The sequence below is a fragment of the Lonchura striata genome, chromosome 22 (genome assembly GCF_050655825.1).
Source record: "Lonchura striata isolate lonStrDom1 chromosome 22, ASM5065582v1, whole genome shotgun sequence".
Taxonomy (NCBI): domain Eukaryota; kingdom Metazoa; phylum Chordata; class Aves; order Passeriformes; family Estrildidae; genus Lonchura; species Lonchura striata.
The window spans coordinates 901,572-970,722 of NC_140724.1; the positions used below are offsets into that span (position 1 = coordinate 901,572).

Below are 69,151 nucleotides of genomic sequence, written 5' to 3' on the forward strand. Positions count from 1 at the left end.
GGGTTTTGACTTCGTCCTGATGAAGCCCCTCTTGGGAAACTCGTGCTCGTTTCCGAAGGCTCGAGATGCAGAGAACTCGATGGCAGCTGCAGAAATGAAGGGCTGCGTTGAGTTGTCGAGAAGCAAGAACATAGCCAGCGCCTTGTGTTTGGCAGTCAGCAGATGCTGGACTTTTGCGATTGCTTTCACTGTGCACTGAATGCCAGGACGGCACGTGCACGTTAAAACAACGAGCTGGGCAAGAGTGGGCAGAAGAGAACGGGCGTCAGACAGCAGCTTACATATTACCATAGGAAGAGCAGTGTTTTTGGAGTGTGCAGCAAATGCGTGTTTCTGGACAAGGGAGGCAAAAGTGCGCTGCGCTCCTAAGCTATCTCCCTGCGAGACACACTGCCAAAGCTTTTCGTTATCATGCAGTCTAGTGCAGACGCACACTACGGCTCTCCGGAGCTGTCCGAAGCTAAGCGCCGGTGGCCGGCGTCTTTCGGCTGAAGCAGCGCTTCGGAGCGTAGGGCTGCCGCTCCGCTGTTGTGTGCGCGAAGCAGCCGCTTCTCCTGCTCCGGGAGCGGACAGAGCGGTAGCTTGTACGAGGGCGAAGAACGAAGCCGCAGAGCACCCGGCTTCTCCGCGCCCCCTAAGGACTGCTAGAGGACCGTGGTGGCCGCTCGCCTTCCTCTTCAATTCCATTCTAGTATCCTTAGGGAAGGTGTTCCAGGACAATTTTCCTGAGTTTTGAATTCGTCCTGATGCAGCCCCTCCTGGGAAACTCGTGCGCGTCCTCTGAGTCTCCGAGTGCAGAGACCTCGATGGCAACTGCAGAAATGAAGGACTGCGTTGAGTTGTCGAGAAGCAAGAACATAGCCTGGAGTTTGGGAGTCAGCAGCTGCTGGACTTTTGCGATTGCTTTCACTGTGCACTGAATGCCAGGACGGCATGTGCACGTTAAAACAACGAGCTGGGCAAGAGTAATCGAAAGATCACGGCCGTCAGAAAGCAGCTTATATATTGCCCTGGAAAGAGCATTGTTTTTGGAGTGTGCAGTAAAATCGTGTTTCTGGACAAGGGAGGCATAAGTGCGCTGCGCTCCTAAGCTATCTCCCTGCGAGACACACTGCCAAAGCTTTTCGCTATCATGCAGTCCAGTGCAGACGCACACTACGGCTCTCCGGAGCTGTCCGAAGCCAAGCGCCGGTGGCCGGCGTCTTTCGGCTGAAGCAGCGCTTCGGAGCGTAGGGCTGCCGCTCCGCTGTTGTGTGCGCGAAGCAGCCGCTTCTCCTGCTCCGGGAGCCGGAGAGAGCGGTAGCTTGTACGAGGGCGAAGAACGAAGCCGCAGAGCACCGGGCTTCTGCGCGCACCCTAAGGACTGCTAGAGGACCGTGGTGGCCGCACGCCTGCCTCTTCAATTCCATTCTAGCATCCTTAGGGAAGGTGTTCCAGGACAATTTTCCTGAGTTTTGAATTCGTCCTGATACAGCCCCTCCTGGGAAACTCGTGCTCGTCCTCTGAGTCTCCGACATGCAGAGACCTCGATGGCAACTGCAGAAATGAAGGGCTGCGTTGAGTTGTCGAGAAGCAAGAACATAGCCAGCGCCTTGTGTTTGGGAGTCAGCAGCTGCTAGACTTTTGCGATTGCTATCACTGTGCACTGAAAGCCAGGACGGCCTGTGCACGTTAAAACAACGAGCTGGGCAAGAGTAATCGAAAGATCACGGCCGTCAGAAAGCAGCTTATATATTGCCCAGGAAAGAGCACTATTTTTGGAGTGTGCAGTAAAATCGTGTTTTTGGACAAGGGAGGCATAAGTGCGCTGCGCTCCTAAGCTATCTCCCTGCGAGACACACTGCCAAAGCTTTTCGCTATGATGCAGTCTAGTGCAGACGCACACTACGGCTCTCCGGAGCTGTCCGAAGCCAAGCGCCGGTAGCCGGCGTCTTTCGGCTGAAGCAGCGCTTCGGAGCGTAGGGCTGCCGCTCCGCTGTTGTGTGCGCGAAGCAGCCGCTTCTCCTGCTCCGGGAGCGGACAGAGCGGTAGCTTGTACGAGGGCGAAGAACGTTGCTGCAGAGAGACGACATTGTGTGCACAGCCTTGCGACTGCTAGAGGACGGTGGCTAAAGCTCCCTGCCTTTTCAATGCACTGCTGGCATGCTTTATTGAAGGTGCTCCGAGACAATTTTCCTGGGTTTTGACTTCGTCCTGATGAAGCCCCTCTTGGGAAACTCGTGCTCGTTTCCGAAGGCTCGAGATGCAGAGAACTCGATGGCAGCTGCAGAAATGAAGGGCTGCGTTGAGTTGTCGAGAAGCAAGAACATAGCCAGCGCCTTGTGTTTGGCAGTCAGCAGCTGCTGGACTTTTGCGATTGCTTTCACTGTGCACTGAATGCCAGGACGGCACGTGCACGTTAAAACAACGAGCTGGGCAAGAGTGGGCAGAAGAGAACGGGCGTCAGACAGCAGCTTACATATTACCATAGGAAGAGCAGTGTTTTTGGAGTGTGCAGCAAATGCGTGTTTCTGGACAAGGGAGGCAAAAGTGCGCTGCGCTCCTAAGCTATCTCCCTGCGAGACACACTGCCAAAGCTTTTCGTTATCATGCAGTCTAGTGCAGACGCACACTACGGCTCTCCGGAGCTGTCCGAAGCTAAGCGCCGGTGGCCGGCGTCTTTCGGCTGAAGCAGCGCTTCGGAGCGTAGGGCTGCCGCTCCGCTGTTGTGTGCGCGAAGCAGCCGCTTCTCCTGCTCCGGGAGCGGACAGAGCGGTAGCTTGTACGAGGGCGAAGAACGAAGCCGCAGAGCACCCGGCTTCTCCGCGCCCCCTAAGGACTGCTAGAGGACCGTGGTGGCCGCTCGCCTTCCTCTTCAATTCCATTCTAGTATCCTTAGGGAAGGTGTTCCAGGACAATTTTCCTGAGTTTTGAATTCGTCCTGATGCAGCCCCTCCTGGGAAACTCGTGCGCGTCCTCTGAGTCTCCGAGTGCAGAGACCTCGATGGCAACTGCAGAAATGAAGGACTGCGTTGAGTTGTCGAGAAGCAAGAACATAGCCTGGAGTTTGGGAGTCAGCAGCTGCTGGACTTTTGCGATTGCTTTCACTGTGCACTGAATGCCAGGACGGCATGTGCACGTTAAAACAACGAGCTGGGCAAGAGTAATCGAAAGATCACGGCCGTCAGAAAGCAGCTTATATATTGCCCTGGAAAGAGCATTGTTTTTGGAGTGTGCAGTAAAATCGTGTTTCTGGACAAGGGAGGCATAAGTGCGCTGCGCTCCTAAGCTATCTCCCTGCGAGACACACTGCCAAAGCTTTTCACTATGATGCAGTCTAGTGCAGACGCACACTACGGCTCTCCGGAGCTGTCCGAAGCCAAGCGCCGGTAGCCGGCGTCTTTCGGCTGAAGCAGCGCTTCGGAGCGTAGGGCTGCCGCTCCGCTGTTGTGTGCGCGAAGCAGCCGCTTCTCCTGCTCCGGGAGCGGACAGAGCGGTAGCTTGTACGAGGGCGAAGAACGTTGCTGCAGAGAGACGACATTGTGTGCACAGCCTTGCGACTGCTAGAGGACGGTGGCTAAAGCTCCCTGCCTTTTCAATGCACTGCTGGCATGCTTTATTGAAGGTGCTCCGAGACAATTTTCCTGGGTTTTGACTTCGTCCTGATGAAGCCCCTCTTGGGAAACTCGTGCTCGTTTCCGAAGGCTCGAGATGCAGAGAACTCGATGGCAGCTGCAGAAATGAAGGGCTGCGTTGAGTTGTCGAGAAGCAAGAACATAGCCAGCGCCTTGTGTTTGGCAGTCAGCAGATGCTGGACTTTTGCGATTGCTTTCACTGTGCACTGAATGCCAGGACGGCACGTGCACGTTAAAACAACGAGCTGGGCAAGAGTGGGCAGAAGAGAACGGGCGTCAGACAGCAGCTTACATATTACCATAGGAAGAGCAGTGTTTTTGGAGTGTGCAGCAAATGCGTGTTTCTGGACAAGGGAGGCAAAAGTGCGCTGCGCTCCTAAGCTATCTCCCTGCGAGACACACTGCCAAAGCTTTTCGTTATCATGCAGTCTAGTGCAGACGCACACTACGGCTCTCCGGAGCTGTCCGAAGCTAAGCGCCGGTGGCCGGCGTCTTTCGGCTGAAGCAGCGCTTCGGAGCGTAGGGCTGCCGCTCCGCTGTTGTGTGCGCGAAGCAGCCGCTTCTCCTGCTCCGGGAGCGGACAGAGCGGTAGCTTGTACGAGGGCGAAGAACGAAGCCGCAGAGCACCCGGCTTCTCCGCGCCCCCTAAGGACTGCTAGAGGACCGTGGTGGCCGCTCGCCTTCCTCTTCAATTCCATTCTAGTATCCTTAGGGAAGGTGTTCCAGGACAATTTTCCTGAGTTTTGAATTCGTCCTGATGCAGCCCCTCCTGGGAAACTCGTGCGCGTCCTCTGAGTCTCCGAGTGCAGAGACCTCGATGGCAACTGCAGAAATGAAGGACTGCGTTGAGTTGTCGAGAAGCAAGAACATAGCCTGGAGTTTGGGAGTCAGCAGCTGCTGGACTTTTGCGATTGCTTTCACTGTGCACTGAATGCCAGGACGGCATGTGCACGTTAAAACAACGAGCTGGGCAAGAGTAATCGAAAGATCACGGCCGTCAGAAAGCAGCTTATATATTGCCCTGGAAAGAGCATTGTTTTTGGAGTGTGCAGTAAAATCGTGTTTCTGGACAAGGGAGGCATAAGTGCGCTGCGCTCCTAAGCTATCTCCCTGCGAGACACACTGCCAAAGCTTTTCACTATGATGCAGTCTAGTGCAGACGCACACTACGGCTCTCCGGAGCTGTCCGAAGCCAAGCGCCGGTAGCCGGCGTCTTTCGGCTGAAGCAGCGCTTCGGAGCGTAGGGCTGCCGCTCCGCTGTTGTGTGCGCGAAGCAGCCGCTTCTCCTGCTCCGGGAGCGGACAGAGCGGTAGCTTGTACGAGGGCGAAGAACGTTGCTGCAGAGAGACGACATTGTGTGCACAGCCTTGTGACTGCTAGAGGACGGTGGCTAAAGCTCCCTGCCTTTTCAATGCACTGCTGGCATGCTTTATTGAAGGTGCTCCGAGACAATTTTCCTGGGTTTTGACTTCGTCCTGATGAAGCCCCTCTTGGGAAACTCGTGCTCGTTTCCGAAGGCTCGAGATGCAGAGAACTCGATGGCAGCTGCAGAAATGAAGGGCTGCGTTGAGTTGTCGAGAAGCAAGAACATAGCCAGCGCCTTGTGTTTGGCAGTCAGCAGATGCTGGACTTTTGCGATTGCTTTCACTGTGCACTGAATGCCAGGACGGCACGTGCACGTTAAAACAACGAGCTGGGCAAGAGTGGGCAGAAGAGAACGGGCGTCAGACAGCAGCTTACATATTACCATAGGAAGAGCAGTGTTTTTGGAGTGTGCAGCAAATGCGTGTTTCTGGACAAGGGAGGCAAAAGTGCGCTGCGCTCCTAAGCTATCTCCCTGCGAGACACACTGCCAAAGCTTTTCGTTATCATGCAGTCTAGTGCAGACGCACACTACGGCTCTCCGGAGCTGTCCGAAGCTAAGCGCCGGTGGCCGGCGTCTTTCGGCTGAAGCAGCGCTTCGGAGCGTAGGGCTGCCGCTCCGCTGTTGTGTGCGAGAAGCAGCCGCTTCTCCTGCTCCGGGAGCGGACAGAGCGGTAGCTTGTACGAGGGCGAAGAACGAAGCCGCAGAGCACCCGGCTTCTCCGCGCCCCCTAAGGACTGCTAGAGGACCGTGGTGGCCGCTCGCCTGCCTCTTCAATTCCATTCTAGTATCCTTAGGGAAGGTGTTCCAGGACAATTTTCCTGGGTTTTGACTTCGTCCTGATGAAGCCCCTCCTTGGAAACTCGTGCGCGTCCTCTGAGTCTCCGAGTGCAGAGACCTCGATGGCAACTGCAGAAATGAAGGGCTGCGTTGAGTTGTCGAGAAGCAAGAACATAGCCTGGAGTTTGGGAGTCAGCAGCTGCTGGACTTCTGCAATTGCTTTCACTGTGCACTGAATGCCAGGACGGCATGTGCACGTTAAAACAACGAGCTGGGCAAGAGTAATCGAAAGATCACGGCCGTCAGAAAGCAGCTTATATATTGCCCTGGAAAGAGCATTGTTTTTGGAGTGTGCAGTAAAATCGTGTTTCTGGACAAGGGAGGCATAAGTGCGCTGCGCTCCTAAGCTATCTCCCTGCGAGACACACTGCCAAAGCTTTTCGCTATCATGCAGTCCAGTGCAGACGCACACTACGGCTCTCCGGAGCTGTCCGAAGCCAAGCGCCGGTGGCCGGCGTCTTTCGGCTGAAGCAGCGCTTCGGAGCGTAGGGCTGCCGCTCCGCTGTTGTGTGCGCGAAGCAGCCGCTTCTCCTGCTCCGGGAGCCGGAGAGAGCGGTAGCTTGTACGAGGGCGAAGAACGAAGCCGCAGAGCACCGGGCTTCTGCGCGCACCCTAAGGACTGCTAGAGGACGGTGGTGGCCGCTCGCCTGCCTCTTCAATTCCATTCTAGCATCCTTAGGGAAGGTGTTCCAGGACAATTTTCCTGAGTTTTGAATTCGTCCTGATGCAGCCCCTCCTGGGAAACTCGTGCTCGTCCTCTGAGTCTCCGACATGCAGAGACCTCGATGGCAACTGCAGAAATGAAGGGCTGCGTTGAGTTGTCGAGAAGCAAGAACATAGCCAGCGCCTTGTGTTTGGGAGTCAGCAGCTGCTAGACTTTTGCGATTGCTATCACTGTGCACTGAAAGCCAGGACGGCCTGTGCACGTTAAAACAACTAGCTGAGCAAGAGTAGCCGAAAAATCACGGCCGCTAGATAGCAGCTTACGTATTGCCCAGGAAAGAGCACTATTTTTGGAGTGTGCAGTAAAATCGTGTTTTTGGACAAGGGAGGCATAAGTGCGCTGCGCTCCTAAGCTATCTCCCTGCGAGACACACTGCCAAAGCTTTTCGCTATCATGCAGTCTAGTGCAGACGCACACTACGGCTCTCCGGAGCTGTCCGAAGCCAAGCGCCGGTGGCCGGCGTCTTTCGGCTGAAGCAGCGCTTCGGAGCGTAGGGCTGCCGCTCCGCTGTTGTGTGCGCGAAGCAGCCGCTTCTCCTGCTCCGGGAGCCGGAGAGAGCTGTAGCTTGTACGAGGGCAAAGAACGTTGCTGCAGAGAGACGAAATTGTGTGCACAGTCTTGCGACTGATAGAGGACGGTGGCTAAAGCTCCCTGCCTTTTCAATGCACTGCTGGCATGCTTTATTGAAGGTGCTCCGAGACAATTTTCCTGGGTTTTGACTTCGTCCTGATGAAGCCCCTCTTGGGAAACTCGTGCTCGTTTCCGAAGGCTCGAGATGCAGAGAACTCGATGGCAGCTGCAGAAATGAAGGGCTGCGTTGAGTTGTCGAGAAGCAAGAACATAGCCAGCGCCTTGTGTTTGGCAGTCAGCAGCTGCTGGACTTTTGCGATTGCTTTCACTGTGCACTGAATGCCAGGACGGCACGTGCACGTTAAAACAACGAGCTGGGCAAGAGTGGGCAGAAGAGAACGGGCGTCAGACAGCAGCTTACATATTACCATAGGAAGAGCAGTGTTTTTGGAGTGTGCAGCAAATGCGTGTTTCTGGACAAGGGAGGCAAAAGTGCGCTGCGCTCCTAAGCTATCTCCCTGCGAGACACACTGCCAAAGCTTTTCGTTATCATGCAGTCTAGTGCAGACGCACACTACGGCTCTCCGGAGCTGTCCGAAGCTAAGCGCCGGTGGCCGGCGTCTTTCGGCTGAAGCAGCGCTTCGGAGCGTAGGGCTGCCGCTCCGCTGTTGTGTGCGCGAAGCAGCCGCTTCTCCTGCTCCGGGAGCGGACAGAGCGGTAGCTTGTACGAGGGCGAAGAACGAAGCCGCAGAGCACCCGGCTTCTCCGCGCCCCCTAAGGACTGCTAGAGGACCGTGGTGGCCGCTCGCCTTCCTCTTCAATTCCATTCTAGTATCCTTAGGGAAGGTGTTCCAGGACAATTTTCCTGAGTTTTGAATTCGTCCTGATACAGCCCCTCCTGGGAAACTCGTGCGCGTCCTCTGAGGCTCCGAGTGCAGAGACCTCGATGGCAACTGCAGAAATGAAGGGCTGCGTTGAGTTCTCGAGAAGCAAGAACATAGCCAGCGCCTTGTGTTTGGGAGTCAGCAGCTGCTGGACTTTTGCGATTGCTTTCACTGTGCACTGAATGCCAGGACGGCATGTGCACGTTATAACAACGAGCTGGGCAAGAGTAATCAAAAGAACACGGCTGTCAGAAAGCAGCTTATATATTGCCCTGGAAAGAGCATTGTTTTTGGAGTGTGCAGTAAAATCGTGTTTCTGGACAAGGGAGGCATAAGTGCGCTGCGCTCCTAAGCTATCTCCCTGCGAGACACACTGCCAAAGCTTTTCGCTATCATGCAGTCTAGTGCAGACGCACACTACGGCTCTCCGGAGCTGTCCGAAGCCAAGCGCCGGTGGCCGGCGTCTTTCGGCTGAAGCAGCGCTTCGGAGCGTAGGGCTGCCGCTCCGCTGTTGTGTGCGCGAAGCAGCCGCTTCTCCTGCTCCGGGAGCCGGACAGAGCGGTAGCTTGTACGAGGGCGAAGAACGTTGCTGCAGAGAGACGAAATTGTGTGCACAGCCTTGCGACTGATAGAGGACGGTGGCTAAAGCTCCCTGCCTTTTCAATGCAGTGCTGGCATGCTTTATTGAAGGTGCTCCGAGACAATTTTCCTGGGTTTTGACTTCGTCCTGATGAAGCCCCTCTTGGGAAACTCGTGCTCGTTTCCGAAGGCTCGAGATGCAGAGAACTCGATGGCAGCTGCAGAAATGAAGGGCTGCGTTGAGTTGTCGAGAAGCAAGAACACAGCCAGCGCCTTGTGTTTGGCAGTCAGCAGCTGCTGGACTTTTGCGATTGCTTTCACTGTGCACTGAATGCCAGGACGGCACGTGCACGTTAAAACAACGAGCTGGGCAAGAGTGGGCAGAAGAGAACGGGCGTCTGACAGCAGCTTACATATTACCATAGGAAGAGCAGTGTTTTTGGAGTGTGCAGCAAATGCGTGTTTCTGGACAAGGGAGGCATAAGTGCGCTGCGCTCCTAAGCTATCTCCCTGCGAGACACACTGCCAAAGCTTTTCGCTATCATGCAGTTTAGTGCAGACGCACACTACGGCTCTCCGGAGCTGTCCGAAGCTAAGCGCCGGTGGCCGGCGTCTTTCGGCTGAAGCAGCGCTTCGGAGCGTAGGGCTGCCGCTCCGCTGTTGTGTGCGCGAAGCAGCCGCTTCTCCTGCTCCGGGAGCGGACAGAGCGGTAGCTTGTACGAGGGCGAAGAACGAAGCCGCAGAGCACCCGGCTTCTCCGCGCACCCTAAGGACTGCTAGAGGACCGTGGTGGCCGCTCGCCTGCCTCTTCAATTCCATTCTAGCATCCTTAGGGAAGGTGTTCCAGGACAATTTTCCTGAGTTTTGAATTCGTCCTGATACAGCCCCTCCTGGGAAACTCGTGCGCGTCCTCTGAGGCTCCGAGTGCAGAGACCTCGATGGCAGCTGCAGAAATGAAGGGCTGCGTTGAGTTGTCGAGAAGCAAGAACACAGCCAGCGCCTTGTGTTTGGCAGTCAGCAGCTGCTGGACTTTTGCGATTGCTTTCACTGTGCACTGAATTCCAGGACGGCACGTGCACGTTAAAACAACGAGCTGAGCAAGAGTAGCCGAAAAATCACGGCCGCTAGATAGCAGCTTACGTATTGCCCAGGAAAGAGCACTATTTTTGGAGTGTGCAGTAAAATCGTGTTTTTGGACAAGGGAGGCATAAGTGCGCTGCGCTCCTAAGCTATCTCCCTGCGAGACACACTGCCAAAGCTTTTCGCTATGATGCAGTCTAGTGCAGACGCACACTACGGCTCTCCGGAGCTGTCCGAAGCCAAGCGCCGGTGGCCGGCGTCTTTCGGCTGAAGCAGCGCTTCGGAGCGTAGGGCTGCCGCTCCGCTGTTGTGTGCGCGAAGCAGCCGCTTCTCCTGCTCCGGGAGCCGGAGAGAGCGGTAGCTTGTACGAGGGCGAAGAACGTTGCTGCAGAGAGACGAAATTGTGTGCACAGCCTTGCGACTGATAGAGGACGGTGGCTAAAGCTCCCTGCCTTTTCAATGCAGTGCTGGCATGCTTTATTGAAGGTGCTCCGAGACAATTTTCCTGGGTTTTGACTTCGTCCTGATGAAGCCCCTCCTGGGAAACTCGTGCTCGTTTCCGAAGGCTCGAGATGCAGAGAACTCGATGGCAGCTGCAGAAATGAAGGGCTGCGTTGAGTTGTCGAGAAGCAAGAACACAGCCAGCGCCTTGTGTTTGGCAGTCAGCAGCTGCTGGACTTTTGCGATTGCTTTCACTGTGCACTGAATTCCAGGACGGCACGTGCACGTTAAAACAACGAGCTGAGCAAGAGTAGCCGAAAAATCACGGCCGCTAGATAGCAGCTTACGTATTGCCCAGGAAAGAGCACTATTTTTGGAGTGTGCAGTAAAATCGTGTTTTTGGACAAGGGAGGCATAAGTGCGCTGCGCTCCTAAGCTATCTCCCTGCGAGACACACTGCCAAAGCTTTTCGCTATCATGCAGTCTAGTGCAGACGCACACTACGGCTCTCCGGAGCTGTCCGAAGCTAAGCGCCGGTGGCCGGCGTCTTTCGGCTGAAGCAGCGCTTCGGAGCGTAGGGCTGCCGCTCCGCTGTTGTGTGCGCGAAGCAGCCGCTTCTCCTGCTCCGGGAGCCGGAGAGAGCGGTAGCTTGTACGAGGGCGAAGAACGTTGCTGCAGAGAGACGAAATTGTGTGCACAGCCTTGCGACTGATAGAGGACGGTGGCTAAAGCTCCCTGCCTTTTCAATGCAGTGCTGGCATGCTTTATTGAAGGTGCTCCGAGACAATTTTCCTGGGTTTTGACTTCGTCCTGATGAAGCCCCTCCTGGGAAACTCGTGCTCGTTTCCGAAGGCTCGAGATGCAGAGAACTCGATGGCAGCTGCAGAAATGAAGGGCTGCGTTGAGTTGTCGAGAAGCAAGAACACAGCCAGCGCCTTGTGTTTGGCAGTCAGCAGCTGCTGGACTTTTGCGATTGCTTTCACTGTGCACTGAATGCCAGGACGGCACGTGCACGTTAAAACAACGAGCTGGGCAAGAGTGGGCAGAAGAGAACGGGCGTCAGACAGCAGCTTACATATTACCATAGGAAGAGCAGTGTTTTTGGAGTGTGCAGCAAATGCGTGTTTCTGGACAAGGGAGGCATAAGTGCGCTGCGCTCCTAAGCTATCTCCCTGCGAGACACACTGCCAAAGCTTTTCGCTATCATGCAGTTTAGTGCAGACGCACACTACGGCTCTCCGGAGCTGTCCGAAGCTAAGCGCCGGTGGCCGGCGTCTTTCGGCTGAAGCAGCGCTTCGGAGCGTAGGGCTGCCGCTCCGCTGTTGTGTGCGCGAAGCAGCCGCTTCTCCTGCTCCGGGAGCGGACAGAGCGGTAGCTTGTACGAGGGCGAAGAACGAAGCCGCAGAGCACCGGGCTTCTGCGCGCACCCTAAGGACTGCTAGAGGACCGTGGTGGCCGCTCGCCTGCCTCTTCAATTCCATTCTAGCATCCTTAGGGAAGGTGTTCCAGGACAATTTTCCTGAGTTTTGAATTCGTCCTGATACAGCCCCTCCTGGGAAACTCGTGCGCGTCCTCTGAGGCTCCGAGTGCAGAGACCTCGATGGCAACTGCAGAAATGAAGGGCTGCGTTGAGTTGTCGAGAAGCAAGAACATAGCCAGCGCCTGGTGTTTGGGAGTCAGCAGCTGCTGGACTTTTGCGATTGCTTTCACTGTGCACTGAATGCCAGGACGGCCTGTGCACGTTATAACAACGAGCTGGGCAAGAGTAATCGAAAGATCACGGCTGTCAGAAAGCAGCTTATATATTGCCCTGGAAAGAGCATTGTTTTTGGAGTGTGCAGTAAAATCGTGTTTCTGGACAAGGGAGGCATAAGTGCGCTGCGCTCCTAAGCTATCTCCCTGCGAGACACACTGCCAAAGCTTTTCGCTATCATGCAGTCTAGTGCAGACGCACACTACGGCTCTCCGGAGCTGTCCGAAGCCAAGCGCCGGTGGCCGGCGTCTTTCGGCTGAAGCAGCGCTTCGGAGCGTAGGGCTGCCGCTCCGCTGTTGTGTGCGCGAAGCAGCCGCTTCTCCTGCTCCGGGAGCCGGAGAGAGCGGTAGCTTGTACGAGGGCGAAGAACGTTGCTGCAGAGAGACGAAATTGTGTGCACAGCCTTGCGACTGATAGAGGACGGTGGCTAAAGCTCCCTGCCTTTTCAATGCACTGCTGGCATGCTTTATTGAAGGTGCTCCGAGACAATTTTCCTGGGTTTTGACTTCGTCCTGATGAAGCCCCTCTTGGAAAACTCGTGCTCGTTTCCGAATGCTCGAGATGCAGAGAACTCGATGGCAGCTGCAGAAATGAAGGGCTGCGTTGAGTTGTCGAGAAGCAAGAACACAGCCAGCGCCTTGTGTTTGGCAGTCAGCAGCTGCTGGACTTTTGCGATTGCTTTCACTGTGCACTGAATTCCAGGACGGCACGTGCACGTTAAAACAACGAGCTGGGCAAGAGTGGGCAGAAGAGAACGGGCGTCAGACAGCAGCTTACATATTACCATAGGAAGAGCAGTGTTTTTGGAGTGTGCAGCAAATGCGTGTTTCTGGACAAGGGAGGCATAAGTGCGCTGCGCTCCTAAGCTATCTCCCTGCGAGACACACTGCCAAAGCTTTTCGCTATCATGCAGTTTAGTGCAGACGCACACTACGGCTCTCCGGAGCTGTCCGAAGCCAAGCGCCGGTGGCCGTCGTCTTTCGGCTGAAGCAGCGCTTCGGAGCGTACGGCTGCCGCTCCGCTGTTGTGTGCGCGAAGCAGCCGCTTCTCCTGCTCCGGGAGCCGGACAGAGCGGTAGCTTGTACGAGGGCGAAGAACGAAGCCGCAGAGCACCGGGCTTCTGCGCGCACCCTAAGGACTGCTAGAGGACCGTGGTGGCCGCTCGCCTGCCTCTTCAATTCCATTCTAGCATCCTTATGGAAGGTGTTCCAGAACAATTTTCCTGAGTTTTGAATTCGTCCTGATGCAGCCCCTCCTGGGAAACTCGTGCTCGTCCTCTGAGTCTCCGACATGCAGAGACATCGATGGCAACTGCAGAAATGAAGGGCTGCGTTGAGTTGTCGAGAAGCAAGAACATAGCCAGCGCCTTGTGTTTGGAAGTCAGCAGCACCTGGACTTTTGCGATTGCTATCACTGTGCACTGAATGCCAGGACGGCATGTGCACGTTAAAACAACTAGCTGAGCAAGAGTAGCCGAAAAATTACGGCCGCTAGATAGCAGCTTACGTATTGCCCAGGAAAGAGCACTATTTTTGGAGTGTGCAGTAAAATCGTGTTTTTGGACATGGGAGGCATAAGTGCGCTGCGCTCCTAAGCTATCTCCCTGCGAGACACACTGCCAAAGCTTTTCGCTATGATGCAGTCTAGTGCAGACGCACACTACGGCTCTCCGGAGCTGTCCGAAGCCAAGCGCCGGTGGCCGGCGTCTTTCGGCTGAAGCAGCGCTTCGGAGCGTAGGGCTGCCGCTCCGCTGTTGTGTGCGCGAAGCAGCCGCTTCTCCTGCTCCGGGAGCCGGAGAGAGCGGTAGCTTGTACGAGGGCGAAGAACGTTGCTGCAGAGAGACGAAATTGTGTGCACAGCCTTGCGACTGATAGAGGACGGTGGCTAAAGCTCCCTGCCTTTTCAATGCACTGCTGGCATGCTTTATTGAAGGTGCTCCGAGACAATTTTCCTGGGTTTTGACTTCGTCCTGATGAAGCCCCTCCTGGGAAACTCGTGCTCGTATCCGAAGGCTCGAGATGCAGAGAACTCGATGGCAGCTGCAGAAATGAAGGGCTGCGTTGAGTTGTCGAGAAGCAAGAACACAGCCAGCGCCTTGTGTTTGGCAGTCAGCAGCTGCTGGACTTTTGCGATTGCTTTCACTGTGCACTGAATGCCAGGACGGCACGTGCACGTTAAAACAACGAGCTGGGCAAGAGTGGGCAGAAGAGAACGGGCGTCTGACAGCAGCTTACATATTACCATAGGAAGAGCAGTGTTTTTGGAGTGTGCAGCAAATGCGTGTTTCTGGACAAGGGAGGCATAAGTGCGCTGCGCTCCTAAGCTATCTCCCTGCGAGACACACTGCCAAAGCTTTTCGCTATCATGCAGTTTAGTGCAGACGCACACTACGGCTCTCCGGAGCTGTCCGAAGCTAAGCGCCGGTGGCCGGCGTCTTTCGGCTGAAGCAGCGCTTCGGAGCGTAGGGCTGCCGCTCCGCTGTTGTGTGCGCGAAGCAGCCGCTTCTCCTGCTCCGGGAGCGGACAGAGCGGTAGCTTGTACGAGGGCGAAGAACGAAGCCGCAGAGCACCCGGCTTCTCCGCGCACCCTAAGGACTGCTAGAGGACCGTGGTGGCCGCTCGCCTGCCTCTTCAATTCCATTCTAGCATCCTTAGGGAAGGTGTTCCAGGACAATTTTCCTGAGTTTTGAATTCGTCCTGATACAGCCCCTCCTGGGAAACTCGTGCGCGTCCTCTGAGGCTCCGAGTGCAGAGACCTCGATGGCAACTGCAGAAATGAAGGGCTGCGTTGAGTTGTCGAGAAGCAAGAACATAGCCAGCGCCTTGTGTTTGGGAGTCAGCAGCTGCTGGACTTTTGCGATTGCTTTCACTGTGCACTGAATGCCAGGACGGCATGTGCACGTTATAACAACGAGCTGGGCAAGAGTAATCGAAAGATCACGGACGTCAGAAAGCAGCTTATATATTGCCCTGGAAAGAGCATTGTTTTTGGAGTGTGCAGTAAAATCGTGTTTTTGGACAAGGGAGGCATAAGTGCGCTGCGCTCCTAAGCTATCTCCCTGCGAGACACACTGCCAAAGCTTTTCGCTATCATGCAGTCCAGTGCAGACGCACACTACGGCTCTCCGGAGCTGTCCGAAGCCAAGCGCCGGTGGCCGGCGTCTTTCGGCTGAAGCAGCGCTTCGGAGCGTAGGGCTGCCGCTCCGCTGTTGTGTGCGCGAAGCAGCCGCTTCTCCTGCTCCGGGAGCCGGAGAGAGCGGTAGCTTGTACGAGGGCGAAGAACGTTGCTGCAGAGAGACGAAATTGTGTGCACAGCCTTGCGACTGATAGAGGACGGTGGCTAAAGCTCCCTGCCTTTTCAATGCAGTGCTGGCATGCTTTATTGAAGGTGCTCCGAGACAATTTTCCTGGGTTTTGACTTCGTCCTGATGAAGCCCCTCCTGGGAAACTCGTGCTCGTTTCCGAAGGCTCGAGATGCAGAGAACTCGATGGCAGCTGCAGAAATGAAGGGCTGCGTTGAGTTGTCGAGAAGCAAGAACACAGCCAGCGCCTTGTGTTTGGCAGTCAGCAGCTGCTGGACTTTTGCGATTGCTTTCACTGTGCACTGAATGCCAGGACGGCACGTGCACGTTTAAACAACGAGCTGGGCAAGAGTGGGCAGAAGAGAACGGGCGTCAGACAGCAGCTTACATATTACCATAGGAAGAGCAGTGTTTTTGGAGTGTGCAGCAAATGCGTGTTTCTGGACAAGGGAGGCATAAGTGCGCTGCGCTCCTAAGCTATCTCCCTGCGAGACACACTGCCAAAGCTTTTCGCTATCATGCAGTTTAGTGCAGACGCACACTACGGCTCTCCGGAGCTGTCCGAAGCTAAGCGCCGGTGGCCGGCGTCTTTCGGCTGAAGCAGCGTTTCGGAGCGTAGGGCTGCCGCTCCGCTGTTGTGTGCGCGAAGCAGCCGCTTCTCCTGCTCCGGGAGCGGACAGAGCGGTAGCTTGTACGAGGGCGAAGAACGAAGCCGCAGAGCACCCGGCTTCTCCGCGCACCCTAAGGACTGCTAGAGGACCGTGGTGGCCGCTCGCCTGCCTCTTCAATTCCATTCTAGCATCCTTAGGGAAGGTGTTCCAGGACAATTTTCCTGAGTTTTGAATTCGTCCTGATACAGCCCCTCCTGGGAAACTCGTGCGCGTCCTCTGAGGCTCCGAGTGCAGAGACCTCGATGGCAACTGCAGAAATGAAGGGCTGCGTTGAGTTGTCGAGAAGCAAGAACATAGCCAGCGCCTGGTGTTTGGGAGTCAGCAGCTGCTGGACTTTTGCGATTGCTTTCACTGTGCACTGAATGCCAGGACGGCCTGTGCACGTTATAACAACGAGCTGGGCAAGAGTAATCGAAAGATCACGGCTGTCAGAAAGCAGCTTATATATTGCCCTGGAAAGAGCATTGTTTTTGGAGTGTGCAGTAAAATCGTGTTTCTGGACAAGGGAGGCATAAGTGCGCTGCGCTCCTAAGCTATCTCGCTGCGAGACACACTGCCAAAGCTTTTCGCTATCATGCAGTTTAGTGCAGATGCACACTACGGCTCTCCGGAGCTGTCCGAAGCCAAGCGCCGGTGGCCGTCGTCTTTCGGCTGAAGCAGCGCTTCGGAGCGTACGGCTGCCGCTCCGCTGTTGTGTGCGCGAAGCAGCCGCTTCTCCTGCTCCGGGAGCCGGACAGAGCGGTAGCTTGTACGAGGGCGAAGAACGAAGCCGCAGAGCACCGGGCTTCTGCGCGCACCCTAAGGACTGCTAGAGGACCGTGGTGGCCGCTCGCCTGCCTCTTCAATTCCATTCTAGCATCCTTATGGAAGGTGTTCCAGAACAATTTTCCTGAGTTTTGAATTCGTCCTGATGCAGCCCCTCCTGGGAAACTCGTGCTCGTCCTCTGAGTCTCCGACATGCAGAGACCTCGATGGCAACTGCAGAAATGAAGGGCTGCGTTGAGTTGTCGAGAAGCAAGAACATAGCCAGCGCCTTGTGTTTGGAAGTCAGCAGCACCTGGACTTTTGCGATTGCTATCACTGTGCACTGAATGCCAGGACGGCATGTGCACGTTAAAACAACGAGCTGGGCAAGAGTAGCCGAAAAATCACGGCCGCTAGATAGCAGCTTACGTATTGCCCAGGAAAGAGCACTATTTTTGGAGTGTGCAGTAAAATCGTGTTTTTGGACAAGGGAGGCATAAGTGCGCTGCGCTCCTAAGCTATCTCCCTGCGAGACACACTGCCAAAGCTTTTCGCTATGATGCAGTCTAGTGCAGACGCACACTACGGCTCTCCGGAGCTGTCCGAAGCCAAGCGCCGGTGGCCGGCGTCTTTCGGCTGAAGCAGCGCTTCGGAGCGTAGGGCTGCCGCTCCGCTGTTGTGTGCGCGAAGCAGCCGCTTCTCCTGCTCCGGGAGCCGGAGAGAGCGGTAGCTTGTACGAGGGCGAAGAACGTTGCTGCAGAGAGACGAAATTGTGTGCACAGCCTTGCGACTGATAGAGGACGGTGGCTAAAGCTCCCTGCCTTTTCAATGCAGTGCTAGCATGCTTTATTGAAGGTGCTCCGAGACAATTTTCCTGGGTTTTGACTTCGTCCTGATGAAGCCCCTCCTGGGAAACTCGTGCTCGTTTCCGAAGGCTCGAGATGCAGAGAACTCGATGGCAGCTGCAGAAATGAAGGGCTGCGTTGAGTTGTCGAGAAGCAAGAACACAGCCAGCGCCTTGTGTTTGGCAGTCAGCAGCTGCTGGACTTTTGCGATTGCTTTCACTGTGCACTGAATGCCAGGACGGCACGTGCACGTTAAAACAACGAGCTGGGCAAGAGTGGGCAGAAGAGAACGGGCGTCAGACAGCAGCTTACATATTACCATAGGAAGAGCAGTGTTTTTGGAGTGTGCAGCAAATGCGTGTTTCTGGACAAGGGAGGCATAAGTGCGCTGCGCTCCTAAGCTATCTCCCTGCGAGACACACTGCCAAAGCTTTTCGCTATCATGCAGTTTAGTGCAGACGCACACTACGGCTCTCCGGAGCTGTCCGAAGCTAAGCGCCGGTGGCCGGCGTCTTTCGGCTGAAGCAGCGCTTCGGAGCGTAGGGCTGCCGCTCCGCTGTTGTGTGCGCGAAGCAGCCGCTTCTCCTGCTCCGGGAGCGGACAGAGCGGTAGCTTGTACGAGGGCGAAGAACGAAGCCGCAGAGCACCCGGCTTCTCCGCGCACCCTAAGGACTGCTAGAGGACCGTGGTGGCCGCTCGCCTGCCTCTTCAATTCCATTCTAGCATCCTTAGGGAAGGTGTTCCAGGACAATTTTCCTGAGTTTTGAATTCGTCCTGATACAGCCCCTCCTGGGAAACTCGTGCGCGTCCTCTGAGGCTCCGAGTGCAGAGACCTCGATGGCAACTGCAGAAATGAAGGGCTGCGTTGAGTTGTCGAGAAGCAAGAACATAGCCAGCGCCTGGTGTTTGGGAGTCAGCAGCTGCTGGACTTTTGCGATTGCTTTCACTGTGCACTGAATGCCAGGACGGCCTGTGCACGTTATAACAACGAGCTGGGCAAGAGTAATCGAAAGAACACGGCTGTCAGAAAGCAGCTTATATATTGCCCTGGAAAGAGCATTGTTTTTGGAGTGTGCAGTAAAATCGTGTTTCTGGACAAGGGAGGCATAAGTGCGCTGCGCTCCTAAGCTATCTCCCTGCGAGACACACTGCCAAAGCTTTTCGCTATCATGCAGTCTAGTGCAGACGCACACTACGGCTCTCCGGAGCTGTCCGAAGCCAAGCGCCGGTGGCCGGCGTCTTTCGGCTGAAGCAGCGCTTCGGAGCGTAGGGCTGCCGCTCCGCTGTTGTGTGCGCGAAGCAGCCGCTTCTCCTGCTCCGGGAGCCGGAGAGAGCGGTAGCTTGTACGAGGGCGAAGAACGTTGCTGCAGAGAGACGAAATTGTGTGCACAGCCTTGCGACTGATAGAGGACGGTGGCTAAAGCTCCCTGCCTTTTCAATGCAGTGCTGGCATGCTTTATTGAAGGTGCTCCGAGACAATTTTCCTGGGTTTTGACTTCGTCCTGATGAAGCCCCTCTTGGGAAACTCGTGCTCGTTTCCGAAGGCTCGAGATGCAGAGAACTCGATGGCAGCTGCAGAAATGAAGGGCTGCGTTGAGTTGTCGAGAAGCAAGAACACAGCCAGCGCCTTGTGTTTGGCAGTCAGCAGCTGCTGGACTTTTGCGATTGCTTTCACTGTGCACTGAATGCCAGGACGGCACGTGCACGTTAAAACAACGAGCTGGGCAAGAGTGGGCAGAAGAGAACGGGCGTCAGACAGCAGCTTACATATTACCATAGGAAGAGCAGTGTTTTTGGAGTGTGCAGCAAATGCGTGTTTCTGGACAAGGGAGGCATAAGTGCGCTGCACTCCTAAGCTATCTCCCTGCGAGACACACTGCCAAAGCTTTTCGCTATCATGCAGTTGTCACGATCCGCTTATAGCGGGGTGTCGTGATGGTTCGTTAGCCGATCCCAAAGTGCAAAAGACAATCAGCAGTTTAATCACAACAAATGCACCTTTATTAAGGGCCAAAACAATAAATGCGATAGTGGGTTCAGAAAAGAAATAAAAAGGATAGAGAGAGAGAGAGAAGGGGGGATGGGAATAGCTACCAACACAGGCGGAGTCCTCACTGGTCCGGACGATGTGGATCCGTCTTGTTGTGTTGGGGAGAGTCTCCGAAGTTCTACCTATCCCAGGGGTCCAGTTATAGTCCACAGAGGGAAAAGGGGGGAGCAGGCAGAACAATGAGAGTCTATTGAAATTGCTGTGGGGGAACAAGTGTATTTACAGAACATCATCTAGGCTGAACAAACACAATAAGGGATAAGTCCATTGAAGTTACTGGAGAAGAACAGGTCAGGTCATTCTCTCCCTTCGCCCACTGTTTGTGGTAGGAATCTCAGTCGCAGTCCTTGGGGAGAGGGTTCTTGATCTCCGTCTGTCACGGTGGTAGCGAGGCAGATGAGGGGTCTTCAGTGAGAGACCACCAGAGTTACCCCAACAGTTCATTTGGCTTAAAGGTGGAGAGTGAAGCAGGAATTGCAGTAGGCCGCTCTGTGCTGGGTCCACGCTGGGTCTTCGCCAAGTCCTTGCCAACTCCTTGCCAAGTTCTTGCCGGTCCTCGTTGGGAACAGCATGTAATGGTACAGCGGCTACACCTGCACTGTTGCCTTCTCCAAGCCGGAACTGCAGAGGGGGAAGGGAAATCCTGCTCGTGGCAATCGGCAGGCAAATGAGTGAGGGTCTTCAGACGGCCTCTTACACCACCCCGTGACTGACGATTGCCCTCGAGAGATGTTCAGCAGTGTTTCGTAGTGTTGTTGTGAAGTCTTCAGGACTTGTCTAGTGTTGGCAGCATATCCCAGAGAAGGGAAAAAGGAAAAGGAGAGGAAAAGAGAACAGGGAAAATACTAAAACAATAATTAGTATAAATTAATCAATATTAATTAATAATAAACAATTTTTCTAATAAACCAATATAAAAACTCAAATCAGGTTTTCTAAGTGACTAAAACAAATCATCTTCTAATTTTATAATTGCTTTGTGTCTATAGTCTTGGGGATGTCTACAGTATAAAGCACATTGGCCAGGTGGTGTGCATTAATTATAGCTGTCAATTTTGTTAATCGTTTTATCATTCTCCAATTTATGACAAACAAGATTGCTGATAAAGCAAAACCAATCAAAACTAAAATCAAAAGGACAACAATGGGATGACACAATTTGTTCAGGATACCTGTAGCAGTAGGTGACCACCCAAAAAGTGTATCCCACCACCTGTGTTCAGCATCACTTTTCACCCTTTCTATAACCTGATGTATTTCTTGTACATCATGATGAACAGTTACCAATGTTTTCTGTCCGTTCTCCTTGATTTTTCCTAAGATTTTAATTAAATCCTGGTGAAGCAACAATTGCCTCACCAGAGTAAGATTCATTCCAATGGGGGTAGGCAATAGCTTATGAATCAGCGTGTAATTGGACTCTAAAAGTTGATATGAAGTAACTGGAGTTTCAAACAAAAAATCACATCCAGAAATTTTAGTGAAATTACAAGCACAAAAATTTGAATGATTTTTAGTATCTACTACTGTGTCTTCTACATACACTGTATTACAAGCAGTTCTAAAGCATGCACATCCATTTCCTATATATACAAGGAATGTTTTAGAAGTTTTGTTAGGATGGATTTCAAAGTGACAGATATTTTGTTCTGTGTCTAAACAGATATCTTGAGCTATAATTGCATTGCCTTCACAGATGAACCCTTGTTGTTCTCGGACAATACAGGATTCTAAATTAACAGTTTGCCATTTACCATCAATTTGTCGGGCCCATTCTCTATGCTCGGAAGGATAGAGAGTGGCTCCATCATGATTTAATCCTAATGCAATAATGGGGAATATTGAATGCACCGAGGCATTGCGTATGGTTAACACAAAAGCTGTGGCTAAGTTTGTGGTGGGATCATAAGTAAAGTTCACCAAATTCCACCAGGATTGGAAATCTTTTTCAAAGTCAGTGGCACTGTCCCAAACTATTTTCCGAATTTCAGTAGGAAATGTGCCTTCTTCACCTTCTCTTATAATTGAGGCAGCAACTGACTGGATCCATAATTGTGCCTGGATGCAGCTAAGGGCTAAGGAAACGTTGCTTTGTGTAGCATTGAGTGCCTCAATTATCAATTCATGGTCATTCATATTTACCTTTTCCCAATTTGGTAATATGTTTGTTAGCAACCACTGATGCGTTCCCAAGGCCGATAAGGACGATTGCAGTGGTTGTTGTAATTGGGTCAAATCTTTAGTTGTAGCAGTTAGTTTATTTAATACTATTTAGAATTCCCAATCCTGTTCCCACAACACCAGTTATGTCTCTTGGCATCCGTGTTTTAGAAGGGTTCCACTGTCGTAACCAGGTCGTCCAACCGTGGAAAGAAGTTTGCAAGAAAGGTGAACAAGCTGGCTGAATTTCAGAGACATTGCTTTGCATTAGCAATTTAACTTGTTTAAGAGACCATGCCGGATTGAACAATATTTGTTGTTGGCCAGTTTTCCTAATTATATATGGTCCAACTTTAGAAATTTTCGGGGTAAGCATAACTGGTGGTTGGGTTTGAGTGGTGGTGGTGGTATGAATAAATTTAAAAGAAAGTCCTTCAGTATTTTTGAACCAAAGACAAACTACTTCTGCAGTTTGTGTTAATGTTAAATTGTGCCAACAATCCTGTACGCTTTGGTGCGTACAAACCTTTTTGTGCTTAAAGAGATCTTTTCACCTTTTCTGCATGCTACCACAATTATTTCAGGCCACAAACACTCAGCTGATTTCTGGCTCTGGGGTTGTGGTAGGATGCAGGAAAGTATTACCAGTTTTATCATGGATTAGGTGGTCTTCATGTCCCTCGGAGTTCTTCTGTAAAAGTAAACACAACAGACTCCTGCCAGCGAGAAGCAGAAAAGGTTAGAATGATGGAATTATCCAGCATGTATTTATCCAATGTTCTTTCCCTAGAGCACCAGAGGCTTTCCATGCACATTCATTCCAAGGGGGTTTTAGCACAAGGGGTACCAGCCCTGTAGTAAGGGATGTCCACCAGAACAGGTTGGCCAGGGTAATGTGCTGGATTATCAGGATCATTTGGTGCACAGCATAGGAGTCAGTGTAGATAGAGACAAGAGAGGTGTTCTGTACCTTACGTTGAAAAGCACTCCAAACAGCTATCAGCTCCCCAACCGGAGCACTGCCTTCTCCCTCAGTATTAATTAGTTCAGTGAACCAAGAACTTGCCGATTGTTTGGGGGAAAAAGGAGGGGCCATTTTGATTACAGAGGCAGGTGTGTCCTGGCTGCTATCCAAGCTCTCAGTTTCTTGTATTGCCAAATTTTTCACAACTCCATCTGTTATTGAGAAGAAGTGACAGTAATGTTCAGTCTGAGCATACCACTTTCTTACCGAGGCCCTCTGGGCCACCCCGTCAGGAGGGAGGGTCCCAGTAGTGACTGTCTTAATATCATTGAAAGGGCTTCTCAATACAATTGGTAGTTGTAGTGCAAGTCTTTCCACTTCAATGAGAGCCAGGCTGACCACAAACAATCCCTTCTCCCAGGTAGCGTACCTTTTCTCAGCGTCTCTGAAACCACAGGAATCTCTGCTCAGATTTTGAGGAAAAGGCTGAGAAAGAGATGACTCACTGCCTGGATTTTGAGAGAGAAACTGGGAGAATGTTAATTTTGGGTCACAGCCTGAGTTCTGAGAGGAAAGCTGTGATATGGTTAGTTTTTGTCCACTGCCCCTGTTTTGCAGGAGGGACAGTGAGAAAGTTGTTTCCTTACCCGTGTTCGGGAGAGGAAGGAGAGGCTGAGGGAGAGTTGGTTCGCTGCCCATGTTATGAGGAAGAGTGGGTGCACTAGGGTGTGTACTGGGTTGAACTGATGGATTTGATTTTCGATAGCACCAATTAGTTATTATTTTCTGTAATTTATCAAGGGGCAGACCATCCATCACTTCTCTGGGGACCCCCTTTTGGACTCCCAGTGACCACCAATGCTGGCGGCTAGGGTTCTGTTTTCCCTTTTCTGGATTTTTACTGTAAGGAGTCCCAATAGACCAAATCCCTTTTGTTTTCTCTGATTTTTCTGGTTTCTCTTCCGGGGTTTTTACAGGTCCATATTTTCTACAATAATTGATCAAATCCTCTGCAACTTCACCCCATGTCCAAATTTTATGATTACTGCCAGGTGAACTGGCTTGTGAATTTACAGCTTGGAATGGAGAGCAGGATGGAGTAAAGGTAGGACCAGTAGATCCAGTGCGATTAGTGGGGTTACCAAGAAATCTGTCTAGTTTTTCTGTAGGGCTTAATGTCATGATAGTTTTCTGTAAGGCTATGGCAGTAGGTTTGAGTGTTTCTGGAAGCCCACGAATTAAAGGAGTCATTAGTTCAGGCTTCACAGGTAATTGCATTGGGGATTCAAAGCCAGGAATTAATTTCTTTTCATGAATCATTTTCAAACAGGCGGCTTTGTGTACACTTTCTAGGAGTTGGTCGGGGGTGCTAATTATAGCTATAGGATCTCCCCTTTCCAAGGGGTTCGTTCCCCCGGCCCAAAAAGCCACGCGCTGTGTCAGGGACCATGAGTCACGTTTATCTCCTGTTGTTAAGAAGACACCATGTCCCCAGTACCCACTGGCTTCTTGTTCAGTTAGTTTAATTTGATCGCCACCAGTGAGGGACACCCGGAAAACATATTCTGTTTCTGATTCGTATGGGAGGCGTCCATATTCTTTTTTAAGCTTAGCCAATTCAGTGGCGGTGTATGGTATGTGTTTGGTTGTGATGTGGGGGTCAAGATCATCATCACTGAGATAGTTATATTCTGTTTTAATTAAGGGTCTTAAGTGAGAGCAGCAATGTTCCCCACAATTATTTACTGCCTCAAGTTCTTTGTGAGGATAAATTTGGTTAATGTGAGGAGTTTCCTTTCCCTCAGGATTTATAGAGGAATCAGCATTAGATGATTTGTTAACGTGTTCCTCTTTTAAGGCAGCTCTTAATGCATAGTTCTCATTTCTCAATGAATGTTTTTCATTCCTTTCTTCATGTAATTGTTTTTGTAAAATTTCAACCAAATTTTGAAGGGAGTCTATTATTGTTTCTTGCTCACCTCTTCGCTGGAAGCGAGTTTCTACAGCTGCCGTAAGACAAGCTCCCAAAACTGAGCATAAGATAGATTTATTTCTGCCCAGTTTGAATTTTGTACCATGTTGTAAAGAACATATTCTATCAACAACATTATCCAAATTAAACCAATTACTTTGTGCCCATTCTTCTCCTCCCGGAGAAGGTTTGGCATTGTATTTAGCTAGTAAAGCATAAAATTCAACTTTACCCTTATCGTTAAGGTTATCACTCATTTTGTGAAGGGACCAAAACCACAGCAGGGAGGTACAAACTTAAGTTACTCAAAGCACACAGACTTCGCTGTGTCGCCCTTCACTTCCCTGGGTGGGTGAAGAGACAAAATCTGCCTGGGAGGCTCTGCTTAGTTTCTTCAAGTCGTCTCTTCCTTCCCAGACAGTCCAAACACACACATAAAACAACAGTGTAAGTTACTCAAAGCACACAGACTTCGCTGTGTCGCCCTTCACTTCCCTGGGTGGGTGAAGAGACAAAATCTGCCTGGGAGGCTCTGCTTAGTTTCTTCAAGTTGTCTCTTCCTTCCCAGACAGTCCAAACACACACATAATCACAACAGTGTCCCGCCTTTTGCACTAAGAGATCTTTTGCAATTTCTGAAGACAGTGTGGGTGCTTTTTCACCTAGGCAATGTGCAGTCTGTGGGAAATCTGAATCTTACCCCTTGCTCTCCAGACCATGCTCAGTCTTTTGTACTGGCAGGCTAGGTGCGGCTGGCAAGAAACGTCCTTCCCCTGTTACAGACTACACAGAACCTGCACCCTTCTGCCTAGACAGAAATCCTGTCCGTGACGCCAATTTTAATGTCACGATCCGCTTATAGCGGGGTGTCGTGATGGTTCGTTAGCCGATCCCAAAGTGCAAAAGACAATCAGCAGTTTAATCACAACAAATGCACCTTTATTAAGGGCCAAAACAATAAATGCGATAGTGGGTTCAGAAAAGAAATAAAAAGGATAGAGAGAGAGAGAGAAGGGGGGATGGGAATAGCTACCAACACAGGCGGAGTCCTCACTGGTCCGGACGATGTGGATCCGTCTTGTTGTGTTGGGGAGAGTCTCCGAAGTTCTACCTATCCCAGGGGTCCAGTTATAGTCCACAGAGGGAAAAGGGGGGAGCAGGCAGAACAATGAGAGTCTATTGAAATTGCTGTGGGGGAACAAGTGTATTTACAGAACATCATCTAGGCTGAACAAACACAATAAGGGATAAGTCCATTGAAGTTACTGGAGAAGAACAGGTCAGGTCATTCTCTCCCTTCGCCCACTGTTTGTGGTAGGAATCTCAGTCGCAGTCCTTGGGGAGAGGGTTCTTGATCTCCGTCTGTCACGGTGGTAGCGAGGCAGATGAGGGGTCTTCAGTGAGAGACCACCAGAGTTACCCCAACAGTTCATTTGGCTTAAAGGTGGAGAGTGAAGCAGGAATTGCAGTAGGCCGCTCTGTGCTGGGTCCACGCTGGGTCTTCGCCAAGTCCTTGCCAACTCCTTGCCAAGTTCTTGCCGGTCCTCGTTGGGAACAGCATGTAATGGTACAGCGGCTACAACTGCACTGTTGCCTTCTCCAAGCCGGAAATGCAGAGGGGGAAGGGAAATCCTGCTCGTGGCAATCGGCAGGCAAATGAGTGAGGGTCTTCAGACGGCCTCTTACAGCAGTTTAGTGCAGACGCACACTACGGCTCTCCGGAGCTGTCCGAAGCCAAGCGCCGGTGGCCGTCGTCTTTCGGCTGAAGCAGCGCTTCGGAGCGTAGGGCTGCCGCTCCGCTGTTGTGTGCGCGAAGCAGCCGCTTCTCCTGCTCCGGGAGCCGGAGAGAGCGGTAGCTTGTACGAGGGCGAAGAACGAAGCCGCAGAGCACCGGGCTTCTGCGCGCACCCTAAAGACTGCTAGAGGACCGTGGTGGCCGCTCGCCTGCCTCTTCAATTCCATTCTAGCATCCTTATGGAAGGTGTTCCAGAACAATTTTCCTGAATTTTGAATTCGTCCTGATGCAGCCCCTCCTGGGAAACTCGTGCTCGTCCTCTGAGTCTCCGACATGCAGAGACCTCGATGGCAACTGCAGAAATGAAGGGCTGCGTTGAGTTGTCGAGAAGCAAGAACATAGCCAGCGCCTTGTGTTTGGGAGTCAGCAGCTGCTGGACTTTTGCGATTGCTTTCACTGTGCACTGAATGCCAGGACGGCATGTGCACGTTATAACAACGAGCTGGGCAAGAGTAATCGAAAGAACACGGCTGTCAGAAAGCAGCTTATATATTGCCCTGGAAAGAGCATTGTTTTTGGAGTGTGCAGTAAAATCGTGTTTCTGGACAAGGGAGGCATAAGTGCGCTGCGCTCCTAAGCTATCTCCCTGCGAGACACACTGCCAAAGCTTTTCGCTATCATGCAGTTTAGTGCAGACGCACACTACGGCTCTCCGGAGCTGTCCGAAGCCAAGCGCCGGTGGCCGGCGTCTTTCGGCTGAAGCAGCGCTTCGGAGCGTAGGGCTGCCGCTCCGCTGTTGTGTGCGCGAAGCAGCCGCTTCTCCTGCTCCGGGAGCCGGACAGAGCGGTAGCTTGTACGAGGGCGAAGAACGTTGCTGCAGAGAGACGAAATTGTGTGCACAGCCTTGCGACTGATAGAGGACGGTGGCTAAAGCTCCCTGCCTTTTCAATGCACTGCTGGCATGCTTTATTGAAGGTGCTCCGAGACAATTTTCCTGGGTTTTGACTTCGTCCTGATGAAGCCCCTCTTGGGAAACTCGTGCTCGTTTCCGAAGGCTCGAGATGCAGAGAACTCGATGGCAGCTGCAGAAATGAAGGGCTGCGTTGAGTTGTCGAGAAGCAAGAACACAGCCAGCGCCTTGTGTTTGGCAGTCAGCAGCTGCTGGACTTTTGCGATTGCTTTCACTGTGCACTGAATGCCAGGACGGCACGTGCACGTTAAAACAACGAGCTGGGCAAGAGTGGGCAGAAGAGAACGGGCGTCAGACAGCAGCTTACATATTACCATAGGAAGAGCAGTGTTTTTGGAGTGTGCAGCAAATGCGTGTTTCTGGACAAGGGAGGCATAAGTGCGCTGCGCTCCTAAGCTATCTCCCTGCGAGACACACTGCCAAAGCTTTTCGCTATCATGCAGTTTAGTGCAGACGCACACTACGGCTCTCCGGAGCTGTCCGAAGCTAAGCGCCGGTGGCCGGCGTCTTTCGGCTGAAGCAGCGCTTCGGAGCGTAGGGCTGCCGCTCCGCTGTTGTGTGCGCGAAGCAGCCGCTTCTCCTGCTCCGGGAGCCGGACAGAGCGGTAGCTTGTACGAGGGCGAAGAACGTTGCTGCAGAGAGACGAAATTGTGTGCACAGCCTTGCGACTGATAGAGGACGGTGGCTAAAGCTCCCTGCCTTTTCAATGCAGTGCTGGCATGCTTTATTGAAGGTGCTCCGAGACAATTTTCCTGGGTTTTGACTTCGTCCTGATGAAGCCCCTCTTGGGAAACTCGTGCTCGTTTCCGAAGGCTCGAGATGCAGAGAACTCGATGGCAGCTGCAGAAATGAAGGGCTGCGTTGAGTTGTCGAGAAGCAAGAACACAGCCAGCGCCTTGTGTTTGGCAGTCAGCAGCTGCTGGACTTTTGCGATTGCTTTCACTGTGCACTGAATGCCAGGACGGCACGTGCACGTTAAAACAACGAGCTGGGCAAGAGTGGGCAGAAGAGAACGGGCGTCAGACAGCAGCTTACATATTACCATAGGAAGAGCAGTGTTTTTGGAGTGTGCAGCAAATGCGTGTTTCTGGACAAGGGAGGCATAAGTGCGCTGCGCTCCTAAGCTATCTCCCTGCGAGACACACTGCCAAAGCTTTTCGCTATCATGCAGTTTAGTGCAGACGCACACTACGGCTCTCCGGAGCTGTCCGAAGCTAAGCGCCGGTGGCCGGCGTCTTTCGGCTGAAGCAGCGCTTCGGAGCGTAGGGCTGCCGCTCCGCTGTTGTGTGCGCGAAGCAGCCGCTTCTCCTGCTCCGGGAGCGGACAGAGCGGTAGCTTGTACGAGGGCGAAGAACGAAGCCGCAGAGCACCCGGCTTCTCCGCGCACCCTAAGGACTGCTAGAGGACCGTGGTGGCCGCTCGCCTGCCTCTTCAATTCCATTCTAGCATCCTTAGGGAAGGTGTTCCAGGACAATTTTCCTGAGTTTTGAATTCGTCCTGATACAGCCCCTCCTGGGAAACTCGTGCGCGTCCTCTGAGGCTCCGAGTGCAGAGACCTCGATGGCAACTGCAGAAATGAAGGGCTGCGTTGAGTTGTCGAGAAGCAAGAACATAGCCAGCGCCTGGTGTTTGGGAGTCAGCAGCTGCTGGACTTTTGCGATTGCTTTCACTGTGCACTGAATGCCAGGACGGCCTGTGCACGTTATAACAACGAGCTGGGCAAGAGTAATCGAAAGATCACGGACGTCAGAAAGCAGCTTATATATTGCCCTGGAAAGAGCATTGTTTTTGGAGTGTGCAGTAAAATCGTGTTTCTGGACAAGGGAGGCATAAGTGCGCTGCGCTCCTAAGCTATCTCCCTGCGAGACACACTGCCAAAGCTTTTCGCTATCATGCAGTTTAGTGCAGACGCACACTACGGCTCTCCGGAGCTGTCCGAAGCCAAGCGCCGGTGGCCGGCGTCTTTCGGCTGAAGCAGCGCTTCGGAGCGTAGGGCTGCCGCTCCGCTGTTGTGTGCGCGAAGCAGCCGCTTCTCCTGCTCCGGGAGCGGACAGAGCGGTAGCTTGTACGAGGGCGAAGAACGAAGCCGCAGAGCACCGGGCTTCTGCGCGCACCCTAAGGACTGCTAGAGGACCGTGGTGGCCGCTCGCCTGCCTCTTCAATTCCATTCTAGCATCCTTAGGGAAGGTGTTCCAGAACAATTTTCCTGAGTTTTGAATTCGTCCTGATGCAGCCCCTCCTGGGAAACTCGTGCTCGTCCTCTGAGTCTCCGACATGCAGAGACCTCGATGGCAACTGCAGAAATGAAGGGCTGCGTTGAGTTGTCGAGAAGCAAGAACATAGCCAGCGCCTTGTGTTTGGAAGTCAGCAGCACCTGGACTTTTGCGATTGCTATCACTGTGCACTGAATGCCAGGACGGCATGTGCACGTTAAAACAACTAGCTGAGCAAGAGTAGCCGAAAAATCACGGCCGCTAGATAGCAGCTTACGTATTGCCCAGGAAAGAGCACTATTTTTGGAGTGTGCAGTAAAATCGTGTTTTTGGACAAGGGAGGCATAAGTGCGCTGCGCTCCTAAGCTATCTCCCTGCGAGACACACTGCCAAAGCTTTTCGCTATGATGCAGTCTAGTGCAGACGCACACTACGGCTCTCCGGAGCTGTCCGAAGCCAAGCGCCGGTGGCCGGCGTCTTTCGGCTGAAGAAGCGCTTCGGAGCGTAGGGCTGCCGCTCCGCTGTTGTGTGCGCGAAGCAGCCGCATCTCCTGCTCCGGGAGCCGGAGAGAGCGGTAGCTTGTACGAGGGCGAAGAACGTTGCTGCAGAGAGACGAAATTGTGTGCACAGCCTTGCGACTGATAGAGGACGGTGGCTAAAGCTCCCTGCCTTTTCAATGCACTGCTGGCATGCTTTATTGAAGGTGCTCCGAGACAATTTTCCTGGGTTTTGACTTCGTCCTGATGAAGCCCCTCCTGGGAAACTCGTGCTCGTTTCCGAAGGCTCGAGATGCAGAGAACTCGATGGCAGCTGCAGAAATGAAGGGCTGCGTTGAGTTGTCGAGAAGCAAGAACACAGCCAGCGCCTTGTGTTTGGCAGTCAGCAGCTGCTGGACTTTTGCGATTGCTTTCACTGTGCACTGAATGCCAGGACGGCACGTGCACGTTAAAACAACGAGCTGGGCAAGAGTGGGCAGAAGAGAACGGGCGTCAGACAGCAGCTTACATATTACCATAGGAAGAGCAGTGTTTTTGGAGTGTGCAGCAAATGCGTGTTTCTGGACAAGGGAGGCATAAGTGCGCTGCGCTCCTAAGCTATCTCCCTGCGAGACACACTGCCAAAGCTTTTCGCTATCATGCAGTTTAGTGCAGACGCACACTACGGCTCTCCGGAGCTGTCCGAAGCTAAGCGCCGGTGGCCGTCGTCTTTCGGCTGAAGCAGCGCTTCGGAGCGTAGGGCTGCCGCTCCGCTGTTGTGTGCGCGAAGCAGCCGCTTCTCCTGCTCCGGGAGCGGACAGAGCGGTAGCTTGTACGAGGGCGAAGAACGAAGCCGCAGAGCACCCGGCTTCTCCGCGCACCCTAAGGACTGCTAGAGGACCGTGGTGGCCGCTCGCCTGCCTCTTCCATTCCATTCTAGCATCCTTAGGGAAGGTGTTCCAGGACAATTTTCCTGAGTTTTGAATTCGTCCTGATACAGCCCCTCCTGGGAAACTCGTGCGCGTCCTCTGAGGCTCCGAGTGCAGAGACCTCGATGGCAACTGCAGAAATGAAGGGCTGCGTTGAGTTGTCGAGAAGCAAGAACATAGCCAGCGCCTTGTGTTTGGGAGTCAGCAGCTGCTGGACTTTTGCGATTGCTTTCACTGTGCACTGAATGCCAGGACGGCATGTGCACGTTATAACAACGAGCTGGGCAAGAGTAATCGAAAGAACACGGCTGTCAGAAAGCAGCTTATATATTGCCCTGGAAAGAGCATTGTTTTTGGAGTGTGCAGTAAAATCGTGTTTTTGGACAAGGGAGGCATAAGTGCGCTGCGCTCCTAAGCTATCTCCCTGCGAGACACACTGCCAAAGCTTTTCGCTATCATGCAGTTTAGTGCAGACGCACACTACGGCTCTCCGGAGCTGTCCGAAGCCAAGCGCCGGTGGCCGGCGTCTTTCGGCTGAAGCAGCGCTTCGGAGCGTAGGGCTGCCGCTCCGCTGTTGTGTGCGCGAAGCAGCCGCTTCTCCTGCTCCGGGAGCCGGACAGAGCGGTAGCTTGTACGAGGGCGAAGAACGTTGCTGCAGAGAGACGAAATTGTGTGCACAGCCTTGCGACTGATAGAGGATGGTGGCTAAAGCTCCCTGCCTTTTCAATGCAGTGCTGGCATGCTTTATTGAAGGTGCTCCGAGACAATTTTCCTGGGTTTTGACTTCGTCCTGATGAAGCCCCTCTTGGGAAACTCGTGCTCGTTTCCGAAGGCTCGAGATGCAGAGAACTCGATGGCAGCTGCAGAAATGAAGGGCTGCGTTGAGTTGTCGAGAAGCAAGAACACAGCCAGCGCCTTGTGTTTGGCAGTCAGCAGCTGCTGGACTTTTGCGATTGCTTTCACTGTGCACTGAATGCCAGGACGGCACGTGCACGTTAAAACAACGAGCTGGGCAAGAGTGGGCAGAAGAGAACGGGCGTCAGACAGCAGCTTACATATTACCATAGGAAGAGCAGTGTTTTTGGAGTGTGCAGCAAATGCGTGTTTCTGGACAAGGGAGGCATAAGTGCGCTGCGCTCCTAAGCTATCTCCCTGCGAGACACACTGCCAAAGCTTTTCGCTATCATGCAGTTTAGTGCAGACGCACACTACGGCTCTCCGGAGCTGTCCGAAGCTAAGCGCCGGTGGCCGGCGTCTTTCGGCTGCAGCAGCGCTTCGGAGCGTACGGCTGCCGCTCCGCTGTTGTGTGCGCGAAGCAGCCGCTTCTCCTGCTCCGGGAGCGGACAGAGCGGTAGCTTGTACGAGGGCGAAGAACGAAGCCGCAGAGCACCCGGCTTCTCCGCGCACCCTAAGGACTGCTAGAGGACCGTGGTGGCCGCTCGCCTGCCTCTTCAATTCCATTCTAGCATCCTTAGGGAAGGTGTTCCAGGACAATTTTCCTGAGTTTTGAATTCGTCCTGATACAGCCCCTCCTGGGAAACTCGTGCGCGTCCTCTGAGGCTCCGAGTGCAGAGACCTCGATGGCAACTGCAGAAATGAAGGGCTGCGTTGAGTTGTCGAGAAGCAAGAACATAGCCAGCGCCTTGTGTTTGGGAGTCAGCAGCTGCTGGACTTTTGCGATTGCTTTCACTGTGCACTGAATGCCAGGACGGCCTGTGCACGTTATAACAACGAGCTGGGCAAGAGTAATCGAAAGATCACGGCTGTCAGAAAGCAGCTTATATATTGCCCTGGAAAGAGCATTGTTTTTGGAGTGTGCAGTAAAATCGTGTTTCTGGACAAGGGAGGCATAAGTGCGCTGCGCTCCTAAGCTATCTCCCTGCGAGACACACTGCCAAAGCTTTTCGCTATCATGCAGTTTAGTGCAGACGCACACTACGGCTCTCCGGAGCTGTCCGAAGCCAAGCGCCGGTGGCCGTCGTCTTTCGGCTGAAGCAGCGCTTCGGAGCGTAGGGCTGCCGCTCCGCTGTTGTGTGCGCGAAGCAGCCGCTTCTCCTGCTCCGGGAGCCGGAGAGAGCGGTAGCTTGTACGAGGGCGAAGAACGAAGCCGCAGAGCACCGGGCTTCTGCGCGCACCCTAAGGACTGCTAGAGGACCGTGGTGGCCGCTCGCCTGCCTCTTCAATTCCATTCTAGCATCCTTATGGAAGGTGTTCCAGAACAATTTTCCTGAGTTTTGAATTCGTCCTGATGCAGCCCCTCCTGGGAAACTCGTGCTCGTCCTCTGAGTCTCCGACATGCAGAGAACTCGATGGCAACTGCAGAAATGAAGGGCTGCGTTGAGTTGTCGAGAAGCAAGAACATAGCCAGCGCCTTGTGTTTGGAAGTCAGCAGCACCTGGACTTTTGCGATTGCTATCACTGTGCACTGAATGCCAGGACGGCATGTGCACGTTAAAACAACGAGCTGGGCAAGAGTAGCCGAAAAATCACGGCCGCTAGATAGCAGCTTACGTATTGCCCAGGAAAGAGCACTATTTTTGGAGTGTGCAGTAAAATCGTGTTTTTGGACAAGGGAGGCATAAGTGCGCTGCGCTCCTAAGCTATCTCCCTGCGAGACACACTGCCAAAGCTTTTCGCTATGATGCAGTCTAGTGCAGACGCACACTACGGCTCTCCGGAGCTGTCCGAAGCCAAGCGCCGGTGGCCGGCGTCTTTCGGCTGAAGCAGCGCTTCGGAGCGTAGGGCTGCCGCTCCGCTGTTGTGTGCGCGAAGCAGCCGCTTCTCCTGCTCCGGGAGCCGGAGAGAGCGGTAGCTTGTACGAGGGCGAAGAACGTTGCTGCAGAGAGACAAAATTGTGTGCACAGCCTTGCGACTGATAGAGGACGGTGGCTAAAGCTCCCTGCCTTTTCAATGCAGTGCTGGCATGCTTTATTGAAGGTGCTCCGAGACAATTTTCCTGGGTTTTGACTTCGTCCTGATGAAGCCCCTCTTGGGAAACTCGTGCTCGTTTCCGAAGGCTCGAGATGCAGAGAACTCGATGGCAGCTGCAGAAATGAAGGGCTGCGTTGAGTTGTCGAGAAGCAAGAACACAGCCAGCGCCTTGTGTTTGGCAGTCAGCAGCTGCTGGACTTTTGCGATTGCTTTCACTGTGCACTGAATGCCAGGACGGCACGTGCACGTTAAAACAACGAGCTGGGCAAGAGTGGGCAGAAGAGAACGGGCGTCAGACAGCAGCTTACATATTACCATAGGAAGAGCAGTGTTTTTGGAGTGTGCAGCAAATGCGTGTTTCTGGACAAGGGAGGCATAAGTGCGCTGCGCTCCTAAGCTATCTCCCTGCGAGACACACTGCCAAAGCTTTTCGCTATCATGCAGTTTAGTGCAGACGCACACTACGGCTCTCCGGAGCTGTCCGAAGCTAAGCGCCGGTGGCCGGCGTCTTTCGGCTGAAGCAGCGCTTCGGAGCGTAGGGCTGCCGCTCCGCTGTTGTGTGCGCGAAGCAGCCGCTTCTCCTGCTCCGGGAGCGGACAGAGCGGTAGCTTGTACGAGGGCGAAGAACGAAGCCGCAGAGCACCCGGCTTCTCCGCGCACCCTAAGGACTGCTAGAGGACCGTGGTGGCCGCTCGCCTGCCTCTTCAATTCCATTCTAGCATCCTTAGGGAAGGTGTTCCAGGACAATTTTCCTGAGTTTTGAATTCGTCCTGATACAGCCCCTCCTGGGAAACTCGTGCGCGTCCTCTGAGGCTCCGAGTGCAGAGACCTCGATGGCAACTGCAGAAATGAAGGGCTGCGTTGAGTTGTCGAGAAGCAAGAACATAGCCAGCGCCTGGTGTTTGGGAGTCAGCAGCTGCTGGACTTTTGCGATTGCTTTCACTGTGCACTGAATGCCAGGACGGCCTGTGCACGTTATAACAACGAGCTGGGCAAGAGTAATCGAAAGATCACGGCTGTCAGAAAGCAGCTTATATATTGCCCTGGAAAGAGCATTGTTTTTGGAGTGTGCAGTAAAATCGTGTTTCTGGACAAGGGAGGCATAAGTGCGCTGCGCTCCTAAGCTATCTCCCTGCGAGACACACTGCCAAAGCTTTTCGCTATCATGCAGTTTAGTGCAGACGCACACTACGGCTCTCCGGAGCTGTCCGAAGCCAAGCGCCGGTGGCCGTCGTCTTTCGGCTGAAGCAGCGCTTCGGAGCGTAGGGCTGCCGCTCCGCTGTTGTGTGCGCGAAGCAGCCGCTTCTCCTGCTCCGGGAGCCGGAGAGAGCGGTAGCTTGTACGAGGGCGAAGAACGAAGCCGCAGAGCACCGGGCTTCTGCGCGCACCCTAAGGACTGCTAGAGGACCGTGGTGGCCGCTCGCCTGCCTCTTCAATTCCATTCTAGCATCCTTAGGGAAGGTGTTCCAGAACAATTTTCCTGAGTTTTGAATTCGTCCTGATGCAGCCCCTCCTGGGAAACTCGTGCTCGTCCTCTGAGTCTCCGACATGCAGAGAACTCGATGGCAACTGCAGAAATGAAGGGCTGCGTTGAGTTGTCGAGAAGCAAGAACATAGCCAGCGCCTTGTGTTTGGAAGTCAGCAGCACCTGGACTTTTGCGATTGCTATCACTGTGCACTGAATGCCAGGACGGCATGTGCACGTTAAAACAACGAGCTGGGCAAGAGTAGCCGAAAAATCACGGCCGCTAGATAGCAGCTTACGTATTGCCCAGGAAAGAGCACTATTTTTGGAGTGTGCAGTAAAATCGTGTTTTTGGACAAGGGAGGCATAAGTGCGCTGCGCTCCTAAGCTATCTCCCTGCGAGACACACTGCCAAAGCTTTTCGCTATGATGCAGTCTAGTGCAGACGCACACTACGGCTCTCCGGAGCTGTCCGAAGCCAAGCGCCGGTGGCCGGCGTCTTTCGGCTGAAGCAGCGCTTCGGAGCGTAGGGCTGCCGCTCCGCTGTTGTGTGCGCGAAGCAGCCGCTTCTCCTGCTCCGGGAGCCGGAGAGAGCGGTAGCTTGTACGAGGGCGAAGAACGTTGCTGCAGAGAGACAAAATTGTGTGCACAGCCTTGCGACTGATAGAGGACGGTGGCTAAAGCTCCCTGCCTTTTCAATGCAGTGCTGGCATGCTTTATTGAAGGTGCTCCGAGACAATTTTCCTGGGTTTTGACTTCGTCCTGATGAAGCCCCTCTTGGGAAACTCGTGCTCGTTTCCGAAGGCTCGAGATGCAGAGAACTCGATGGCAGCTGCAGAAATGAAGGGCTGCGTTGAGTTGTCGAGAAGCAAGAACACAGCCAGCGCCTTGTGTTTGGCAGTCAGCAGCTGCTGGACTTTTGCGATTGCTTTCACTGTGCACTGAATGCCAGGACGGCACGTGCACGTTAAAACAACGAGCTGGGCAAGAGTGGGCAGAAGAGAACGGGCGTCAGACAGCAGCTTACATATTACCATAGGAAGAGCAGTGTTTTTGGAGTGTGCAGCAAATGCGTGTTTCTGGACAAGGGAGGCATAAGTGCGCTGCGCTCCTAAGCTATCTCCCTGCGAGACACACTGCCAAAGCTTTTCGCTATCATGCAGTTTAGTGCAGACGCACACTACGGCTCTCCGGAGCTGTCCGAAGCTAAGCGCCGGTGGCCGTCGTCTTTCGGCTGAAGCAGCGCTTCGGAGCGTAGGGCTGCCGCTCCGCTGTTGTGTGCGCGAAGCAGCCGCTTCTCCTGCTCCGGGAGCGGACAGAGCGGTAGCTTGTACGAGGGCGAAGAACGAAGCCGCAGAGCACCCGGCTTCTCCGCGCACCCTAAGGACTGCTAGAGGACCGTGGTGGCCGCTCGCCTGCCTCTTCAATTCCATTCTAGGATCCTTAGGGAAGGTGTTCCAGGACAATTTTCCTGAGTTTTGAATTCGTCCTGATACAGCCCCTCCTGGGAAACTCGTGCTCGTCCTCTGAGGCTCCGAGTGCAGAGACCTCGATGGCAACTGCAGAAATGAAGGGCTGCGTTGAGTTGTCGAGAAGCAAGAACATAGCCAGCGCCTTGTGTTTGGGAGTCAGCAGCTGCTGGACTTTTGCGATTGCTTTCACTGTGCACTGAATGCCAGGACGGCATGTGCACGTTATAACAACGAGCTGGGCAAGAGTAATCGAAAGAACACGGCTGTCAGAAAGCAGCTTATATATTGCCCTGGAAAGAGCATTGTTTTTGGAGTGTGCAGTAAAATCGTGTTTCTGGACAAGGGAGGCATAAGTGCGCTGCGCTCCTAAGCTATCTCCCTGCGAGACACACTGCCAAAGCTTTTCGCTATCATGCAGTTTAGTGCAGACGCACACTACGGCTCTCCGGAGCTGTCCGAAGCCAAGCGCCGGTGGCCGGCGTCTTTCGGCTGAAGCAGCGCTTCGGAGCGTAGGGCTGCCGCTCCGCTGTTGTGTGCGCGAAGCAGCCGCTTCTCCTGCTCCGGGAGCCGGACAGAGCGGTAGCTTGTACGAGGGCGAAGAACGTTGCTGCAGAGAGACGAAATTGTGTGCACAGCCTTGCGACTGATAGAGGACGGTGGCTAAAGCTCCCTGCCTTTTCAATGCAGTGCTGGCATGCTTTATTGAAGGTGCTCCGAGACAATTTTCCTGGGTTTTGACTTCGTCCTGATGAAGCCCCTCTTGGGAAACTCGTGCTCGTTTCCGAAGGCTCGAGATGCAGAGAACTCGATGGCAGCTGCAGAAATGAAGGGCTGCGTTGAGTTGTCGAGAAGCAAGAACACAGCCAGCGCCTTGTGTTTGGCAGTCAGCAGCTGCTGGACTTTTGCGATTGCTTTCACTGTGCACTGAATGCCAGGACGGCACGTGCACGTTAAAACAACGAGCTGGGCAAGAGTGGGCAGAAGAGAACGGGCGTCAGACAGCAGCTTACATATTACCATAGGAAGAGCAGTGTTTTTGGAGTGTGCAGCAAATGCGTGTTTCTGGACAAGGGAGGCATAAGTGCGCTGCGCTCCTAAGCTATCTCCCTGCGAGACACACTGCCAAAGCTTTTCGCTATCATGCAGTTTAGTGCAGACGCACACTACGGCTCTCCGGAGCTGTCCGAAGCTAAGCGCCGGTGGCCGGCGTCTTTCGGCTGAAGCAGCGCTTCGGAGCGTAGGGCTGCCGCTCCGCTGTTGTGTGCGCGAAGCAGCCGCTTCTCCTGCTCCGGGAGCGGACAGAGCGGTAGCTTGTACGAGGGCGAAGAACGAAGCCGCAGAGCACCCGGCTTCTCCGCGCACCCTAAGGACTGCTAGAGGACCGTGGTGGCCGCTCGCCTGCCTCTTCAATTCCATTCTAGCATCCTTAGGGAAGGTGTTCCAGGACAATTTTCCTGAGTTTTGAATTCGTCCTGATACAGCCCCTCCTGGGAAACTCGTGCGCGTCCTCTGAGGCTCCGAGTGCAGAGACCTCGATGGCAACTGCAGAAATGAAGGGCTGCGTTGAGTTGTCGAGAAGCAAGAACATAGCCAGCGCCTGGTGTTTGGGAGTCAGCAGCTGCTGGACTTTTGCGATTGCTTTCACTGTGCACTGAATGCCAGGACGGCCTGTGCACGTTATAACAACGAGCTGGGCAAGAGTAATCGAAAGATCACGGCTGTCAGAAAGCAGCTTATATATTGCCCTGGAAAGAGCATTGTTTTTGGAGTGTGCAGTAAAATCGTGTTTCTGGACAAGGGAGGCATAAGTGCGCTGCGCTCCTAAGCTATCTCCCTGCGAGACACACTGCCAAAGCTTTTCGCTATCATGCAGTTTAGTGCAGACGCACACTACGGCTCTCCGGAGCTGTCCGAAGCCAAGCGCCGGTGGCCGTCGTCTTTCGGCTGAAGCAGCGCTTCGGAGCGTAGGGCTGCCGCTCCGCTGTTGTGTGCGCGAAGCAGCCGCTTCTCCTGCTCCGGGAGCCGGACAGAGCGGTAGCTTGTACGAGGGCGAAGAACGAAGCCGCAGAGCACCGGGCTTCTGCGCGCACCCTAAGGACTGCTAGAGGACCGTGGTGGCCGCTCGCCTGCCTCTTCAATTCCATTCTAGCATCCTTAGGGAAGGTGTTCCAGAACAATTTTCCTGAGTTTTGAATTCGTCCTGATGCAGCCCCTCCTGGGAAACTCGTGCTCGTCCTCTGAGTCTCCGACATGCAGAGACCTCGATGGCAACTGCAGAAATGAAGGGCTGCGTTGAGTTGTCGAGAAGCAAGAACATAGCCAGCGCCTTGTGTTTGGAAGTCAGCAGCTGCTAGACTTTTGCGATTGCTATCACTGTGCACTGAATGCCAGGACGGCATGTGCACGTTAAAACAACGAGCTGGGCAAGAGTAGCCGAAAAATCACGGCCGCTAGATAGCAGCTTACGTATTGCCCAGGAAAGAGCACTATTTTTGGAGTGTGCAGTAAAATCGTGTTTTTGGACAAGGGAGGCATAAGTGCGCTGCGCTCCTAAGCTATCTCCCTGCGAGACACACTGCCAAAGCTTTTCGCTATGATGCAGTCTAGTGCAGACGCACACTACGGCTCTCCGGAGCTGTCCGAAGCCAAGCGCCGGTGGCCGGCGTCTTTCGGCTGAAGCAGCGCTTCGGAGCGTAGGGCTGCCGCTCCGCTGTTGTGTGCGCGAAGCAGCCGCTTCTCCTGCTCCGGGAGCCGGAGAGAGCGGTAGCTTGTACGAGGGCGAAGAACGTTGCTGCAGAGAGACAAAATTGTGTGCACAGCCTTGCGACTGATAGAGGACGGTGGCTAAAGCTCCCTGCCTTTTCAATGCAGTGCTGGCATGCTTTATTGAAGGTGCTCCGAGACAATTTTCCTGGGTTTTGACTTCGTCCTGATGAAGCCCCTCTTGGGAAACTCGTGCTCGTTTCCGAAGGCTCGAGATGCAGAGAACTCGATGGCAGCTGCAGAAATGAAGGGCTGCGTTGAGTTGTCGAGAAGCAAGAACACAGCCAGCGCCTTGTGTTTGGCAGTCAGCAGCTGCTGGACTTTTGCGATTGCTTTCACTGTGCACTGAATGCCAGGACGGCACGTGCACGTTAAAACAACGAGCTGGGCAAGAGTGGGCAGAAGAGAACGGGCGTCAGACAGCAGCTTACATATTACCATAGGAAGAGCAGTGTTTTTGGAGTGTGCAGCAAATGCGTGTTTCTGGACAAGGGAGGCATAAGTGCGCTGCGCTCCTAAGCTATCTCCCTGCGAGACACACTGCCAAAGCTTTTCGCTATCATGCAGTTTAGTGCAGACGCACACTACGGCTCTCCGGAGCTGTCCGAAGCTAAGCGCCGGTGGCCGTCGTCTTTCGGCTGAAGCAGCGCTTCGGAGCGTAGGGCTGCCGCTCCGCTGTTGTGTGCGCGAAGCAGCCGCTTCTCCTGCTCCGGGAGCGGACAGAGCGGTAGCTTGTACGAGGGCGAAGAACGAAGCCGCAGAGCACCCGGCTTCTCCGCGCACCCTAAGGACTGCTAGAGGACCGTGGTGGCCGCTCGCCTGCCTCTTCAATTCCATTCTAGCATCCTTAGGGAAGGTGTTCCAGGACAATTTTCCTGAGTTTTGAATTCGTCCTGATACAGCCCCTCCTGGGAAACTCGTGCGCGTCCTCTGAGGCTCCGAGTGCAGAGACCTCGATGGCAACTGCAGAAATGAAGGGCTGCGTTGAGTTGTCGAGAAGCAAGAACATAGCCAGCGCCTTGTGTTTGGGAGTCAGCAGCTGCTGGACTTTTGCGATTGCTTTCACTGTGCACTGAATGCCAGGACGGCATGTGCACGTTATAACAACGAGCTGGGCAAGAGTAATCGAAAGAACACGGCTGTCAGAAAGCAGCTTATATATTGCCCTGGAAAGAGCATTGTTTTTGGAGTGTGCAGTAAAATCGTGTTTCTGGACAAGGGAGGCATAAGTGCGCTGCGCTCCTAAGCTATCTCCCTGCGAGACACACTGCCAAAGCTTTTCGCTATCATGCAGTTTAGTGCAGACGCACACTACGGCTCTCCGGAGCTGTCCGAAGCCAAGCGCCGGTGGCCGTCGTCTTTCGGCTGAAGCAGCGCTTCGGAGCGTAGGGCTGCCGCTCCGCTGTTGTGTGCGCGAAGCAGCCGCTTCTCCTGCTCCGGGAGCCGGACAGAGCGGTAGCTTGTACGAGGGCGAAGAACGTTGCTGCAGAGAGACGAAATTGTGTGCACAGCCTTGCGACTGATAGAGGACGGTGGCTAAAGCTCCCTGCCTTTTCAATGCAGTGCTGGCATGCTTTATTGAAGGTGCTCCGAGACAATTTTCCTGGGTTTTGACTTCGTCCTGATGAAGCCCCTCTTGGGAAACTCGTGCTCGTTTCCGAAGGCTCGAGATGCAGAGAACTCGATGGCAGCTGCAGAAATGAAGGGCTGCGTTGAGTTGTCGAGAAGCAAGAACACAGCCAGCGCCTTGTGTTTGGCAGTCAGCAGCTGCTGGACTTTTGCGATTGCTTTCACTGTGCACTGAATGCCAGGACGGCACGTGCACGTTAAAACAACGAGCTGGGCAAGAGTGGGCAGAAGAGAACGGGCGTCAGACAGCAGCTTACATATTACCATAGGAAGAGCAGTGTTTTTGGAGTGTGCAGCAAATGCGTGTTTCTGGACAAGGGAGGCATAAGTGCGCTGCGCTCCTAAGCTATCTCCCTGCGAGACACACTGCCAAAGCTTTTCGCTATCATGCAGTTTAGTGCAGACGCACACTACGGCTCTCCGGAGCTGTCCGAAGCTAAGCGCCGGTGGCCGGCGTCTTTCGGCTGAAGCAGCGCTTCGGAGCGTAGGGCTGCCGCTCCGCTGTTGTGTGCGCGAAGCAGCCGCTTCTCCTGCTCCGGGAGCGGACAGAGCGGTAGCTTGTACGAGGGCGAAGAACGAAGCCGCAGAGCACCCGGCTTCTCCGCGCACCCTAAGGACTGCTAGAGGACCGTGGTGGCCGCTCGCCTGCCTCTTCAATTCCATTCTAGCATCCTTAGGGAAGGTGTTCCAGGACAATTTTCCTGAGTTTTGAATTCGTCCTGATACAGCCCCTCCTGGGAAACTCGTGCGCGTCCTCTGAGGCTCCGAGTGCAGAGACCTCGATGGCAACTGCAGAAATGAAGGGCTGCGTTGAGTTGTCGAGAAGCAAGAACATAGCCAGCGCCTGGTGTTTGGGAGTCAGCAGCTGCTGGACTTTTGCGATTGCTTTCACTGTGCACTGAATGCCAGGACGGCCTGTGCACGTTATAACAACGAGCTGGGCAAGAGTAATCGAAAGATCACGGCTGTCAGAAAGCAGCTTATATATTGCCCTGGAAAGAGCATTGTTTTTGGAGTGTGCAGTAAAATCGTGTTTCTGGACAAGGGAGGCATAAGTGCGCTGCGCTCCTAAGCTATCTCCCTGCGAGACACACTGCCAAAGCTTTTCGCTATCATGCAGTTTAGTGCAGACGCACACTACGGCTCTCCGGAGCTGTCCGAAGCCAAGCGCCGGTGGCCGTCGTCTTTCGGCTGAAGCAGCGCTTCGGAGCGTAGGGCTGCCGCTCCGCTGTTGTGTGCGCGAAGCAGCCGCTTCTCCTGCTCCGGGAGCCGGACAGAGCGGTAGCTTGTACGAGGGCGAAGAACGAAGCCGCAGAGCACCGGGCTTCTGCGCGCACCCTAAGGACTGCTAGAGGACCGTGGTGGCCGCTCGCCTGCCTCTTCAATTCCATTCTAGCATCCTTAGGGAAGGTGTTCCAGAACAATTTTCCTGAGTTTTGAATTCGTCCTGATGCAGCCCCTCCTGGGAAACTCGTGCTCGTCCTCTGAGTCTCCGACATGCAGAGACCTCGATGGCAACTGCAGAAATGAAGGGCTGCGTTGAGTTGTCGAGAAGCAAGAACATAGCCAGCGCCTTGTGTTTGGAAGTCAGCAGCTGCTAGACTTTTGCGATTGCTATCACTGTGCACTGAATGCCAGGACGGCATGTGCACGTTAAAACAACGAGCTGGGCAAGAGTAGCCGAAAAATCACGGCCGCTAGATAGCAGCTTACGTATTGCCCAGGAAAGAGCACTATTTTTGGAGTGTGCAGTAAAATCGTGTTTTTGGACAAGGGAGGCATAAGTGCGCTGCGCTCCTAAGCTATCTCCCTGCGAGACACACTGCCAAAGCTTTTCGCTATGATGCAGTCTAGTGCAGACGCACACTACGGCTCTCCGGAGCTGTCCGAAGCCAAGCGCCGGTGGCCGGCGTCTTTCGGCTGAAGCAGCGCTTCGGAGCGTAGGGCTGCCGCTCCGCTGTTGTGTGCGCGAAGCAGCCGCTTCTCCTGCTCCGGGAGCCGGAGAGAGCGGTAGCTTGTACGAGGGCGAAGAACGTTGCTGCAGAGAGACGAAATTGTGTGCACAGCCTTGCGACTGATAGAGGACGGTGGCTAAAGCTCCCTGCCTTTTCAATGCAGTGCTGGCATGCTTTATTGAAGGTGCTCCGAGACAATTTTCCTGGGTTTTGACTTCGTCCTGATGAAGCCCCTCTTGGGAAACTCGTGCTCGTTTCCGAAGGCTCGAGATGCAGAGAACTCGATGGCAGCTGCAGAAATGAAGGGCTGCGTTGAGTTGTCGAGAAGCAAGAACACAGCCAGCGCCTTGTGTTTGGCAGTCAGCAGCTGCTGGACTTTTGCGATTGCTTTCACTGTGCACTGAATGCCAGGACGGCACGTGCACGTTAAAACAACGAGCTGGGCAAGAGTGGGCAGAAGAGAACGGGCGTCAGACAGCAGCTTACATATTACCATAGGAAGAGCAGTGTTTTTGGAGTGTGCAGCAAATGCGTGTTTCTGGACAAGGGAGGCATAAGTGCGCTGCGCTCCTAAGCTATCTCCCTGCGAGACACACTGCCAAAGCTTTTCGCTATCATGCAGTTTAGTGCAGACGCACACTACGGCTCTCCGGAGCTGTCCGAAGCTAAGCGCCGGTGGCCGGCGTCTTTCGGCTGAAGCAGCGCTTCGGAGCGTAGGGCTGCCGCTCCGCTGTTGTGTGCGCGAAGCAGCCGCTTCTCCTGCTCCGGGAGCGGACAGAGCGGTAGCTTGTACGAGGGCGAAGAACGAAGCCGCAGAGCACCCGGCTTCTCCGCGCACCCTAAGGACTGCTAGAAGACCGTGGTGGCCGCTCGCCTGCCTCTTCAATTCCATTCTAGCATCCTTAGGGAAGGTGTTCCAGGACAATTTTCCTGAGTTTTGAATTCGTCCTGATACAGCCCCTCCTGGGAAACTCGTGCGCGTCCTCTGAGGCTCCGAGTGCAGAGACCTCGATGGCAACTGCAGAAATGAAGGGCTGCGTTGAGTTGTCGAGAAGCAAGAACATAGCCAGCGCCTTGTGTTTGGGAGTCAGCAGCTGCTGGACTTTTGCGATTGCTTTCACTGTGCACTGAATGCCAGGACGGCATGTGCACGTTATAACAACGAGCTGGGCAAGAGTAATCGAAAGAACACGGCTGTCAGAAAGCAGCTTATATATTGCCCTGGAAAGAGCATTGTTTTTGGAGTGTGCAGTAAAATCGTGTTTCTGGACAAGGGAGGCATAAGTGCGCTGCGCTCCTAAGCTATCTCCCTGCGAGACACACTGCCAAAGCTTTTCGCTATCATGCAGTTTAGTGCAGACGCACACTACGGCTCTCCGGAGCTGTCCGAAGCCAAGCGCCGGTGGCCGGCGTCTTTCGGCTGAAGCAGCGCTTCGGAGCGTAGGGCTGCCGCTCCGCTGTTGTGTGCGCGAAGCAGCCGCTTCTCCTGCTCCGGGAGCCGGACAGAGCGGTAGCTTGTACGAGGGCGAAGAACGTTGCTGCAGAGAGACGAAATTGTGTGCACAGCCTTGCGACTGATAGAGGACGGTGGCTAAAGCTCCCTGCCTTTTCAATGCAGTGCTGGCATGCTTTATTGAAGGTGCTCCGAGACAATTTTCCTGGGTTTTGACTTCGTCCTGATGAAGCCCCTCTTGGGAAACTCGTGCTCGTTTCCGAAGGCTCGAGATGCAGAGAACTCGATGGCAGCTGCAGAAATGAAGGGCTGCGTTGAGTTGTCGAGAAGCAAGAACACAGCCAGCGCCTTGTGTTTGGCAGTCAGCAGCTGCTGGACTTTTGCGATTGCTTTCACTGTGCACTGAATGCCAGGACGGCACGTGCACGTTAAAACAACGAGCTGGGCAAGAGTGGGCAGAAGAGAACAAGCGTCAGACAGCAGCTTACATATTACCATAGGAAGAGCAGTGTTTTTGGAGTGTGCAGCAAATGCGTGTTTCTGGACAAGGGAGGCATAAGTGCGCTGCGCTCCTAAGCTATCTCCCTGCGAGACACACTGCCAAAGCTTTTCGCTATCATGCAGTTTAGTGCAGACGCACACTACGGCTCTCCGGAGCTGTCCGAAGCTAAGCGCCGGTGGCCGGCGTCTTTCGGCTGAAGCAGCGCTTCGGAGCGTAGGGCTGCCGCTCCGCTGTTGTGTGCGCGAAGCAGCCGCTTCTCCTGCTCCGGGAGCGGACAGAGCGGTAGCTTGTACGAGGGCGAAGAACGAAGCCGCAGAGCACCCGGCTTCTCCGCGCACCCTAAGGACTGCTAGAGGACCGTGGTGGCCGCTCGCCTGCCTCTTCAATTCCATTCTAGCATCCTTAGGGAAGGTGTTCCAGGACAATTTTCCTGAGTTTTGAATTCGTCCTGATACAGCCCCTCCTGGGAAACTCGTGCGCGTCCTCTGAGGCTCCGAGTGCAGAGACCTCGATGGCAACTGCAGAAATGAAGGGCTGCGTTGAGTTGTCGAGAAGCAAGAACATAGCCAGCGCCTGGTGTTTGGGAGTCAGCAGCTGCTGGACTTTTGCGATTGCTTTCACTGTGCACTGAATGCCAGGACGGCCTGTGCACGTTATAACAACGAGCTGGGCAAGAGTGGGCAGAAGAGAACGGGCGTCAGACAGCAGCTTACATATTACCATAGGAAGAGCAGTGTTTTTGGAGTGTGCAGCAAATGCGTGTTTCTGGACAAGGGAGGCATAAGTGCGCTGCGCTCCTAAGCTATCTCCCTGCGAGACACACTGCCAAAGCTTTTCGCTATCATGCAGTTTAGTGCAGACGCACACTACGGCTCTCCGGAGCTGTCCGAAGCCAAGCGCCGGTGGCCGGCGTCTTTCGGCTGAAGCAGCGCTTCGGAGCGTAGGGCTGCCGCTCCGCTGTTGTGTGCGCGAAGCAGCCGCTTCTCCTGCTCCGGGAGCCGGACAGAGCGGTAGCTTGTACGAGGGCGAAGAACGAAGCCGCAGAGCACCGGGCTTCTGCGCGCACCCTAAGGACTGCTAGAGGACCGTGGTGGCCGCTCGCCTGCCTCTTCAATTCCATTCTAGCATCCTTATGGAAGGTGTTCCAGAACAATTTTCCTGAGTTTTGAATTCGTCCTGATGCAGCCCCTCCTGGGAAACTCGTGCTCGTCCTCTGAGTCTCCGACATGCAGAGACCTCGATGGCAACTGCAGAAATGAAGGGCTGCGTTGAGTTGTCGAGAAGCAAGAACATAGCCAGCGCCTTGTGTTTGGAAGTCAGCAGCACCTGGACTTTTGCGATTGCTATCACTGTGCACTGAATGCCAGGACGGCATGTGCACGTTAAAACAACGAGCTGGGCAAGAGTAGCCGAAAAATCACGGCCGCTAGATAGCAGCTTACGTATTGCCCAGGAAAGAGCACTATTTTTGGAGTGTGCAGTAAAATCGTGTTTCTGAACAAGGGAGGCATAAGTGCGCTGCGCTCCTAAGCTATCTCCCTGCGAGACACACTGCCAAAGCTTTTCGCTATGATGCAGTCTAGTGCAGATGCACACTACGGCTCTCCGGAGCTGTCCGAAGCCAAGCGCCGGTGGCCGGCGTCTTTCGGCTGAAGCAGCGCTTCGGAGCGTAGGGCTGCCGCTCCGCTGTTGTGTGCGCGAAGCAGCCGCTTCTCCTGCTCCGGGAGCCGGAGAGAGCGGTAGCTTGTACGAGGGCGAAGAACGTTGCTGCAGAGAGACGAAATTGTGTGCACAGCCTTGCGACTGATAGAGGACGGTGGCTAAAGCTCCCTGCCTTTTCAATGCAGTGCTGGCATGCTTTATTGAAGGTGCTCCGAGACCATTTTTCTTCGGTTTTGACTTCGTCCTGATGAAGCCCCTCTTGGGAAACTCGTGCTCGTTTCCGAAGGCTCGAGATGCAGAGAACTCGATGGCAGCTGCAGAAATGAAGGGCTGCGTTGAGTTGTCGAGAAGCAAGAACACAGCCAGCGCCTTGTGTTTGGCAGTCAGCAGCTGCTGGACTTTTGCGATTGCTTTCACTGTGCACTGAATGCCAGGACGGCACGTGCACGTTAAAACAACGAGCTGGGCAAGAGTGGGCAGAAGAGAACGGGCGTCAGACAGCAGCTTACATATTACCATAGGAAGAGCAGTGTTTTTGGAGTGTGCAGCAAATGCGTGTTTCTGGACAAGGGAGGCATAAGTGCGCTGCGCTCCTAAGCTATCTCCCTGCGAGACACACTGCCAAAGCTTTTCGCTATCATGCAGTTTAGTGCAGACGCACACTACGGCTCTCCGGAGCTGTCCGAAGCTAAGCGCCGGTGGCCGGCGTCTTTCGGCTGAAGCAGCGCTTCGGAGCGTAGGGCTGCCGCTCCGCTGTTGTGTGCGCGAAGCAGCCGCTTCTCCTGCTCCGGGAGCGGACAGAGCGGTAGCTTGTACGAGGGCGAAGAACGAAGCCGCAGAGCACCCGGCTTCTCCGCGCACCCTAAGGACTGCTAGAGGACCGTGGTGGCCGCTCGCCTGCCTCTTCCATTCCATTCTAGCATCCTGAGGGAAGGTGTTCCAGGACAATTTTCCTGAGTTTTGAATTCGTCCTGATACAGCCCCTCCTGGGAAACTCGTGCGCGTCCTCTGAGGCTCCGAGTGCAGAGACCTCGATGGCAACTGCAGAAATGAAGGGCTGCGTTGAGTTGTCGAGAAGCAAGAACATAGCCAGCGCCTTGTGTTTGGAAGTCAGCAGCACCTGGACTTTTGCGATTGCTAACACTGTGCACTGAATGCCAGGACGGCATGTGCAAGTTAAAACAACTAGCTGAGCAAGAGTAGCCGAAAAATCACGGCCGCTAGATAGCAGCTTACGTATTGCCCAGGAAAGAGCACTATTTTTGGAGTGTGCAGTAAAATCGTGTTTTTGGACAAGGGAGGCATAAGTGCGCTGCGCTCCTAAGCTATCTCCCTGCGAGACACACTGCCAAAGCTTTTCGCTATCATGCAGTTTAGTGCAGACGCACACTACGGCTCTCCGGAGCTGTCCGAAGCCAAGCGCCGGTGGCCGGCGTCTTTCGGCTGAAGCAGCGCTTCGGAGCGTAGGGCTGCCGCTCCGCTGTTGTGTGCGCGAAGCAGCCGCTTCTCCTGCTCCGGGAGCCGGACAGAGCGGTAGCTTGTACGAGGGCGAAGAACGTTGCTGCAGAGAGACGAAATTGTGTGCACAGCCTTGCGACGGTGGCTAAAGCTCCCTGCCTTTTCAATGCAGTGCTGGCATGCTTTATTGAAGGTGCTCCGAGACAATTTTCCTGGGTTTTGACTTCATCCTGATGAAGCCCCTCCTGGGAAACTCGTGCTCGTTTCCGAAGGCTCGAGATGCAGAGAACTCGATGGCAGCTGCAGAAATGAAGGGCTGCGTTGAGTTGTCGAGAAGCAAGAACACAGCCAGCGCCTTGTGTTTGGCAGTCAGCAGCTGCTGGACTTTTGCGATTGCTTTCACTGTGCACTGAATGCCAGGACGGCACGTGCACGTTAAAACAACGAGCTGGGCAAGAGTGGGCAGAAGAGAACGGGCGTCAGACAGCAGCTTACATATTACCATAGGAAGAGCAGTGTTTTTGGAGTGTGCAGCAAATGCGTGTTTCTGGACAAGGGAGGCATAAGTGCGCTGCGCTCCTAAGCTATCTCCCTGCGAGACACACTGCCAAAGCTTTTCGCTATCATGCAGTTTAGTGCAGACGCACACTACGGCTCTCCGGAGCTGTCCGAAGCTAAGCGCCGGTGGCCGGCGTCTTTCGGCTGAAGCAGCGCTTCGGAGCGTAGGGCTGCCGCTCCGCTGTTGTGTGCGCGAAGCAGCCGCTTCTCCTGCTCCGGGAGCGGACAGAGCGGTAGCTTGTACGAGGGCGAAGAACGAAGCCGCAGAGCACCCGGCTTCTCCGCGCACCCTAAGGACTGCTAGAGGACCGTGGTGGCCGCTCGCCTGCCTCTTCCATTCCATTCTAGCATCCTTAGGGAAGGTGTTCCAGGACAATTTTCCTGAGTTTTGAATTCGTCCTGATACAGCCCCTCCTGGGAAACTCGTGCGCGTCCTCTGAGGCTCCGAGTGCAGAGACCTCGATGGCAACTGCAGAAATGAAGGGCTGCGTTGAGTTGTCGAGAAGCAAGAACATAGCCAGCGCCTTGTGTTTGGAAGTCAGCAGCACCTGGACTTTTGCGATTGCTAACACTGTGCACTGAATGCCAGGACGGCATGTGCACGTTAAAACAACTAGCTGAGCAAGAGTAGCCGAAAAATCACGGCCGCTAGATAGCAGCTTACGTATTGCCCAGGAAAGAGCACTATTTTTGGAGTGTGCAGTAAAATCGTGTTTTTGGACAAGGGAGGCATAAGTGCGCTGCGCTCCTAAGCTATCTCCCTGCGAGACACACTGCCAAAGCTTTTCGCTATGATGCAGTCTAGTGCAGACGCACACTACGGCTCTCCGGAGCTGTCCGAAGCCAAGCCCCGGTGGCCGGCGTCTTTCGGCTGAAGCAGCGCTTCGGAGCGTAGGGCTGCCGCTCCGCTGTTGTGTGCGCGAAGCAGCCGCTTCTCCTGCTCCGGGAGCCGGAGAGAGCGGTAGCTTGTACGAGGGCGAAGAACGTTGCTGCAGAGAGACGAAATTGTGTGCACAGCCTTGCGACTGATAGAGGACGGTGGCTAAAGCTCCCTGCCTTTTCAATGCAGTGCTGGCATGCTTTATTGAAGGTGCTCCGAGACAATTTTCCTGGGTTTTGACTTCGTCCTGATGAAGCCCCTCCTGGGAAACTCGTGCTCGTTTCCGAAGGCTCGAGATGCAGAGAACTCGATGGCAGCTGCAGAAATGAAGGGCTGCGTTGAGTTGTCGAGAAGCAAGAACACAGCCAGCGCCTGGTGTTTGGCAGTCAGCAGCTGCTGGACTTTTGCGATTGCTTTCACTGTGCACTGAATGCCAGGACGGCACGTGCACGTTAAAACAACGAGCTGGGCAAGAGTGGGCAGAAGAGAACGGGCGTCAGACAGCAGCTTACATATTACCATAGGAAGAGCAGTGTTTTTGGAGTGTGCAGCAAATGCGTGTTTCTGGACAAGGGAGGCATAAGTGCGCTGCGCTCCTAAGCTATCTCCCTGCGAGACACACTGCCAAAGCTTTTCGCTATCATGCAGTTTAGTGCAGACGCACACTACGGCTCTCCGGAGCTGTCCGAAGCTAAGCGCCGGTGGCCGGCGTCTTTCGGCTGAAGCAGCGCTTCGGAGCGTAGGGCTGCCGCTCCGCTGTTGTGTGCGCGAAGCAGCCGCTTCTCCTGCTCCGGGAGCGGACAGAGCGGTAGCTTGTACGAGGGCGAAGAACGAAGCCGCAGAGCACCCGGCTTCTCCGCGCACCCTAAGGACTGCTAGAGGACCGTGGTGGCCGCTCGCCTGCCTCTTCAATTCCATTCTAGCATCCTTAGGGAAGGTGTTCCAGAACAATTTTCCTGAGTTTTGAATTCGTCCTGATACAGCCCCTCCTGGGAAACTCGTGCGCGTCCTCTGAGGCTCCGAGTGCAGAGACCTCGATGGCAACTGCAGAAATGAAGGGCTGCGTTGAGTTGTCGAGAAGCAAGAACATAGCCAGCGCCTGGTGTTTGGGAGTCAGCAGCTGCTGGACTTTTGCGATTGCTTTCACTGTGCACTGAATGCCAGGACGGCCTGTGCACGTTATAACAACGAGCTGGGCAAGAGTAATCGAAAGATCACGTCTGTCAGAAAGCAGCTTATATATTGCCCTGGAAAGAGCATTGTTTTTGGAGTGTGCAGTAAAATCGTGTTTCTGGACAAGGGAGGCATAAGTGCGCTGCGCTCCTAAGCTATCTCCCTGCGAGACACACTGCCAAAGCTTTTCGCTATCATGCAGTCTAGTGCAGACGCACACTACGGCTCTCCGGAGCTGTCCGAAGCCAAGCGCCGGTGGCCGGCGTCTTTCGGCTGAAGCAGCGCTTCGGAGCGTAGGGCTGCCGCTCCGCTGTTGTGTGCGCGAAGCAGCCGCTTCTCCTGCTCCGGGAGCCGGAGAGAGCGGTAGCTTGTACGAGGGCGAAGAACGTTGCTGCAGAGAGACGAAATTGTGTGCACAGCCTTGCGACTGATAGAGGACGGTGGCTAAAGCTCCCTGCCTTTTCAATGCAGTGCTGGCATGCTTTATTGAAGGTGCTCCGAGACAATTTTCCTGGGTTTTGACTTCGTCCTGATGAAGCCCCTCTTGGGAAACTCGTGCTCGTTTCCGAATGCTCGAGATGCAGAGAACTCGATGGCAGCTGCAGAAATGAAGGGCTGCGTTGAGTTGTCGAGAAGCAAGAACACAGCCAGCGCCTTGTGTTTGGCAGTCAGCAGCTGCTGGACTTTTGCGATTGCTTTCACTGTGCACTGAATTCCAGGACGGCACGTGCACGTTAAAACAACGAGCTGGGCAAGAGTGGGCAGAAGAGAACGGGCGTCAGACAGCAGCTTACATATTACCATAGGAAGAGCAGTGTTTTTGGAGTGTGCAGCAAATGCGTGTTTCTGGACAAGGGAGGCATAAGTGCGCTGCGCTCCTAAGCTATCTCCCTGCGAGACACACTGCCAAAGCTTTTCGCTATCATGCAGTTTAGTGCAGACGCACACTACGGCTCTCCGGAGCTGTCCGAAGCCAAGCGCCGGTGGCCGGCGTCTTTCGGCTGAAGCAGCGCTTCGGAGCGTACGGCTGCCGCTCCGCTGTTGTGTGCGCGAAGCAGCCGCTTCTCCTGCTCCGGGAGCCGGACAGAGCGGTAGCTTGTACGAGGGCGAAGAACGAAGCCGCAGAGCACCGGGCTTCTGCGCGCACCCTAAGGACTGCTAGAGGACCGTGGTGGCCGCTCGCCTGCCTCTTCAATTCCATTCTAGCATCCTTATGGAAGGTGTTCCAGAACAATTTTCCTGAGTTTTGAATTCGTCCTGATGCAGCCCCTCCTGGGAAACTCGTGCTCGTCCTCTGAGTCTCCGACATGCAGAGACCTCGATGGCAACTGCAGAAATGAAGGGCTGCGTTGAGTTGTCGAGAAGCAAGAACATAGCCAGCGCCTTGTGTTTGGAAGTCAGCAGCACCTGGACTTTTGCGATTGCTATCACTGTGCACTGAATGCCAGGACGGCACGTGCACGTTAAAACAACGAGCTGGGCAAGAGTGGGCAGAAGAGAACGGGCGTCAGACAGCAGCTTACATATTACCATAGGAAGAGCAGTGTTTTTGGAGTGTGCAGCAAATGCGTGTTTCTGGACAATGGAGGCATAAGTGCGCTGCGCTCCTAAGCTATCTCCCTGCGAGACACACTGCCAAAGCTTTTCGCTATGATGCAGTCTAGTGCAGACGCACACTACGGCTCTCCGGAGCTGTCCGAAGCCAAGCCCCGGTGGCCGGCGTCTTTCGGCTGAAGCAGCGCTTCGGAGCGTAGGGCTGCCGCTCCGCTGTTGTGTGTGCGAAGCAGCCGCTTCTCCTGCTCCGGGAGCCGGAGAGAGCGGTAGCTTGTACGAGGGCGAAGAACGTTGCTGCAGAGAGACGAAATTGTGTGCACAGCCTTGCGACTGATAGAGGACGGTGGCTAAAGCTCCCTGCCTTTTCAATGCAGTGCTGGCATGCTTTATTGAAGGTGCTCCGAGACCATTTTTCTTCGGTTTTGACTTCGTCCTGATGAAGCCCCTCTTGGGAAACTCGTGCTCGTTTCCGAAGGCTCGAGATGCAGAGAACTCGATGGCAGCTGCAGAAATGAAGGGCTGCGTTGAGTTGTCGAGAAGCAAGAACACAGCCAGCGCCTTGTGTTTGGCAGTCAGCAGCTGCTGGACTTTTGCGATTGCTTTCACTGTGCACTGAATGCCAGGACGGCACGTGCACGTTAAAACAACGAGCTGGGCAAGAGTGGGCAGAAGAGAACGGGCGTCAGACAGCAGCTTACATATTACCATAGGAAGAGCAGTGTTTTTGGAGTGTGCAGCAAATGCGTGTTTCTGGACAAGGGAGGCATAAGTGCGCTGCGCTCCTAAGCTATCTCCCTGCGAGACACACTGCCAAAGCTTTTCGCTATCATGCAGTTTAGTGCAGACGCACACTACGGCTCTCCGGAGCTGTCCGAAGCTAAGCGCCGGTGGCCGGCGTCTTTCGGCTGAAGCAGCGCTTCGGAGCGTAGGGCTGCCACTCCGCTGTTGTGTGCGCGAAGCAGCCGCTTCTCCTGCTCCGGGAGCCGGAGAGAGCGGTAGCTTGTACGAGGGCGAAGAACGAAGCCGCAGAGCACCCGGCTTCTCCGCGCACCCTAAGGACTGCTAGAGGACCGTGGTGGCCGCTCGCCTGCCTCTTCCATTCCATTCTAGCATCCTTAGGGAAGGTGTTCCAGGACAATTTTCCTGAGTTTTGAATTCGTCCTGATACAGCCCCTCCTGGGAAACTCGTGCGCGTCCTCTGAGGCTCCGAGTGCAGAGACCTCGATGGCAACTGCAGAAATGAAGGGCTGCGTTGAGTTGTCGAGAAGCAAGAACATAGCCAGCGCCTGGTGTTTGGGAGTCAGCAGCTGCTGGACTTTTGCGATTGCTTTCACTGTGCACTGAATGCCAGGACGGCATGTGCACGTTATAACAACGAGCTGGGCAAGAGTAATCGAAAGATCACGGCTGTCAGAAAGCAGCTTATATATTGCCCTGGAAAGAGCATTGTTTTTGGAGTGTGCAGTAAAATCGTGTTTCTGGACAAGGGAGGCATAAGTGCGCTGCGCTCCTAAGCTATCTCCCTGCGAGACACACTGCCAAAGCTTTTCGCTATGATGCAGTCTAGTGCAGACGCACACTACGGCTCTCCGGAGCTGTCCGAAGCCAAGCGCCGGTGGCCGGCGTCTTTCGGCTGAAGCAGCGCTTCGGAGCGTAGGGCTGCCGCTCCGCTGTTGTGTGCGCGAAGCAGCCGCTTCTCCTGCTCCGGGAGCCGGAGAGAGCGGTAGCTTGTACGAGGGCGAAGAACGTTGCTGCAGAGAGACGAAATTGTGTGCACAGCCTTGCGACTGATAGAGGACGGTGGCTAAAGCTCCCTGCCTTTTCAATGCAGTGCTGGCATGCTTTATTGAAGGTGCTCCGAGACAATTTTCCTGGGTTTTGACTTCGTCCTGATGAAGCCCCTCTTGGGAAACACGTGCTCGTTTCCGAAGGCTCGAGATGCAGAGAACTCGATGGCAGCTGCAGAAATGAAGGGCTGCGTTGAGTTGTCGAGAAGCAAGAACACAGCCAGCGCCTTGTGTTTGGCAGTCAGCAGCTGCTGGACTTTTGCGATTGCTTTCACTGTGCACTGAATTCCAGGACGGCACGTGCACGTTAAAACAACGAGCTGGGCAAGAGTGGGCAGAAGAGAACGGGCGTCAGACAGCAGCTTACATATTACCATAGGAAGAGCAGTGTTTTTGGAGTGTGCAGCAAATGCGTGTTTCTGGACAAGGGAGGCATAAGTGCGCTGCGCTCCTAAGCTATCTCCCTGCGAGACACACTGCCAAAGCTTTTCGCTATCATGCAGTTTAGTGCAGACGCACACTACGGCTCTCCGGAGCTGTCCGAAGCCAAGCGCCGGTGGCCGTCGTCTTTCGCCTGAGGCAGCGCTTCGGAGCGTACGGCTGCCGCTCCGCTGTTGTGTGCGCGAAGCAGCCGCTTCTCCTGCTCCGGGAGCCGGACAGAGCGGTAGCTTGTACGAGGGCGAAGAACGAAGCCGCAGAGCACCGGGCTTCTGCGCGCACCCTAAGGACTGCTAGAGGACCGTGGTGGCCGCTCGCCTGCCTCTTCAATTCCATTCTAGCATCCTTATGGAAGGTGTTCCAGAACAATTTTCCTGAGTTTTGAATTCGTCCTGATGCAGCCCCTCCTGGGAAACTCGTGCTCGTCCTCTGAGTCTCCGACATGCAGAGACCTCGATGGCAACTGCAGAAATGAAGGGCTGCGTTGAGTTGTCGAGAAGCAAGAACATAGCCAGCGCCTTGTGTTTGGAAGTCAGCAGCACCTGGACTTTTGCGATTGCTATCACTGTGCACTGAATGCCAGGACGGCACGTGCACGTTAAAACAACGAGCTGGGCAAGAGTGGGCAGAAGAGAACGGGCGTCAGACAGCAGCTTACATATTACCATAGGAAGAGCAGTGTTTTTGGAGTGTGCAGCAAATGCGTGTTTCTGGACAATGGAGGCATAAGTGCGCTGCGCTCCTAAGCTATCTCCCTGCGAGACACACTGCCAAAGCTTTTCGCTATGATGCAGTCTAGTGCAGACGCACACTACGGCTCTCCGGAGCTGTCCGAAGCCAAACCCCGGTGGCCGGCGTCTTTCGGCTGAAGCAGCGCTTCGGAGCGTAGGGCTGCCGCTCCGCTGTTGTGTGCGCGAAGCAGCCGCTTCTCCTGCTCCGGGAGCCGGAGAGAGCGGTAGCTTGTACGAGGGCGAAGAACGTTGCTGCAGAGAGACGAAATTGTGTGCACAGCCTTGCGACTGATAGAGGACGGTGGCTAAAGCTCCCTGCCTTTTCAATGCAGTGCTGGCATGCTTTATTGAAGGTGCTCCGAGACCATTTTTCTTCGGTTTTGACTTCGTCCTGATGAAGCCCCTCTTGGGAAACTCGTGCTCGTTTCCGAAGGCTCGAGATGCAGAGAACTCGATGGCAGCTGCAGAAATGAAGGGCTGCGTTGAGTTGTCGAGAAGCAAGAACACAGCCAGCGCCTTGTGTTTGGCAGTCAGCAGCTGCTGGACTTTTGCGATTGCTTTCACTGTGCACTGAATGCCAGGACGGCACGTGCACGTTAAAACAACGAGCTGGGCAAGAGTGGGCAGAAGAGAACGGGCGTCAGACAGCAGCTTACATATTACCATAGGAAGAGCAGTGTTTTTGGAGTGTGCAGCAAATGCGTGTTTCTGGACAAGGGAGGCATAAGTGCGCTGCGCTCCTAAGCTATCTCCCTGCGAGACACACTGCCAAAGCTTTTCGCTATCATGCAGTTTAGTGCAGACGCACACTACGGCTCTCCGGAGCTGTCCGAAGCCAAGCGCCGGTGGCCGTCGTCTTTCGCCTGAGGCAGCGCTTCGGAGCGTACGGCTGCCGCTCCGCTGTTGTGTGCGCGAAGCAGCCGCTTCTCCTGCTCCGGGAGCCGGACAGAGCGGTAGCTTGTACGAGGGCGAAGAACGAAGCCGCAGAGCACCGGGCTTCTGCGCGCACCCTAAGGACTGCTAGAGGACCGTGGTGGCCGCTCGCCTGCCTCTTCAATTCCATTCTAGCATCCTTATGGAAGGTGTTCCAGAACAATTTTCCTGAGTTTTGAATTCGTCCTGATGCAGCCCCTCCTGGGAAACTCGTGCTCGTCCTCTGAGTCTCCGACATGCAGAGACCTCGATGGCAACTGCAGAAATGAAGGGCTGCGTTGAGTTGTCGAGAAGCAAGAACATAGCCAGCGCCTTGTGTTTGGAAGTCAGCAGCACCTGGACTTTTGCGATTGCTATCACTGTGCACTGAATGCCAGGACGGCATGTGCACGTTAAAACAACGAGCTGGGCAAGAGTAGCCGAAAAATCACGGCCGCTAGATAGCAGCTTACGTATTGCCCAGGAAAGAGCACTATTTTTGGAGTGTGCAGTAAAATCGTGTTTTTGGACAAGGGAGGCATAAGTGCGCTGCGCTCCTAAGCTATCTCCCTGCGAGACACACTGCCAAAGCTTTTCGCTATGATGCAGTCTAGTGCAGACGCACACTACGGCTCTCCGGAGCTGTCCGAAGCCAAGCCCCGGTGGCCGGCGTCTTTCGGCTGAAGCAGCGCTTCGGAGCGTAGGGCTGCCGCTCCGCTGTTGTGTGCGCGAAGCAGCCGCTTCTCCTGCTCCGGGAGCCGGAGAGAGCGGTAGCTTGTACGAGGGCGAAGAACGTTGCTGCAGAGAGACGAAATTGTGTGCACAGCCTTGCGACTGATAGAGGACGGTGGCTAAAGCTCCCTGCCTTTTCAATGCAGTGCTGGCATGCTTTATTGAAGGTGCTCCGAGACAATTTTCCTGGGTTTTGACTTCGTCCTGATGAAGCCCCTCCTGGGAAACTCGTGCTCGTTTCCGAAGGCTCGAGATGCAGAGAACTCGATGGCAGCTGCAGAAATGAAGGGCTGCGTTGAGTTGTCGAGAAGCAAGAACACAGCCAGCGCCTTGTGTTTGGCAGTCAGCAGCTGCTGGACTTTTGCGATTGCTTTCACTGTGCACTGAATGCCAGGACGGCACGTGCACGTTAAAACAACGAGCTGGGCAAGAGTGGGCAGAAGAGAACGGGCGTCAGACAGCAGCTTACATATTACCATAGGAAGAGCAGTGTTTTTGGAGTGTGCAGCAAATGCGTGTTTCTGGACAAGGGAGGCATAAGTGCGCTGCGCTCCTAAGCTATCTCCCTGCAAGACACACTGCCAAAGCTTTTCGCTATCATGCAGTTTAGTGCAGACGCACACTACGGCTCTCCGGAGCTGTCCGAAGCCAAGCGCCGGTGGCCGTCGTCTTTCGGCTGAAGCAGCGCTTCGGAGCGTACGGCTGCCGCTCCGCTGTTGTGTGCGCGAAGCAGCCGCTTCTCCTGCTCCGGGAGCCGGACAGAGCGGTAGCTTGTACGAGGGCGAAGAACGAAGCCGCAGAGCACCGGGCTTCTGCGCGCACCCTAAGGACTGCTAGAGGACCGTGGTGGCCGCTCGCCTGCCTCTTCAATTCCATTCTAGCATCCTTATGGAAGGTGTTCCAGAACAATTTTCCTGAGTTTTGAATTCGTCCTGATGCAGCCCCTCCTGGGAAACTCGTGCTCGTCCTCTGAGTCTCCGACATGCAGAGACCTCGATGGCAACTGCAGAAATGAAGGGCTGCGTTGAGTTGTCGAGAAGCAAGAACATAGCCAGCGCCTTGTGTTTGGAAGTCAGCAGCACCTGGACTTTTGCGATTGCTATCACTGTGCACTGAATGCCAGGACGGCATGTGCACGTTAAAACAACGAGCTGGGCAAGAGTAGCCGAAAAATCACGGCCGCTAGATAGCAGCTTACGTATTGCCCAGGAAAGAGCACTATTTTTGGAGTGTGCAGTAAAATCGTGTTTCTGGACAAGGGAGGCATAAGTGCGCTGCGCTCCTAAGCTATCTCCCTGCGAGACACACTGCCAAAGCTTTTCGCTATCATGCAGTCTAGTGCAGACGCACACTACGGCTCTCCGGAGCTGTCCGAAGCCAAGCGCCGGTGGCCGGCGTCTTTCGGCTGAAGCAGCGCTTCGGAGCGTAGGGCTGCCGCTCCGCTGTTGTGTGCGCGAAGCAGCCGCTTCTCCTGCTCCGGGAGCGGACAGAGCGGTAGCTTGTACGAGGGCGAAGAACGAAGCCGCAGAGCACCCGGCTTCTCCGCGCACCCTAAGGACTGCTAGAGGACCGTGGTGGCCGCTCGCCTGCCTCTTCAATTCCATTCTAGCATCCTTAGGGAAGGTGTTCCAGGACAATTTTCCTGAGTTTTGAATTCGTCCTGATACAGCCCCTCCTGGGAAACTCGTGCGCGTCCTCTGAGGCTCCGAGTGCAGAGACCTCGATGGCAACTGCAGAAATGAAGGGCTGCGTTGAGTTGTCGAGAAGCAAGAACATAGCCAGCGCCTGGTGTTTGGAAGTCAGCAGCACCTGGACTTTTGCGATTGCTAACACTGTGCACTGAATGCCAGGACGGCCTGTGCACGTTATAACAACGAGCTGGGCAAGAGTAATCGAAAGATCACGGCTGTCAGAAAGCAGCTTATATATTGCCCTGGAAAGAGCATTGTTTTTGGAGTGTGCAGTAAAATCGTGTTTCTGGACAAGGGAGGCATAAGTGCGCTGCGCTCCTAAGCTATCTCCCTGCGAGACACACTGCCAAAGCTTTTCGCTATCATGCAGTTTAGTGCAGACGCACACTACGGCTCTCCGGAGCTGTCCGAAGCCAAGCGCCGGTGGCCGGCGTCTTTCGGCTGAAGCAGCGCTTCGGAGCGTAGGGCTGCCGCTCCGCTGTTGTGTGCGCGAAGCAGCCGCTTCTCCTGCTCCGGAAGCGGACAGAGCGGTAGCTTGTACGAGGGCGAAGAACGTTGCTGCAGAGAGACGAAATTGTGTGCACAGCCTTGCGACTGATAGAGGACGGTGGCTAAAGCTCCCTGCCTTTTCAATGCACTGCTGGCATGCTTTATTGAAGGTGCTCCGAGACAATTTTCCTGGGTTTTGACTTCGTCCTGATGAAGCCCCTCTTGGGAAACTCGTGCTCGTTTCCGAAGGCTCGAGATGCAGAGAACTCGATGGCAGCTGCAGAAATGAAGGGCTGCGTTGAGTTGTCGAGAAGCAAGAACACAGCCAGCGCCTTGTGTTTGGCAGTCAGCAGCTGCTGGACTTTTGCGATTGCTTTCACTGTGCACTGAATGCCAGGACGGCACGTGCACGTTAAAACAACGAGCTGGGCAAGAGTGGGCAGAAGAGAACGGGCATCAGACAGCAGCTTACATATTACCATAGGAAGAGCAGTGTTTTTGGAGTGTGCAGCAAATGCGTGTTTCTGGACAAGGGAGGCATAAGTGCGCTGCGCTCCTAAGCTATCTCCCTGCGAGACACACTGCCAAAGCTTTTCGCTATCATGCAGTTTAGTGCAGACGCACACTACGGCTCTCCGGAGCTGTCCGAAGCCAAGCGCCGGTGGCCGTCGTCTTTCGGCTGAAGCAGCGCTTCGGAGCGTAGGGCTGCCGCTCCGCTGTTGTGTGCGCGAAGCAGCCGCTTCTCCTGCTCCGGGAGCCGGACAGAGCGGTAGCTTGTACGAGGGCGAAGAACGAAGCCGCAGAGCACCGGGCTTTTGCGCGCACCCTAAAGACTGCTAGAGGACCGTGGTGGCCGCTCGCCTGCCTCTTCAATTCCATTCTAGCATCCTTATGGAAGGTGTTCCAGAACAATTTTCCTGAGTTTTGAATTCGTCCTGATGCAGCCCCTCCTGGGAAACTCGTGCTCGTCCTCTGAGTCTCCGACATGCAGAGACCTCGATGGCAACTGCAGAAATGAAGGGCTGCGTTGAGTTGTCGAGAAGCAAGAACATAGCCAGCGCCTTGTGTTTGGAAGTCAGCAGCACCTGGACTTTTGCGATTGCTATCACTGTGCACTGAATGCCAGGACGGCATGTGCACGTTAAAACAACGAGCTGGGCAAGAGTAGCCGAAAAATCACGGCCGCTAGATAGCAGCTTACGTATTGCCCAGGAAAGAGCACTATTTTTGGAGTGTGCAGTAAAATCGTGTTTTTGGACAAGGGAGGCATAAGTGCGCTGCGCTCCTAAGCTATCTCCCTGCGAGACACACTGCCAAAGCTTTTCGCTATGATGCAGTCTAGTGCAGACGCACACTACGGCTCTCCGGAGCTGTCCGAAGCCAAGCGCCGGTGGCCGGCGTCTTTCGGCTGAAGCAGCGCTTCGGAGCGTAGGGCTGCCGCTCCGCTGTTGTGTGCGCGAAGCAGCCGCTTCTCCTGCTCCGGGAGCCGGAGAGAGCGGTAGCTTGTACGAGGGCGAAGAACGTTGCTGCAGAGAGACGAAATTGTGTGCACAGCCTTGCGACTGATAGAGGACGGTGGCTAAAGCTCCCTGCCTTTTCAATGCAGTGCTGGCATGCTTTATTGAAGGTGCTCCGAGACCATTTTTCTTCGGTTTTGACTTCGTCCTGATGAAGCCCCTCTTGGGAAACTCGTGCTCGTTTCCGAAGGCTCGAGATGTAGAGAACTCGATGGCAGCTGCAGAAATGAAGGGCTGCGTTGAGTTGTCGAGAAGCAAGAACACAGCCAGCGCCTTGTGTTTGGCAGTCAGCAGCTGCTGGACTTTTGCGATTGCTTTCACTGTGCACTGAATGCCAGGACGGCACGTGCACGTTAAAACAACGAGCTGGGCAAGAGTGGGCAGAAGAGAACGGGCGTCAGACAGCAGCTTACATATTACCATAGGAAGAGCAGTGTTTTTGGAGTGTGCAGCAAATGCGTGTTTCTGGACAAGGGAGGCATAAGTGCGCTGCGCTCCTAAGCTATCTCCCTGCGAGACACACTGCCAAAGCTTTTCGCTATCATGCAGTTTAGTGCAGACGCACACTACGGCTCTCCGGAGCTGTCCGAAGCTAAGCGCCGGTGGCCGGCGTCTTTCGGCTGAAGCAGCGCTTCGGAGCGTAGGGCTGCCGCTCCGCTGTTGTGTGCGCGAAGCAGCCGCTTCTCCTGCTCCGGGAGCGGACAGAGCGGTAGCTTGTACGAGGGCGAAGAACGAAGCCGCAGAGCACCCGGCTTCTCCGCGCACCCTAAGGACTGCTAGAGGACCGTGGTGGCCGCTCGCCTGCCTCTTCCATTCCATTCTAGCATCCTTAGGGAAGGTGTTCCAGGACAATTTTCCTGAGTTTTGAATTCGTCCTGATACAGCCCCTCCTGGGAAACTCGTGCGCGTCCTCTGAGGCTCCGAGTGCAGAGACCTCGATGGCAACTGCAGAAATGAAGGGCTGCGTTGAGTTGTCGAGAAGCAAGAACATAGCCAGCGCCTTGTGTTTGGAAGTCAGCAGCACCTGGACTTTTGCGATTGCTATCACTGTGCACTGAATGCCAGGACGGCATGTGCACGTTAAAACAACTAGCTGAGCAAGAGTAGCCGAAAAATCACGGCCGCTAGATAGCAGCTTACGTATTGCCCAGGAAAGAGCACTATTTTTGGAGTGTGCAGTAAAATCGTGTTTTTGGACAAGGGAGGCATAAGTGCGCTGCGCTCCTAAGCTATCTCCCTGCGAGACACACTGCCAAAGCTTTTCGCTATGATGCAGTCTAGTGCAGACGCACACTACGGCTCTCCGGAGCTGTCCGAAGCCAAGCCCCGGTGGCCGGCGTCTTTCGGCTGAAGCAGCGCTTCGGAGCGTAGGGCTGCCGCTCCGCTGTTGTGTGCGCGAAGCAGCCGCTTCTCCTGCTCCGGGAGCCGGAGAGAGCGGTAGCTTGTACGAGGGCGAAGAACGTTGCTGCAGAGAGACGAAATTGTGTGCACAGCCTTGCGACTGATAGAGGACGGTGGCTAAAGCTCCCTGCCTTTTCAATGCAGTGCTGGCATGCTTTATTGAAGGTGCTCCGAGACAATTTTCCTGGGTTTTGACATCGTCCTGATGAAGCCCCTCCTGGGAAACTCGTGCTCGTTTCCGAAGGCTCGAGATGCAGAGAACTCGATGGCAGCTGCAGAAATGAAGGGCTGCGTTGAGTTGTCGAGAAGCAAGAACACAGCCAGCGCCTTGTGTTTGGCAGTCAGCAGCTGCTGGACTTTTGCGATTGCTTTCACTGTGCACTGAATGCCAGGACGGCACGTGCACGTTAAAACAACGAGCTGGGCAAGAGTGGGCAGAAGAGAACGGGCGTCAGACAGCAGCTTACATATTACCATAGGAAGAGCAGTGTTTTTGGAGTGTGCAGCAAATGCGTGTTTCTGGACAAGGGAGGCATAAGTGCGCTGCGCTCCTAAGCTATCTCCCTGCGAGACACACTGCCAAAGCTTTTCGCTATCATGCAGTTTAGTGCAGACGCACACTACGGCTCTCCGGAGCTGTCCGAAGCCAAGCGCCGGTGGCCGTCGTCTTTCGGCTGAAGCAGCGCTTCGGAGCGTACGGCTGCCGCTCCGCTGTTGTGTGCGCGAAGCAGCCGCTTCTCCTGCTCCGGGAGCCGGACAGAGCGGTAGCTTGTACGAGGGCGAAGAACGAAGCCGCAGAGCACCGGGCTTCTGCGCGCACCCTAAGGACTGCTAGAGGACCGTGGTGGCCGCTCGCCTGCCTCTTCAATTCCATTCTAGCATCCTTATGGAAGGTGTTCCAGAACAATTTTCCTGAGTTTTGAATTCGTCCTGATGCAGCCCCTCCTGGGAAACTCGTGCTCGTCCTCTGAGTCTCCGACATGCAGAGACCTCGATGGCAACTGCAGAAATGAAGGGCTGCGTTGAGTTGTCGAGAAGCAAGAACATAGCCAGCGCCTTGTGTTTGGAAGTCAGCAGCACCTGGACTTTTGCGATTGCTATCACTGTGCACTGAATGCCAGGACGGCATGTGCACGTTAAAACAACGAGCTGGGCAAGAGTAGCCGAAAAATCACGGCCGCTAGATAGCAGCTTACGTATTGCCCAGGAAAGAGCACTATTTTTGGAGTGTGCAGTAAAATCGTGTTTCTGGACAAGGGAGGCATAAGTGCGCTGCGCTCCTAAGCTATCTCCCTGCGAGACACACTGCCAAAGCTTTTCGCTATGATGCAGTCTAGTGCAGACGCACACTACGGCTCTCCGGAGCTGTCCGAAGCCAAGCGCCGGTGGCCGGCGTCTTTCGGCTGAAGCAGCGCTTCGGAGCGTAGGGCTGCCGCTCCGCTGTTGTGTGCGCGAAGCAGCCGCTTCTCCTGCTCCGGGAGCCGGAGAGAGCGGTAGCTTGTACGAGGGCGAAGAACGTTGCTGCAGAGAGACGAAATTGTGTGCACAGCCTTGCGACTGATAGAGGACGGTGGCTAAAGCTCCCTGCCTTTTCAATGCAGTGCTGGCATGCTTTATTGAAGGTGCTCCGAGACCATTTTTCTTCGGTTTTGACTTCGTCCTGATGAAGCCCCTCCTGGGAAACTCGTGCTCGTTTCCGAAGGCTCGAGATGCAGAGAACTCGATGGCAGCTGCAGAAATGAAGGGCTGCGTTGAGTTGTCGAGAAGCAAGAACACAGCCAGCGCCTTGTGTTTGGCAGTCAGCAGCTGCTGGACTTTTGCGATTGCTTTCACTGTGCACTGAATGCCAGGACGGCACGTGCACGTTAAAACAACGAGCTGGGCAAGAGTGGGCAGAAGAGAACGGGCGTCAGACAGCAGCTTACATATTACCATAGGAAGAGCAGTGTTTTTGGAGTGTGCAGCAAATGCGTGTTTCTGGACAAGGGAGGCATAAGTGCGCTGCGCTCCTAAGCTATCTCCCTGCGAGACACACTGCCAAAGCTTTTCGCTATCATGCAGTTTAGTGCAGACGCACACTACGGCTCTCCGGAGCTGTCCGAAGCTAAGCGCCGGTGGCCGGCGTCTTTCGGCTGAAGCAGCGCTTCGGAGCGTAGGGCTGCCGCTCCGCTGTTGTGTGCGCGAAGCAGCCGCTTCTCCTGCTCCGGGAGCGGACAGAGCGGTAGCTTGTACGAGGGCGAAGAACGAAGCCGCAGAGCACCCGGCTTCTGCGCGCACCCTAAGGACTGCTAGAGGACCGTGGTGGCCGCTCGCCTGCCTCTTCCATTCCATTCTAGCATCCTTAGGGAAGGTGTTCCAGGACAATTTTCCTGAGTTTTGAATTCGTCCTGATACAGCCCCTCCTGGGAAACTCGTGCGCGTCCTCTGAGGCTCCGAGTGCAGAGACCTCGATGGCAACTGCAGAAATGAAGGGCTGCGTTGAGTTGTCGAGAAGCAAGAACATAGCCAGCGCCTGGTGTTTGGGAGTCAGCAGCTGCTGGACTTTTGCGATTGCTTTCACTGTGCACTGAATGCCAGGACGGCCTGTGCACGTTATAACAACGAGCTGGGCAAGAGTAATCGAAAGATCACGGCTGTCAGAAAGCAGCTTATATATTGCCCTGGAAAGAGCATTGTTTTTGGAGTGTGCAGTAAAATCGTGTTTCTGGACAAGGGAGGCATAAGTGCGCTGCGCTCCTAAGCTATCTCCCTGCGAGACACACTGCCAAAGCTTTTCGCTATCATGCAGTTTAGTGCAGACGCACACTACGGCTCTCCGGAGCTGTCCGAAGCCAAGCGCCGGTGGCCGGCGTCTTTCGGCTGAAGCAGCGCTTCGGAGCGTAGGGCTGCCGCTCCGCTGTTGTGTGCGCGAAGCAGCCGCTTCTCCTGCTCCGGGAGCCGGACAGAGCGGTAGCTTGTACGAGGGCGAAGAACGTTGCTGCAGAGAGACGAAATTGTGTGCACAGCCTTGCGACTGATAGAGGACGGTGGCTAAAGCTCCCTGCCTTTTCAATGCAGTGCTGGCATGCTTTATTGAAGGTGCTCCGAGACAATTTTCCTGGGTTTTGACTTCGTCCTGATGAAGCCCCTCTTGGGAAACTCATGCTCGTTTCCGAAGGCTCGAGATGCAGAGAACTCGATGGCAGCTGCAGAAATGAAGGGCTGCGTTGAGTTGTCGAGAAGCAAGAACACAGCCAGCGCCTTGTGTTTGGCAGTCAGCAGCTGCTGGACTTTTGCGATTGCTTTCACTGTGCACTGAATGCCAGGACGGCACGTGCACGTTAAAACAACGAGCTGGGCAAGAGTGGGCAGAAGAGAACGGGCGTCAGACAGCAGCTTACATATTACCATAGGAAGAGCAGTGTTTTTGGAGTGTGCAGCAAATGCGTGTTTCTGGACAAGGGAGGCATAAGTGCGCTGCGCTCCTAAGCTATCTCCCTGCGAGACACACTGCCAAAGCTTTTCGCTATCATGCAGTTTAGTGCAGACGCACACTACGGCTCTCCGGAGCTGTCCGAAGCTAAGCGCCGGTGGCCGGCGTCTTTCGGCTGAAGCAGCGCTTCGGAGCGTAGGGCTGCCGCTCCGCTGTTGTGTGCGCGAAGCAGCCGCTTCTCCTGCTCCGGGAGCGGACAGAGCGGTAGCTTGTACGAGGGCGAAGAACGAAGCCGCAGAGCACCCGGCTTCTCCGCGCACCCTAAGGACTGCTAGAGGACCGTGGTGGCCGCTCGCCTGCCTCTTCAATTCCATTCTAGCATCCTTAGGGAAGGTGTTCCAGGACAATTTTCCTGAGTTTTGAATTCGTCCTGATACAGCCCCTCCTGGGAAACTCGTGCGCGTCCTCTGAGTCTCCGAGTGCAGAGACCTCGATGGCAACTGCAGAAATGAAGGACTGCGTTGAGTTGTCGAGAAGCAAGAACATAGCCAGCGCCTGGTGTTTGGGAGTCAGCAGCTGCTGGACTTTTGCGATTGCTTTCACTGTGCACTGAATGCCAGGACGGCCTGTGCACGTTATAACAACGAGCTGGGCAAGAGTAATCGAAAGATCACGGCTGTCAGAAAGCAGCTTATATATTGCCCTGGAAAGAGCATTGTTTTTGGAGTGTGCAGTAAAATCGTGTTTCTGGACAAGGGAGGCATAAGTGCGCTGCGCTCCTAAGCTATCTCCCTGCGAGACACACTGCCAAAGCTTTTCGCTATCATGCAGTTTAGTGCAGACGCACACTACGGCTCTCCGGAGCTGTCCGAAGCCAAGCGCCGGTGGCCGTCGTCTTTCGGCTGAAGCAGCGCTTCGGAGCGTAGGGCTGCCGCTCCGCTGTTGTGTGCGCGAAGCAGCCGCTTCTCCTGCTCCGGGAGCCGGAGAGAGCGGTAGCTTGTACGAGGGCGAAGAACGTTGCTGCAGAGAGACGAAATTGTGTGCACAGCCTTGCGACTGATAGAGGACGGTGGCTAAAGCTCCCTGCCTTTTCAATGCAGTGCTGGCATGCTTTATTGAAGGTGCTCCGAGACAATTTTCCTGGGTTTTGACTTCGTCCTGATGAAGCCCCTCCTGGGAAACTCGTGCTCGTTTCCGAAGGCTCGAGATGCAGAGAACTCGATGGCAGCTGCAGAAATGAAGGGCTGCGTTGAGTTGTCGAGAAGCAAGAACACAGCCAGCGCCTTGTGTTTGGCAGTCAGCAGCTGCTGGACTTTTGCGATTGCTTTCACTGTGCACTGAATGCCAGGACGGCACGTGCACGTTAAAACAACGAGCTGGGCAAGAGTGGGCAGAAGAGAACGGGCGTCAGACAGCAGCTTACATATTACCATAGGAAGAGCAGTGTTTTTGGAGTGTGCAGCAAATGCGTGTTTCTGGACAAGGGAGGCATAAGTGCGCTGCGCTCCTAAGCTATCTCCCTGCGAGACACACTGCCAAAGCTTTTCGCTATCATGCAGTTTAGTGCAGACGCACACTACGGCTCTCCGGAGCTGTCCGAAGCCAAGCGCCGGTGGCCGTCGTCTTTCGGCTGAAGCAGCGCTTCGGAGCGTACGGCTGCCGCTCCGCTGTTGTGTGCGCGAAGCAGCCGCTTCTCCTGCTCCGGGAGCCGGACAGAGCGGTAGCTTGTACGAGGGCGAAGAACGAAGCCGCAGAGCACCGGGCTTCTGCGCGCACCCTAAGGACTGCTAGAGGACCGTGGTGGCCGCTCGCCTGCCTCTTCAATTCCATTCTAGCATCCTTATGGAAGGTGTTCCAGAACAATTTTCCTGAGTTTTGAATTCGTCCTGATGCAGCCCCTCCTGGGAAACTCGTGCTCGTCCTCTGAGTCTCCGACATGCAGAGACCTCGATGGCAACTGCAGAAATGAAGGGCTGCGTTGAGTTGTCGAGAAGCAAGAACATAGCCAGCGCCTTGTGTTTGGAAGTCAGCAGCACCTGGACTTTTGCGATTGCTATCACTGTGCACTGAATGCCAGGACGGCATGTGCACGTTAAAACAACGAGCTGGGCAAGAGTAGCCGAAAAATCACGGCCGCTAGATAGCAGCTTACGTATTGCCCAGGAAAGAGCACTATTTTTGGAGTGTGCAGTAAAATCGTGTTTCTGGACAAGGGAGGCATAAGTGCGCTGCGCTCCTAAGCTATCTCCCTGCGAGACACACTGCCAAAGCTTTTCGCTATGATGCAGTCCAGTGCAGACGCACACTACGGCTCTCCGGAGCTGTCCGAAGCCAAGCGCCGGTGGCCGGCGTCTTTCGGCTGAAGCAGCGCTTCGGAGCGTAGGGCTGCCGCTCCGCTGTTGTGTGCGCGAAGCAGCCGCTTCTCCTGCTCCGGGAGCCGGAGAGAGCGGTAGCTTGTACGAGGGCGAAGAACGTTGCTGCAGAGAGACGAAATTGTGTGCACAGCCTTGCGACTGATAGAGGACGGTGGCTAAAGCTCCCTGCCTTTTCAATGCAGTGCTGGCATGCTTTATTGAAGGTGCTCCGAGACCATTTTTCTTCGGTTTTGACTTCGTCCTGATGAAGCCCCTCCTGGGAAACTCGTGCTCGTTTCCGAAGGCTCGAGATGCAGAGAACTCGATGGCAGCTGCAGAAATGAAGGGCTGCGTTGAGTTGTCGAGAAGCAAGAACACAGCCAGCGCCTTGTGTTTGGCAGTCAGCAGCTGCTGGACTTTTGCGATTGCTTTCACTGTGCACTGAATGCCAGGACGGCACGTGCACGTTAAAACAACGAGCTGGGCAAGAGTGGGCAGAAGAGAACGGGCGTCAGACAGCAGCTTACATATTACCATAGGAAGAGCAGTGTTTTTGGAGTGTGCAGCAAATGCGTGTTTCTGGACAAGGGAGGCATAAGTGCGCTGCGCTCCTAAGCTATCTCCCTGCGAGACACACTGCCAAAGCTTTTCGCTATCATGCAGTTTAGTGCAGACGCACACTACGGCTCTCCGGAGCTGTCCGAAGCTAAGCGCCGGTGGCCGGCGTCTTTCGGCTGAAGCAGCGCTTCGGAGCGTAGGGCTGCCGCTCCGCTGTTGTGTGCGCGAAGCAGCCGCTTCTCCTGCTCCGGGAGCGGACAGAGCGGTAGCTTGTACGAGGGCGAAGAACGAAGCCGCAGAGCACCCGGCTTCTCCGCGCACCCTAAGGACTGCTAGAGGACCGTGGTGGCCGCTCGCCTGCCTCTTCAATTCCATTCTAGCATCCTTAGGGAAGGTGTTCCAGGACAATTTTCCTGAGTTTTGAATTCGTCCTGATACAGCCCCTCCTGGGAAACTCGTGCGCGTCCTCTGAGGCTCCGAGTGCAGAGACCTCGATGGCAACTGCAGAAATGAAGGGCTGCGTTGAGTTGTCGAGAAGCAAGAACATAGCCAGCGCCTGGTGTTTGGGAGTCAGCAGCTGCTGGACTTTTGCGATTGCTTTCACTGTGCACTGAATGCCAGGACGGCCTGTGCACGTTATAACAACGAGCTGGGCAAGAGTAATCGAAAGATCACGGCTGTCAGAAAGCAGCTTATATATTGCCCTGGAAAGAGCATTGTTTTTGGAGTGTGCAGTAAAATCGTGTTTCTGGACAAGGGAGGCATAAGTGCGCTGCGCTCCTAAGCTATCTCCCTG

At 54.4% G+C, this 69,151-nt stretch overlaps 2 protein-coding genes across 2 annotated transcripts; both read right to left on the reverse strand.

Annotated features, from left to right (window-relative positions):
* Positions 1-19,387: 19,387 nt before the first annotated feature.
* Positions 19,388-21,995, reverse strand: LOC146765579 (uncharacterized). Its single transcript, XM_085559106.1, is given in 2 exon segments — positions 19,388-21,722; positions 21,724-21,995. Coding segments are annotated over 2 exon segments (1,569 nt in total). The 3' UTR covers positions 19,388-20,425.
* Positions 21,996-22,008: 13 nt separating this feature from the next.
* On the reverse strand, positions 22,009-26,150 carry LOC144248392 (uncharacterized). The gene has a single exon (XM_085559105.1). It carries the CDS (start codon positions 24,810-24,812, stop codon positions 22,359-22,361), a length of 2,454 nt encoding a protein of 817 aa, XP_085415231.1. The 5' UTR covers positions 24,813-26,150; the 3' UTR covers positions 22,009-22,358.
* Between the last annotated feature and the right edge of the window lie 43,001 nt (positions 26,151-69,151).

Bases quoted from the DNA above. Each gene is read 5' to 3' on its own strand.
- LOC144248392 (XM_085559105.1), bottom strand. From the start codon at position 24,812: ATGAGTGATAACCTTAACGATAAGGGTAAAGTTGAATTTTATGCTTTA.